The 72089-nt window shown below is 31.9% G+C and overlaps 2 protein-coding genes and 3 long non-coding RNA genes across 6 annotated transcripts; 1 reads left to right on the top strand and 4 right to left on the bottom strand.

The window, feature by feature from the left end:
- Window positions 1-4168: 4168 nt before the first annotated feature.
- On the bottom strand, window positions 4169-10171 carry LOC132724493 (hemagglutinin/amebocyte aggregation factor-like; the record flags this gene model as incomplete). 2 transcript variants are annotated; one of them, XM_060709365.1, is given in 5 exon segments in its annotated part: window positions 4169-4295; window positions 4964-5095; window positions 5562-5844; window positions 8453-8511; window positions 9901-10171. In XM_060709365.1, coding segments are annotated over 4 exon segments (557 nt in total), but the record flags the coding sequence as incomplete, so codon positions are not given.
- Window positions 10172-28681: 18510 nt separating this feature from the next.
- LOC132724492 (glycoprotein-N-acetylgalactosamine 3-beta-galactosyltransferase 1-like) lies at window positions 28682-50318 on the bottom strand. The gene is made up of 6 exons (XM_060709364.1): window positions 50026-50318; window positions 43246-43380; window positions 42713-42896; window positions 38508-38631; window positions 36278-36508; window positions 28682-34759 (listed from the first exon to the last, which is right to left on the bottom strand). Exons 1-6 carry the CDS (start codon window positions 50285-50287, stop codon window positions 34181-34183), a joined length of 1515 nt encoding a protein of 504 aa, XP_060565347.1. The 5' UTR covers window positions 50288-50318; the 3' UTR covers window positions 28682-34180.
- Window positions 50319-52544: 2226 nt separating this feature from the next.
- On the top strand, window positions 52545-55842 carry LOC132724494 (uncharacterized). The gene is made up of 3 exons (XR_009624917.1): window positions 52545-52926; window positions 54061-54174; window positions 54582-55842. It is a non-coding gene; the product is annotated as an uncharacterized LOC132724494 (long non-coding RNA).
- A 5390-nt stretch (window positions 55843-61232) lies between these two features.
- Window positions 61233-62873, bottom strand: LOC132724496 (uncharacterized). Its single transcript, XR_009624919.1, has 3 exons — window positions 62743-62873; window positions 62171-62283; window positions 61233-61793 (listed from the first exon to the last, which is right to left on the bottom strand). It is a non-coding gene; the product is annotated as an uncharacterized LOC132724496 (long non-coding RNA).
- A 4467-nt stretch (window positions 62874-67340) lies between these two features.
- On the bottom strand, window positions 67341-68765 carry LOC132724495 (uncharacterized). The gene is made up of 3 exons (XR_009624918.1): window positions 68657-68765; window positions 68085-68197; window positions 67341-67693 (listed from the first exon to the last, which is right to left on the bottom strand). It is a non-coding gene; the product is annotated as an uncharacterized LOC132724495 (long non-coding RNA).
- Window positions 68766-72089: the final 3324 nt, after the last annotated feature.

The following is a 72089-nucleotide window of genomic DNA, read 5'->3' as shown; positions in this document are numbered from 1 at the left end:
CTAAAACTGGTGGTCTTAACTGTGGATAAGTGGGGGTAGTCTGAATTGTGGATCATGTAACCATTAACATTACGAACAGAAAATTCCGTTCTTTTAAAAAATGGGTCTAATTAGAGGGTTGGTCTTAATTCTGGGGTGGTCTTAAGTAGGGATTCTACTGTACCGTATTCTGCAATTTCAGATGAACGCAGTAGAATCGTCATGAGTGCGCAATGGTCGCCGTGACAGTGCCGTAGAGTCGCAGTAAGAGCGTTTTAGAAAACATAAAGCTCCGTAAAAGCGCCGTACACACGCAGTATAAACGCGATAGAAACGCCGCACAATCTCCGTACAAGCGCCGTGGCTAATTACGGCGTTTATTCGGCGATCCTTCTGCGCTTTCACGGCGCTCCTGTTGCGTTGTAGGAGATGCTACTGAGTTGCTACGGCGTCCTTACTGCGATCCCACAGCGCTCTTATCAGAACGCCGAGTGACGGCGTTTGTTTTGAGCATGCTCAAAATGCGCGCCGTCGGTCGGCGTTCTATGCGATGCCACTGCGATGCTGTGGCGATGCTGCGGCGATGTTTGCGATCTTACTGCGCTCACCTCGGCGTTCTGAATTTTCTTTGGACGCCGTGAGAACGCCGCCCTAGTGTGACAGGGGTTTTACTTCAGACCGCTGCTTTAAAACGCGTCGATTCATGATATTGACCTTTACAGTGAACTTTGAACGACCAATGAAAGTTTTCCAAAATCCAAATCGCCCGAAAATCTTTATACGCATTTTCATTGGTTGAAACAGATGACGTGTGTACAGAATTATAATTCTAACACTATCGGATTTTTTTCTATATAGACAAAGAAGGCCGGAAGGGTGCATTATTCTACAACAATGCACTCGCCGTTCTTATTATCTCCCTGTGTATTTTCACATTGAAGGCGCCATTTTGTTTAAAAAATCTGATAAATTAAAATTTTTTTTTCGAATTTTGTTGTGAAAACTATCTAGAATGAAAGAAAATGGTCTAACTAAGAAAATTAATCCGAACACCAATATCTTTAATTCAGTCGTTAACGCTGTACAGACGTTTAAAGTGTTGTTTACGTGACGTCACAATGTAGCGCCAAACAGCACGTGCAAAACAATCAAATCAAGTTCGCTATTTAATGTCGCAAACGAGTTTAGTTTTACATTTATTTCACTTTTAATAATTTGTATTACGCTTGGAAAATTATAAACTGAAATAAATAAACAAACAAAGTTGTATCAACGTTTTCAAAATTCGTTATTTTCAAAATGTTTCTACAAACGGTAGATTTAACAGTTTTTTTTTCAACCCACTGGAACGGCCTCTAAAGAACGTTTCTATTGGAAACTCTGAGGCGAAAACAAATTCAACCACCAAACATAAAGTCCAACGTTATAATAAAAATTATATTTTTTCTTGACGTATTAGAATGGAAATAGATATCAATTCTTCGTGCATTATTGTATAATAATGCACGTTTTTTGTTCAAATGCTTTGTAATTAATCACTCAGGCCTATCGGCCTTCGTGATTATATTACTACGCATTTGAACTCAAACCGTGCATTATTCTACAACAATGCACTCAGAATTGATATCTATTTCCTAAATAGACGGGTAATTCCTCAAAATTTTGTAAACAAAATGGCGACTGTTAACAATTCAATTTTCGATAAGCTCGCAAAACGTTTCAATTATGGATCCATTAAACCGTTTTAAAAGGCAGTGGTACAATCTATCATTGAGCAGAGCAATGACACTTTTGTGAGTGCAAAGACATGATCGGTTCAAGGGTTAACATATTTATATAGTGAACTTGGTGTTAAAGAAAACCCAAATGTTTTGGGAATTAGACAGATTTCTGCGATTCCAGCGAAAATGGTGATATTCGTAGAGGAAAATATCTGTATTCTGTTTGACGAAGTACACACCACAGGGGGCCCACACAGTGTTTGGATGGTATATACTGCTTGATAGTGACCTTAAAATGAGATTTTAGTCATAACCTTATAATATGTATATAAATATAGACAAGGGGCATTACTCGGTAAATAGAGAATTTTCGATCACCTTCAAATTCATGCGAGATTTTCCACTAATTAAATAAAAAAAAATCCAAAAACTATACTGCGTTGCATAGCTTATATAATCCACAATTGATAAACACTAACTTTATTTTGATTCCCTTAGCCCATTTTAAGAAATTTTTTCAAAACCAATCACTTCTGTCACAAAATTGCTTAGTCGTACCACAGGGGGCCCACACAGTGTTTGGATGGTATATATACTGCTTGATAGTGACCTTAAAATGAGATTTTAGTCATAACCTTATAATATGTATATAAATATAGACAAGGGGCATTACTCGGTAAATAGAGAATTTTCGATCACCTTCAAATTCATGCGAGATTTTCCACTAATTAAATAAAAAAATCCAAAAGCTATACTGCGTTGCATAGCTTATATAATCCACAATTGATAAACACTAACTTTATTTTGATTCCCTTAGCCCATTTTAAGAAATTTATTCAAAACCGTTCACTTCTGTCACAAAATTGCTTAGTCGTACGAGATGTCGCAACACCAAATTCCACGGGTAAAATATCAATTTTAAAAGGGTGAGGTACAAATAAACGCATGCAAACAATAACACAACATAGTTTCTATTACCTATCTGCGCAAATAGTCGTGAAGCGCTCTATATTCGTCTGTTTCGAACGAAATCTTCAAATCAGTGCAGAAATCTGCTTCGGCGAATACATGTTGGAAATTCTGGCCATGGTGTATGGAAACCTTTCATTGGTTGTCGTTATAAACAAAGTTCCTACCGAACCAATGAAAGGTCTCGATACACCGGCTGGTCACGTGACCGGGGTTTCCCCAAGATGTCTACGTCGAAGCAGATTCTGCTCTGATTTGAAGATTTCGTTCGAAACAGACGAATATAGAGCGCTTCACGACTATTTGCGCAGGTAGGTAATAGAAACTATGTTGTGTAATTGTTTGCATGCGTTTATTTGTACCTCACCCTTTTAAAATTGATATTTTACCCGTGGAATTTGGTGTTGCGACATCTCGTACGACTAAGCAATTTTGTGACAGAAGTGAACGGTTTTGAATAAATTTCTTAAAATGGGCTAAGGGAATCAAAATAAAGTTAGTGTTTATCAATTGTGGATTATATAAGCTATGCAACGCAGTATAGTTTTTGGATTTTTTTTATTTAATTAGTGGAAAATCTCGCATGAATTTGAAGGTGATCGAAAATTTTCTATTTACCGAGTAATGCCCCTTGTCTATATTTATATACATATTATAAGGTTATGACTAAAATCTCATTTTAAGGTCACTATCAAGCAGTATATACCATCCAAACACTGTGTGGGCCCCCTGTGGTACAAATGAACACGCATTGTTTACATTACGGTGCGTCAAATTCAGGTATGTGACAATTCGTTACAAGTAAGCTAGTCACTGATTGGCTGAAGTGTAGACACGGATTTTCCTGTCTAAAAATAGAAATATCGGTCTGAACCTACAATTTTAGCAGAGGTAAGAAGTGAGCGATAGTGGAACATTCGACCGATGCGCAGGAGAGTAACACTTTACATACATTTAATAGAACAGTTCTTAAGGTTATTGTAATTAATGTTGGGACCTGCTTAATGACTATAACTTGGAGGCGTCTTACTTAAAAACTATGATAACTTGAAGACTTGCTTCTTTAATTGATATCAACTCGGAGTCGTGTAACTTTAAATGATTTGAACTTAAAGGCGTGCTGCTTTATATGATTTCAACTATTTCAACTTGTAGGCGTGGTGTTTTAAATGATTTCAACTATTTCAACTTGGAGGCGTGCTGCTTTAAAATGTTTTAAATTTCAAGCGTACTGCTTTCAATGATTTCAGCTCGGATGCCTTCTGTTTTAAATGATTTCAACTTTGGGAGTGTTGCTTTAAATGATTTCAACTTGGAGGTGTGTTGCTTTAAATGATTTCATATTCGAGGCATGCTGCTTCAAATGATTTCAACTTAGAGGTGTGCTTGAAATGAATACAACTTGGAGGCTTGCTGCTTTAAATGACTTCAACTTTAAGGCGTGTTGCTTTAAATGATTTAAACTTAAAGGCGTGTTTCTTAAAGGCGTGTTAACTTACTCTCTGTAATTATTATGAGTTGAGATGATGCCTGTCATAACTCGGTTAGAGTCGGCAATAAAGTTCTGCTTGCCATTCCAGCCGTTGGTCCAGGGAGTATGGTTACATCCAGCTAAGAAGTAAATTCCTGAAGAATAAATAAAATTATACTATTACCTGGTGTGACGGACATACGTTGTGTAATTTAATCATTAATGATAGAGTATTTGTTGAGCGTCTGGATTCATTAGATTAATCCGTACTGATACAATTCATAGAAAAAAGTGATGTTTTGCTGATTCCTATAAACTCCCATACAAGACGTATCTTTATAAAGATATTCGGCCGATGTAAACCTGCTTAAAATTACTGGCAAAGGTTATTTCGTTTATTTAATAGATAAAGAAATGTTAGCTCAGCCCATGTTTAATAATGACAGTAATAATGTGTCCCTATTCTGAATTGCTGAAAATACTATTACCAGGATTGACATGACATGTATTGGTTTAATTAAGTTATGTTCCTATAAATGAAACTGTTTTGTTTCGGTAATTGTACCTATCACTGGCGTATTTATGTACAAACTAATATCTGCTTCATTAATATGCATAGGTACATGTATAAGAATCATGAGATTCAAATCAAGGTACACATTAACAATCTTATAATATCACGAACACTGGAATGAGAGTACCAGTAAAATCCGGAGCTAGTATATGGTGTCTTTCGGTGTTTTCATGCACATGAGTTTTCAAAGTAGGGCAAATCACTGAAAGCGATTACAAAACTTTATGATTAAAACGTAACAAAATCTACCGTTCATGTTACAACTTTTGACCTTCCATCTCCTGTCTCCATGGTAAATGTTGAAGTAACTATGAAATCCACTTATGTATCGATTACCGGGGCCATGAAATATCATCTGTGCGTCCCAGTCGTTTAAATACCCTGAAATATACAATTTTAAATACATAATGAGCATATTGACATTATTTTGATCTCTTTAGTTCAGAAAAAAATGATAGAAAAATTCACAACCTCATTGCCTGATACATATACACTTAAAGCGAATACAACAGAAACATATTCACTTTATTTTTCAAAGTTTTTAAGAACGGAAACCAACGTAAGATAATTTAATACAAACAAAAATATAATAGACTTTCCTTTTTGTACAAATACGCATTAAAACGCAGACATAAAACGCAACAATGGGAGAATGAATAAGATACGCAGAAATTGAAAAACCCTTATTTTAACAAGAATCTCAGTATATTAAGCACACAGAAATAAGTACTTATACGGTAGTGGGTAACTAGGAAAAAGATTGAAGATTTGTTATCAACAGACTGGGTGTAAATTTTGGATCCCGACGCAAGACTACACCAGACGGCATGCTATCACAAAAACTCACATCTGATCATTTTCAGCTTAAAAATAAGCCAAACAAGTAAACCAAGAGAGCATAAAATACTTGTCCAATAGCAAGATGGCGTCAGACCAGTAACATTAACTGGTAAATTTCGACAACTCATGTTGAATACACGATCTTCTCGATGATTGCTTCGTACACTCGAGACATGGGATATGAACTGGTTACCACCAGCACATTCGAAATGCAAACGTCCTCGGTAATCGTTGACAATTGTGCAACCGCCAGTGTAAATCATACAAGCCACAATCAGAAGTTCCTTTATCTGTGAAAATTATAACAATTGTTAACATCATGCAGTTCTTAACATTACGGCATTTTCCGTAAATCTAGGAAATTTGTACTTAATGATGGATAATCGGCAAGGTGTTTCAAATACCGAATCGCAAGCTGTTTATTTCTCGAAGGTTTAGCTTAGTAAAAATTTTGAAATATTTTGCTCGTCAAAAAATCTTGAAAATACTACACACTCTGCCCCTTAGTAATTTTTAAAAGTTCTGCAGCTAAGTATTATAAATAAAAAAATATTCGAATGTATTGGAAATAAAGCGTCTAAAAGACGCATGATCAAATCCAGCATACACTGTCCACCACACTTTGGGTTCCGACCGCAAAATTTTGAAGATGCCAACTAAGTCCTGCTTATATACTGATTATTGACTTATTTTCGATCTGCAACCTTAAAAATATTAGGGCTCAAGATGGCCGTTTATACTTAGATACACCATTGTGCAATTAAATAATCTTGCTCGGTGCCATATAAATTCAGATTTAACAGTTGCTAACACTGTTGTATGTATTGCTTATTAATTGTAAGTTATAAATATTTTATCAATTTTACATCTTTAAAAAATACAAAATCATGACTTTATAACAAAATACTTTACTTGTAAATGTGCATACATGTTTTTACGGAAGAGTATACTGACCCCCCTTATATATTTTTTATGCCTTCAAGAAAAAAAACCTTTGTATAATACATATCTTTAAAAAAGTGACAAGTTATATGATATCTAAAATAAATCTTGCACAGTTTTATCTGTTATTATACACCATAAATCACAAATATGCATTGTTTCTTCGATGATATTTGGAAATTTAAGAGAACAGAATGTTCTTCTTAACATACAGTAGTTGTACACTTTAGCCTTTATCATATGAATCTCATGAAAAAAGATGTATGAATTTATAAATTAAATTAGATTCTCTTGGTATAATAAGTCGCATCTATTATTATAATATTAAATGGCCATTTTTTCGTTTTGATATAAAAAAAAAACATGTATAATCATTGAAAAAGATGTAAGAAATATTTATAGTATAAGTTACTCAAAGTTTCAATACCATTTATATAATAATAATATATATCAGTTAAATTATAATATTTTATATAATACTGGCAAGATACTCGTGTACGCAAGCGTGTTATCATAACGATCAAACTTATGTTAGGAAACATATAAAACATCATCTAAGCTAAAAACTCAGGTAAAGAATATATATTATATATAATTATATCATCTCTATATCTGTCAAACAAATAGTGCCTCAAAAACATACTGTTTTCAAATAAATAAAAGCGTTTACATCAAGAAAACGTCTGCTTCTTGAGGTAGAATTTCAATGAAAAGAAGAAAAAGCATAATTCTTATAAATAAAAGTAAGGTCTTCAGAAAGACTTAAGTTTATAATACGTATCTTTAACAGTATATTAGCCAAAAAACAGAAAAGATCAATATGAACTATATATATAAATTTAAAAAAAAAACATTACGAACTATGTTGTTATCATGTATCGTCGTATTTTAAACAGGCATATAAAATATATAAGGGGGGTCAGTATACTCTTCCGTATGTTTTTCTGTTGAATTTTGGTACCATATTGAACAACAGATTTGAAATTGATCGGAATGTAATAAAATACAGTATCATCTCTTATTTTCAAACAATTCAATTACTGTTTTAATGACTTGTAACAAGTAAGTTAGAGGTAACATTAATCACGGTCAAGTTGTGTGAGGAATACAGTTGTAAATGCATTTCAAGCTTATTTCACAATTTTCGATTTTTCTAAATATTTGGACCACTTGACATCGCTTAAAGAAACGTATACAAATTGTTTATGCAGATTTATATTTAATCTAACATTTTCCAAAACCAACTGTTGGTCGATCGCAGTTATAACAGTCAGTTTTGTGATATTAATACATATTAAACTTGACAATAAATAAATAAGCACAATGTCACTTTAAGTAATGTGTTATCCAATGTATTATTACACTCAATACCCATCAAAATATATAATCTATAAATCTCACTTAAAAGTCTCTATTCTATGAGACATATACATAATCAACTGCAAAAAGCAAACCTTAGATATAACGAAATAAAATAATATATCGTCCGACTTAATATACATTTCACTTACTTTAGTTAACTTTACTACATGAAATTACTTTACAATATCACTAAAATTAATTGTTCATGAATTGATTTTATGATCCCAAGGTGCGGTTGTTTGTCAAATGTAACCAGAAATAAAATCACGCATGACAACCGATCAGCGAGAAAATTTAAAATTACATGACCGATTGGGGACCGACCGTCTGTGTAACAATGCATATCTGTGTATCAAAACCTGACCTCAAAGTGTGATGGACCCCAAAGTAAGGTGTACCAAGGCTCATTTCATTTTTTTATTGACATATGTCGGCGATCTAAAAGATTGATTTAGGCAAGTTATATGGAGAAGATATAATCAGTTAAAATAATAAAATTTCTCCAAAAATGTTGTGTTAGCATTAAAGTAAAATGAATAAAAACCAATAAATCATAAAATACACAATCAAAGATTTATTTGAAATAGTTCTTACCCGCATAAGATACATTTCAGTCGTTGATTTCTTGCTTTTGACGAGAAGGTATTTTTTCTCTGTAAATGTGAGAGTAAATATATATATAACAAATTGCAGGAGCTTTAAAGTTGCATCATATAGTAAAGTAACATATGCTCGTCGGTCAATTCTGTTTAAATTTGTTGTATTTTGAATGCAAGTTTGAAATGGAAAGTAATGCATAAAAGAAAGAAAGAAAGAAAGAAAGATCATCACATACGTAATTCTGTCGTTAAACCATATGCACAGTCGGTGCAATATCTTGTACGAAAAAAATGATATTACATTCAATATATTTTTTTTATAATACTGCACGTTTGTAACGTCGCTTTTTGTATAATCGTAAACTTTATATGGACTATACACACGACTGCTGTCAATTAATGAAAGAAATAATCATTTTTGTCTTTAATACAATCAGGTTGCTGTATTTTTATAAATTCGTTAAGGTTTGATTCTGTATAGATGGTTATAGACAACATCCTTTTTATATGGCCATATAACATTCTTTATACCTTATAATACACACATTCATTTATATTAACAAGAATGTATTAGACTTATATAATTGCTATTGTCCTAAAGTGCTGTAATAAGTATGAACTATGAAATTTATTGCAGAATTTTCTAAAATTTTGAAAGCTTTTTTTTATATAAAACTAGCAACCATAGTAAAGCGGACCAGCAAATCGTCTATAGTGAAACTCGTATACCAAATCAGACACTGGGCTCCATAAAAGTAGGCTACATTGAAGATAGACAAACAAACAATTTATTTCAATCAAATAAGGCTATAATACCATGATGTCATGCATATGAGGCTCATTCCGTATACAATGCAGACAGGGATAATTAAAGGGGTCTGTTCCAGGAGACGGCCATTTTTTAAACTTGGTAATAAGTATGTCTAAAAAATAAGCATTTCTTATTGTAAAATATTGTAAATTTTCCATTTGAACAATCTTTCCTAATAAATTAAAGTAAACTGATAAGTGTATGCATCCTTAATTTTGTTAACAATTATTGTGAAATTGTTTTGGATTTTCTTGTCGGTCCGCATCAATGTATACCGAAATTACGCAAATATAGTTAAAATTAATTGAGGTTACTTTTGCACGAGAATAAAAGGCTACAAGGTTAAAAATATTATTTTTTCTTGTATTTTTTCTATAAGAATACCTTTTTTTAAAAAAAGGATAATGAACGTTATTGTGGAAAAATCGAAAATATGTAGAAAAAACGCATACAATAATATCCTAAGATAGTGACTAGTATAAAAAAGTTTTTTTCCATAGTTTATCAAAAACGTATAACATTTTGTCAATTGATGATTAAATTTGTATATCATTAATATTTTAAAAACGATTGTCTTTAGGCAAATAATAAACGTTTATGAGAATTAATAATTAAAAATTTCCATCACATACCTGCAATTAAATATCCTAGCGAGATTCGTGTGGTATCTGAAGTCGCACAGTGATCAAATGACAAATGTGCAGCAGCTAGTCTGCTTTATATCATTTATTCCATGCAAGGTCGCGTGAAAATATCTCTTCTTTGAATAGATTTGTCAACACTTATTTGTACCTATATCAGGACATTTTTTCTTTTGCAAAACCTTTCAACATCGCGTTTTTATCTCGCCGTAGTTTTTTAACATGTTTCATTAAACCCTTTTTATGAAATGTTTGTCAGATATTCATAGACAATAAAGGTAAAGTACTTATGTACTGAAATTTAATCACAAAACTTTAAATCTTCCTGTGTATTTTAGTTAAGTTTATTTGATGAAAGTAAACAACGCAAAAAACTTACGCAAAACCAGAAACAAGAAGACAAAATACAAGACAAATGATCGGACATGTTTCCTTTATGGATCTTATTGTTGCAACCCAATCTACAATATGACGAAAGACGAAAATCACTTGATGCCAGATCGCCACGGCGAGCCGGTATTACGTTAGGATTTTACTGAGGAACAACCTAAAACTCCGAATCCATCCAAAAATTTAATCGAAGCTTGGCTTCTATACCTTTCTACAAAATTTATCTGTCAGGGCTGGAATCCAAAATTATTTAGCAAATCAAATTTAATCTTACATAGCGTCAAAAAAACTTCAATTTTCACGCCATTTTTAAAAAGCAGCAAGTATTGCTTTGAGCGCAAAGATGTAATGATGATTAAAATGTTTGTTTTCATGAATTCTTTTCAATAAATCATATTTACACTGACTTTTGATTTAGCGATTTCACCTGTTTTCTCTGTAGTAAGTTTTCGTTTGGTTAATTAACGTAAGTGTACATCTGGTTCTGTGCATTTTTTCTTTTTCTTTTTTTCCGTTCATTTTATTCTTTCCGGTATTTAGTGTGTGGGGAAAATCCCGGGATCCGGGACGCCCGGGATCCGGGATCGTATTAGATATAGAGGAAAAAACAAATAAACTATATTTGTGTTGATTGTTGTCGTAATGAAAGGCCATTAACGTTAAGTTTTTATTTTTTTATTGTATGTAATGAACGTTAAATTAATTTAATTTAGGATATAGATATATTTAGAGCTATTTATTTACAAACTTAAAATGCGGAAATCACAATACTTATAATTATATGCCTAATGAATTGGAAAAATCAAAGACTATATATTCTTGAATTGGTCAAATCCCGGGATCCCTATATGTTTTAATACGATCCCAGCTTTTCTGAAAACTATATTCTTGAACTGGCCAATTCCTGGGATCTCTATATATTTTAATACGATCCCGGCTTTTCTGAAAATTATTTTCTTGAACTGGTCCATTCCCGGGATCCCTTTATGTTTTAATACGATCCCGGCTTATCTGAAAAAACATCAGATTCTTCTTAGACTGGTCAATTTCCGGGATCCCTATATTTTTTAATACGATCCCGGCTTTTCTGGCTGAATTGATTGACAACTTGTGTTTACTTTAGGACTTGTGTCTGTCACTCATTCCAATACTAAATAACATATTACAACTTAACTTCGTATAAAGAGACATCTTTATGAATTCTACCTATCTAACATTTTTGGTCAAGGTCATCAGGCCATATAGTAAATGTGCATAGACATAGGGACTTCATTCTATCTGTTTGCATGCATCTTCATATATACTCATATTCCTCTTTGTTAAACTGAAAGTGGCGGCATGGCCGAGTGGTTAACGCGTCGGACTAGTAATCTACTGATCGCTAGCCGTATGGGTTCAAACCCCGTCAGGGGCAAGTCGTAGTTTCCTTGAGCAAGAATCTTTACACTCATTGCTCAGTACTAGTTGGTTCCAGGAACGAATACGAAAGTGTGTCTATAAGCTTATAGGTTATAGGTTTCTTCACAATCGAACTAAAATGAATTCTGTATAAACCAAACTGAGAGAACTGGCCTCCATAACTTTATATGTCACTTTTATTTTGATGTTATGTTCTCTGAAGTCCTTTCAGCTAACAGAACTGTCATTTTTACATTTAAACACACCCCTGGAAAAAAATTACGAAGCGAGTCGCTACTAGCTTTTTAAAAAGCTAACCTTGTGAATTAAATTATCTTGTGGCGTACATTTTCCATTATGATTGGGTATAAAGATAATTTTCAAACTTCATAAAAATCATATTTTGTTCAGACATCGGTCGCAAATAGAAAACAATAATTTACAACCAAGACAAAACTACTTCGAGTATAATGTGCCAAGTTGAGATTTGGGGCTTAAGGGCCAATGGCCAAAAAATTATTTAAAGCGTGAAATGAAAAGGTTTTTACAAGGATGAAATGTCATTAAAAATGAATGATAATTATTTTCATCTTATCATATATGTATATAATAAAACTTTCATAAACTGTAACTCATGAATTGCTTAAATATTTAAAATGCTATAAAGTAATGGAGAACAACGTGAGATCTTTTACAGTGGCACAGAGATGACATGTGTGTGTGTGTGTTTTTTTGTTTATCTCGTGCGCACGAGAAACCGTGTCGTGACCACGAGTAACTAAGTCGTGATAACCAGATAATTAAGAACTGCGCACGAGATACCATGTCGTGGGCACGACTTACTAAGCCTTGCGCACGAGACACTATGTCGTTGCCACGAGTTTCTAAGTCGTGGGAACGAGACTAAGTGGTGCTCACGAAATATTTTGTTGTGGACACGATTTACTTAGTCGTGCGCCGTGGCCAAGAATTATTTAGTCGTTGAAATGAAATAATTAAGTGGTGCGCACGTGATAGTATGTCGTGGCCACAAGTTACTAAGTCGTGCACACGAGATGATTAAGTGGTGCGCACGAGATACTATGTCGTGACCAGGGTCAAATAACACTTTATGAACTTTTAAATGTAAAAAATGCTTGGTTTACGTCTCACATGCAACATTAATTTTTGAAACAACTAGGAACATTCACTTTTAAATTGATACATGTCTTACGGATCATATTAGGAGATCACTTTCCAAGACCCATTGATCAGACTTTAATTTTGACTAAGTTATGACCCTTTGTAGGGACCATTCTCTGATAGGGTTGAACAGTTTGAACGTTCTTACGGCTGATAGCCTTGTTCTTACAATAACTTGAGAAGGAATAAGCCTTGGTTTATGTTATTTGGTAGGGACTTTGCCCGTGGCCAGATAATGACCTACATTAATTTTTGAGGTAATAGGTCAAAGGTCAAGGTTACCATGAAACTTCATGTAAATTCCCTTGTCTGATGAATACATTGAGAAGAATTAAGCCATGGTTTATATAACCTTGTATGTACTTTGCACCTGATCGGTGGATGACACCTTATAGTTTTGTGGACATTGGGTCACAAATCAGGGTCACAATGACGCTGCATGTAAAAGATCAATGTCAAATAAATAACTTATAAATATATGGCACTATGACAAGCAGGTGAAGTTGGGGCAGCATTGCTCTATGTCACATTTCTAATTAACTAAGAAAGTTCAAATATATAATAATCTGATTGGTTAGTTATCTCGTGCGCACGACTTTATTATCTCATCCGCACGACGTAGTAACTCGTGGCCACGACATAGTATATTGTGCGCATCACTAACTCGTCGCCACGACATAGTATCTCGTGCGCACCACTTAATCATCTCGTGCGCACGACTTAGTAATTCGTGGCTACGACATAGTATCTCGTTCCCACGACTAAGTAACTCGTGCCAACGACATGGAATATCGTGCGCACCACTTAATTATCTTGTTCTCACGAATTAGTAGCTCGTGGCCACGATATAAAATCTCGTGCGCACGAATTAGTAACATGTGGCCACGATATAGTATCTCGTTCGCACGAGATAAATATTAACGTACACATGTCACCTTTTTGCCACCGTAGATCTATGGCTGAATGTCCAATGCCCACTTATTCGTACTTATTCGAAAAATGTACACCATTCAGTTTTTAAACAGCAAGATTTAGTAAGGTGACCTATTTGGCCTTGTTTTCATTATCAAGCGGAAAACATCCGTATCAAATACATATTGTACTGAATCTTGTCGCGTTTTCATTTTTCGAGTCCAAAGATTCCAAATAAAAGCAGTATTCTACTCAGCCTAGCACCGTTTTTATTTCCAAGGAGGTTATACCATGCGCGCATCCTCAAAATTCTGATACCGCGAACACTTTTCAACCGGTATTTTGAACAAAAACGAGTCATGTAAAAGCAATCAGAATAGATTTGAATTTAATTTCTATTGAGAAGAAGATGTCCTTACTTCTAGTATTAATATTCCAAATGCCTTGACTCAATCTTCCCTTTCTTGTCAGTATTTCGTCAGTATTTCGTGTGAATGCGATTTTTTTTCTGGATACTGCGTACATCCGGCGTTGAAATGTTACAGAAATTGAGAAATTGTCGATTAAATTGAAAGTTTCACACAACTGGAAGTTCGTTTATTGTAGAACTTGTTTCATAAATATATTTTCAATCTTTGTTATTTTTCTTTTGTACGAAAATATCTTAAAACGAACTATTTACAGGAAAAAGACATTATGATACTGCGTACAATCTTAAAAAATAAAGATACTGCGTACACATTTATATGTTATTGATTTTGCCTACACTTTATTCGAAGCAGTGCAAGTTCATAATGGGATCAAATGGATACGAGTTTTCCATAGAAACGGATGTTGCATTTCGTGCATGGAAGAAAGAGTATATAATATCGGTATTCTAAGGCTTCATAAACAACTTGATGTAATGTGAAAGATCAACATTAGTTTAGAATAGTTTATTTTGATAAATAATAGGTGTACGAAGGTTTGCTAGTGCATATTAATTAGATTTTTATAATGATAGAAATATTAAGAATAATAAAATGTACTTGAAACATGTGTCTGAGACATTTGTATATAAAGAGCTTAAGAATTTAAACTCATCAAAGAGTGCTGGTTTAGATAAAATTCCTGCTAGATTTTTAAAAGATGCAGCTTCCTTTTTGAAAATACCAATTACATTTATCATAAATATGTCAATTTCAGAAAATTATGTTCCTGATGACATGAAAGTAGCTAGGGTAAAACCTTTATATACTTGAAGTAGGAAATTATAGACCTGTAAGCATTTTAAGCATTGTATCAATTTTTTTAGAAAAACCAGTGTATTCACAACTTAAAAAGTTTATAGTTGATAATAGTTTATTGTATGAATTACAGTCAGGTTTTAGAAATTCCTATTCTACTGACACTTGTCTAATCCATCTTATAGATCATATCAGAAACAATATTTCACAGGCATGATCTACAAAAAGCATTTGATACTGTTGACCATGATATTTTATGTGGAAAACTGAAAATGATGGGTATTCTAATACTGACTGGTTTATGTCTTATCTTAAAGGTAGAAAACAAAGGCAAGCAAATATTTTAGATTTTAGGACCAGAAAATATTTATGCTCAGCATTAATACAGTGTCACCTCGATTATGCATGTTCTTCTTGGTACCCGAGTCTGAACAAGCGTTTTAAAAGTAAGCTTCAAATTTGTCAAAATAAAATTGTTAGATTTATACACGGTATGGGACCTAGAGATTATTCAATTATGTTATTCTTGGTAATATGTCTTTATTAAATGTAGAAAACAGAAATAAGCAATTACGTCTTAATCATGTTTTTAAAATTATTAATAACCAGTGCCCTTCATATATGAAAGAAAATTTTGTACCTGTTAGAGACATTCATTCTTACTCAACTCGGGCGAATCAGTACAATTTTAGGGTCCCTAAAGTTATGGGAAAGATATTGTACTTTTTTCAAAAAGAAATTAATGTCTGGAATTCCTAGCCTGCATGCATTAAAAAATATACATAGAGGATATTGAATGAGTGTAAGTTCAATACTGAACTTATTGCACGAGTTGAGTAAAATTATATTATGCGAGCCTCTGTATAACGCTAATGACGTCACGTAAAAATATATCAAAATATATGCACGGCCGTGCAATGCCATATTTACGGAGTCGCAAAATCAGCACGGGTGTGTGATAACACTTTTTTATACATGCTTCCACTTACGTCGTCACATTATATTTAACTGGTTAATTGATATCTAGTCATAGGAAAGAAAGATAAATTTGGTATTGTCTGAAAAGTAATTTTTTAGATATTACTCTTTATTGTTATATCTTATTATTTAATTACCCTCCTGTGATATTTATGTTTGTCAAACTTCCGAAATATTTTATCACAATTGTGTCATGACTTTTATATAAAATGCATAAGTGTTTGTATTATGTATATGTGTGTTTTAACCTGAATAAATATCTATATTAAAGCACTGAACTCCTGATTAGGAGATCGTGAATACGGAATTTATTAGCATAATCGAAGGCAGCTCACCATATGGAATTCCTATTTATATTTTAACTTGCAGTTATATTAATATATTATTTCTAAGATAGTAACATTTATTCATCTTATATTCTTTTCAAATAGTACAGAATAATTTAGGCCCAATGAATCAGATCTTTACAGCGAACCATTACCCACATCTATCGTCACAAACCAGTCTAACTTTTGTTTATTTGACTGTAAAAAAGAATATTTACAAAGTATATCACTATAGAAAGATATTTATGCTGAGTAAAGAAATTAGTTGCATACTTCTGCAAACAATTACTTAAATTCTGTACAATACAAAACATTAAGATAAATATACAAAGCCATGTAAGACACGTCCCAATTCTTTTATTTTCGTCGGCTTTAGATAACAAGTTGTCAGTCAAAATGAAATAACTTAAATATTTCGGATGAAAATTGGAAGAGAATAGTTGAGAAAAAATGTGAAAGACAATAATTATTTTCCTTAACAATTACATAATTCGCGTGTAAAAATAATTTTAAGGGATCCAAATGACCCGGGGTACTGAACTTTAGCTCTAAAAACGACAACCAAACATTTAAGCTGTCGTGATTGTATCATCGTCATGCAGATCAGTTTAAACATATTTTTTTTTTATTTTTATCGTGTAGTTATTATGAAACAAACAAAAAATTACAAAAGAACTTGTTTAAAAGGAAATAAAACCCATCTTGATTACAATAGAAACACCTGGCTATGTGTTTGTGTGTGTGTGTGTTTTTGTTGTTTTTTAAATAATAGTAAAAATTTGAACTATTTAAGACAGTGCACACGTTACACTCTGTGCAATATTTCAATTACATTAAATACAAGTACTTGATCTTATTACTATAGTAATGCAATTATTGACATTTTATCGCTTAGATGCCCTTTAAATCTCTGGTTATACATGTAGCACATAGCTATATTAATGCCTTCGCCACAATTACAAGCGGGGACCGGCCGATATAGAGGTACGATAGGACACCGTCGGAGAATTACTTCGGAAAGAAGTGGGTGGTCATTCACCCTGTGTGATTTTTGAATATGGTGCGATATTCACCGGCAGATGACATATTGACCTTGGCGATAGCCGAGGTCAATATGACTTTCTGTCGGTGAATATCACATCATATTAAATGGCACACTAGTCAATAATTGTTTTATTATATGAATAGTAATAAGAATTCAAAAAGTTACAGAAAGTACAACCTTGTACGTGTGCAACATTTGCCTGTTTCGTTGAAGCGCGAGTGAAAAAGACGCACACGTGTAAACGCGAACGTTGCGCATACAAAAATACTATTTTTAGTTAAAAATCATCATTGCGGTGTACCTTTTAACTATAATATAAAAGTAACGATATTTTAATCGAGAAATATACCATAAAGAACAAAACTCAACAACAATATTTTTATTATCTTTTTGAGAAGCACGTGTAATTAACAGTCTCGACAGGGAAAAACCAATTCCGCCAATGAATATGATACTGCACCCAATGAATATGATTCTATAAAAAGTTCTATTAACAATGAGATTGCAGCTATATTTAAATCATATAATAAATGTAAATAAATATTTGAGCCTTTCAATTTTGCTCACTTGACCAGAATTAAGTTTGAAACCACACTTTACTTCTATAACGTTTAAATCGAGAGTACAGAGAAAAATTCAATGAAGTACTGGAACACTGCAAAGCATTTTAATCAAAACAGCTGTTAACAGTTCAATTCAATCGTAACTTGAAGTTAAATAGCATGTAAAATAGCATGGGTGTTCCGGTAAATTCACTACCGCCTTAAAAGTCTGTTTGTACCGGAGGCTTAGATTGGAAAACCCATATTTGACGAGTGAAATAAACAGAATGTTAATAATTGCATTTGTAATTTGATACTTTAAATGGTATATTTCGATTGTTTTATCGAATAATGAACAAGCATTAATTCTGAAAAGGGGATTTGCAAAAACAAATGCGTGTTATTTGGTTAGGTTTCTGATCTAACGGGTCTGTTCCAAAACTTTAATGTCGCAACAGATGAAAAAAAAATGTTAAACAGCGACATATAAAGATTTTGAATCCAGAAGAAGTAAGGCCAATTGTCAGTGTGTATTGTACAGTACGAATGATTTGCCTTTTTGAGTTATAAACAAAGACAAATATAACTTGCAGTTGTCATCTGTATCCAATTTATAACAGTTTTCGTCTGTGAGTCTCCGCCGGTTTGTGATAAAGCACTTCTCAGTCGTTTGAACTGTCCTTTTTTCTAGGTTGTACAAGGTCTTGGAGATTGTGTTCTCCAGTCAACAGTCTGTTTTAAAATCACGATTTCAAAGCATGCAATAATTAGATGTTATTTTGGTATAAACCTGCGGTATTCCGGCTCCTTAGAAATATCGGGAGTATTACGGCTTCCTTAATCTATCATTAATGAATGTTTTGTCTTTCTTATATCTATTACCCATTATTTAGGGGGTATTTCGGTAGTGTTTCGATATTTCGGTTAGTCGTGTGACCGTATGATTTCTTAAATAAATGTCAATATGTATGGTCGTACAAAAAGTAAATGAATTTAAATAAAGCAATTATCATCAAAAATAATGTACAATAGCCTGTTATTCATAAAATAATACTTCCATGCCATGTATTAAATCACATAAACATCCCATACTATCTTCGGAGAATCGATCATAAGATTTTTTAGTCAGTATCGATATATCGTCAGATGTCTTTGTTTCGTCACTATATTGTTTCTTTAATAATTCAAATACTACATTTCATATACAGCTATTGGCGAATACCATGAATCGTATGAATCTTACGTTAAAAAAAATAAAGTAATACGTTTTAAGTTGAAATGTCAAACACTTTAGTCATGCCATTTAACTATAGATTTTAAATTATAGTTGTGTATAGCTTTTATTCAACGATCAGGGCAAACTAGTTGTATGCACCGTCTTTATGTATTACATTCTTAAGCAGGTATGGTCTTTTACAAAGAATCTATTGACTACTAGTTAGTTGTACATAAGATGATTGTTTTGAAATAAATGAGCAAGTACAATGTATTGTTTATTGCTTCTTAATATTTGAAACAAAAGTATACTGGGTATAGGAGATAAAACAGGTTAACTTGATAGATCTCTTTATGTTTGTTATACAGACTAACCTGTGCAAATGAATACCATAAGACTAGAAGCATTTGATACTTTTCTTGTTTTGATCAGATGATACTTTTTTGTCATATAATATGCCCTTACACTTTAGAATGTTGTATGAAGAATAATGCATTTATTAATAACCGAAAGTTCTATCTATTACATTCTTTTCTTATACAATCTCACAAAACATAATATGCAGGAACTATATGGGGTTCACTTTATTTCATCTCCTCTTGTCCGTTCCTTCTGATGACATCTTAAAAACCAAAAACATATTTCACTTGATTAATAATACAAAGGGTCACAATCATAGTAAGCCAATTTCACAATGCATAATATCATTTTGACAAAGTGTTGCCCATTTTTTCATTGAAAAATATCCGCGATTGAGTATTAATATTTAATTTTATATACTAGAGAGAGGATCATAAGGAAGTTCAGAGGGTCAAATGTCAACTCTAAATTGCTTTTTCAAACAGTTATCCTTCTTTAACTTAAAAAAGACTGGATATGTGCAAATATTTTATTTGATTTTCACAATCTTTTCCAGAAATAACATATTCAAAATGTATAAAATAGGATAAAATTCTGAGTCCTCAATACTCAGTGGATACTCTGCTTCAAAAGCAAGTGTTATTTTCATAAACATTTAAACATAAAATTGATAAAACTCAGCACATCAAGTATTTTATGTTTGACACGATATCGTTCATCTGTATCCTGATTCAAAAAACAAAACAAACTGAATCAAAAACTGTTATGTGCCGACCTAGAGTACGGTAATGGCAAATATCGCAGGATTTATAGGTATTGGGGAATCTGGAGTGGCTCTTCTGTTTGCCATTATAGCTCTGGCGGCTGACAAATGGGAAAGTGGCGATGTCATAATTGAGACACTTTAAAAGTTGGATTGTGGGAAATATGCTACAAAGTAGGATTAAGTTCCAGCTGCTACGATATTAAAGATGCTTCTAAAAGTAAATACACTTCTTTTCTTCTTTTCTCCAATCATTTAAGAGGTTTCTACATTCAATTCTAACACTAATTTTGTCACAGTTTAACAGTTTATCTTCATTGTGTTTAGGGGCAAATCACTTGTAGTGTTAGAATTGTTGATATGAAAATGTTATGCGTTCGTCGTACAGGAACATATACTGAGTTGCTTCCCTTATGTGTATACAAAGAGCATGGTACTCAAGAAACAATTTTTTATTTTTATTGCCTCGGAATTAATTTGTCATAATTTTCTTTAAATTTAAATTAAACCGTGTTTCTACAAAATACGCTTAAAGCAGCACCCTCCAATTCATATGAAATTGAATGTGCATTATTGTATAGTAGATCTAAATCACCGAAAGGAATCATTTTACACATTATCAATGTTCGTTTTGTATGAATAAACAAACAAAATTTTACAAAACAAGATAGATTTGTACTGACAATATTCAGTGTTTAATGATAAAAGTAAACAGTTATATTAAATTCTGGAAACAAACATCGTCGGATACCCACGGCCGAACTATTAACATTTATCAGTCGTGGGATTTTTTGTCGATATTGAGTCGATTAGAGGTGCTTCAAAGGCAGCTATTTCATTGGATGCCTCACGATTTCATGAGGCGATTAAAACCAATCAAAACGCTCGTTCTGTACGGCGTTCGGTATTACATACAACCATAGACGACGTTTGTGAAAAGTTCAAAATAACTTAAGAATTGCAGACTCGGTTTGATTGAGTCTGTACATGAGGAATAATGAATAAGTGCAACATCCCTCAGCCCCCTAGCACCGGTTAAACGGTACTCAATTCTCAACACTTTATAGTGTTGGCATTAATGATCCCGAAGGACCAGAAAATATAACAACACTGAAGTGAAGTCCGGGGCAACTTTTTACGGCTGCCACACGGCACTTGACACCTGCTGTTGTGAAGTACAAAATTCTGGAAAGTCTTTAAGTCTACGTCAGGGAAAAAAAATATCATGGATTTAATATAATTTCCTTTTTGTAACAGCTCAAACAATTGGAAGCCTTAAAGAATCATACACGGAACTACATTTTTCGTTTTTTTGAAAAAATACAATTCAAATGAGTTAAAAGACAAAAAACATCAACAATAATTGTTCAAATCTGCCTTCTGCTCTATCTCGGAAATGTTGTTTGCCCGTTTTTCCGTACACCACAATTTTGAAGTGGAGCAACAGTTTGCCAGTCGTGATCGCAGGCAAATTATGGTTACGAACTTTTTCGGTCCGAGCCGCAAACTCATAATTGTAACGTGACACCCATAATCAGTTGAAATGATAGTTAGTTGTTTTACTATATATAATATCAAGTGCATCAATGAATATTCTTCAATAGGTTAATGAGATATGTAGTGGACAAGGAATGATAAGAACAGACAAACAGACGGTTTGGCCTGATCTACTCAGTCAATTCACTTCACCGACCATTATTTAAATGTATCTTTAATTACAGTTTTAACAGTAACGGACGAGCAGAAAAACTCTGTCAAAGCATGTAAGGCAATGATATTTTTGGCTATTTTCACGACGACGGGAGCTATTGTGTGTGCTGTACTTATGATGTTTGTTATGAAGGACAAAAAAACATTGTCCTTTGCAGCTGGAGGCCTGAATTTCGCGTCTGGTGAGTATGTTCATTTGTCCGCACAAATCACGTAGGTACCAAAATGAAAATTTTCTCATGTAGTTAACTAACTTCTAATAGATGTATTCTTACTAAAAATGGTCGTTACATTCATTTATTTCAAAATGTGTAAACGTCTTAATCAGTCTGTTCTATTAATGTTGCTTTTATTCCTGGAGAAAATTGTGTGTCATAATAATTACTTCAGGATAAGGTTCACTTAATTATCATTTCAGAAATGTTATAATTTATATCCTTTAAAATTAAGATAACTTTATTACACTTCCAGGATTTTTCTTGATGATTGCCATGGCAATATATTTTGATAAAGTGAAAACAAGCGGATCAGATTTAGATAACGGCTTTGTCCTCGACATCATTGCTTGGCTGGTGGCATGGGCAGCTGGTGGAATCTTCATCGCTTCAAAGTTTTTAACTATGGACTGTCAATAAGAAACGTGTTTAGTAGCTGCTTGAAAGATATAAGTAATTAAAGCTAAACAAAAACAAGAATGTAGAAACAATATCATATTTATTTGAATAACATGTCTACAACTGTCTACATGCTTTATTGGTTTAAATTTTATTCAGAATATTTATACATGTGTAGGTAACATCATTACAATAATTATAGATTTTGGCTGAAAGTAAAAACCTATAGAAGCCATTATCTAACGACTATAGTATTCAATGTCAGTGGTGGTTGTAATTAACCGGTTAGCAGAAAGTTAACACATTTAATAATGCAAGATTGAAAAGAAATAAGTTTTTTGATGTTAAGGGCATTTTTTTAGAAAGTTTTGATGAAAAAGACAATAAAAAGTAAGAATCAATAACAACAACAAACCCCCCCCCCCAAAAAAAAAAAAAAAAAAAAAAAAAAAAAAAAAAAAAAAAAAAACACAAAAAAACAAAGATGAATATAATTATGCAGCATAGCAGTAGAGGTCAGACATTATATAAATATTTCCGAATAATCAATATAAAAGTAAACACATTTGAAATGCTCTATGTTTTTGTTATTATAAATGCACAAGCAGAGTGTGAGTCATAATCAGGAATCTGTCTAGCTTTATGATGTTCCTATAGAGGATATCTCGCTCATGATGATACAATGAAAATGACACACTGTCTCTGTTTGACCACAAGCGCATATGTGTGATTCGGACTTTTTTTGTTCCGGAAAAAATCATCATTTAAGGAACTACAGCCAATTCTTAAGTGAGTATGCAAAATCTGAATTGTGCGTGGCCCTGTGTTAATGCAATTAGGGGGTTTACGTGGGTTAGAAAGAAGTCGCTTAAATTGTTGTACAGAGTATTCTAAGGGAATGTGTTCCAAGAACGAATGCTAGATAGGATAAGAGAGTTTTGATACAATAGATAGGAAAAATAGATGAAGAATTTCTAAAGATGTACTCGTATCTTTCGTTTTAACGTGTTGGAAGTAAAGAATACATGTAAGTAAGTAGGGCATATTTTGTAAATAAAGACCAGTTTTAGATAATAACGTCGTGATGATAAAGATTGCCATCCTTGGTCGTCATAAAGTTTTTCAAGAGAACAAAGTTTAATAGCACCTGTGAATATCCTGGCAGCCTCGTTTTGTATGGAAAGCCATGGCTCTCTGAAATTGTTCTTTTTCAATTTATGTAACCATTTGGATAATATATGAGTTCACTTCGACTATATATGAATTGAAAACACCTTCTTATTTAACCGGAATCCATTATATTAATCCACAGTTACAATATATGAAACCATACCGTCAGTGTATGAAACCGAGTTAGCAATATATAAGGACTGAGGTTAAAGTCACCAACAATAGTAATGTTTTGTTTCTCAGAATTAAGTCCAAGGTCAAAAGATTGTTCAATTTTAAGGTCATACTGGGCTTTAGAGGTTCCGCTTTAGAATTTGTTCAATCCAAATACATTCAATATCTAAGAAATCTAAGTCATGCATTCGAGCATAAGCTAAATTTTCGTTGACATATAATATAACACCACCATATTTATCATGCCCTCTGTCTCTGTGCTCGGGAATATGAAAGTTGTTTAATAGTTGTGCATTTATGCTAACCGATGAATGTAACCATGTGTCGCTGAAAGCTACTACATGTAATTTGTCAAAGGAATCGAACTATGTAATAATACTATCTAGTTTTGGTAATCGACTCTGAGCAATAGACAGTAATAAAGAATGGATAAGTTATGTGAAATATCAAATAATGTATGTGAAAAAATATATTAGCTGACCAAGATAACAATAAACAAATAGAGAAAACAACAACTGCATTTTTTAGAGAAAAAAGATTTTTTGTAGAATGCACTAAAATTAGCAAAACATGTTTTAGTCATGCCTTTCATTACAACTGGATAAAAACAACTGGCGTTAAACTCGAAATATTGGCGGAAAGACAAGCAATACATTCTTTATCATGCATTGAACAAAAGTACTTTACAGTTTAAGCATAATTTATTGTTATTCATTTTAAAATATTTAAGTCAAATATCCCTTATTACATATATTTCTTGTTATCATAAATAAATGTGCTTATAGTTGTAATAAGTATAATCTTAGTGGAGACTCTTTGAACATAATACTTCAAAATCGTCTTCTTACGTCCCGGTCAAGCGATGTCCGACCTAGATAAAAGTGCATATTCGCATTAAAATTCGATTTCTTTGTCATACCAACTGGTCTAATATTGTACATTTTTGGAAAACGAAATCATTTCTGAGTAGATTGGACTTTATATGGTGAAAATTGGTTGACAATTAATAAGGATCTGGGACTTCAAATAAAGCCAGGTGATAGTTCCGCCAGTGAAACTTTTTACCTTTATTTTTAATATTATATAGATGAAATTATTAGAACAACTTTCTTTTGTTGTTTTACTAAAATTTTGACTTTTTAAAAACATTTTGAATAAATAAATATTTAATCTATCAAAAAGAAAAAAAAAGAAAAAAAAAAAGATTGGAGTGGTCATGTACATGTTTATTATTCAAGCCACGTACCGACTGCCTAGAGTGAACAAGATGTTTACCAACGTTTGAGAAAAACGTTTTCCCTTGCACTTCTTCCGGCAAACGATTTTAGCCCAGCGTCCCAGCTTAATATAACAACGAAGAGTTCAAATCAACAAACGGACGCCTACTTAAGCTTGGCACTTGCCCCTCACCGCTGTGTGTTCGAATCCCGACAGGGACTTTGGAATCTTTCATGACAGGAAGCTATCCAGCTAGCTTACGGAACGTCGGTGGTTCTACTCAGGTGCCCGTTCGTGCCTGAAATAATGCACGGAAGGGCACCTGAGGTCTTCCTTCACCAGTAAAGCTGGGACCTATACTGTGTCGATGTGACGTAAAACCTAAAACAAACAAACAAAAACCATAAGCTTGGACGAACGGCGAGGACGAATAACGACTTTTAATGGTGGCATAATTAACTGAACAGACTAACCGGGAAAGGGAACTATGTACTTGTATCCCTTCTATACAAGGCAATTTCTTGATTTTGAAGATCTGTATTTGAAGGTTCAAAGTATTGTTTAAGGCTTGATATAATGAAAGGAACGATTGCTGCAGATATTGCTGTCATAAATGTAAGGCTATAAACAGCAGCTTTGACAAGCTCACATTCATCATAATTAGCACCGTGAACTAAGACTGATGCAATTTCAATATTCCGAAGATCTGGAAGAGACGCCTTTTTCTAAGGGGGTGGTGGGGGAAATTACATGATCACATTGAACACCATCTGATGGACTCACAGTTTCACCGATAGTATGTTTGTTACATGTGTGTTGAACTTGTTTACATTCAACATAATTGTTTGATGTATAATATAAAAGAATACCGATGATCAAGCTAGCAACACAATGCTTTGATACCTGGTTGTGTACAGTTTGTACAGTGTTTTTGCAAAAGTTCGCAACTGAATTAATCTCTGATGATAAAAATTAAAGTTATATCTAGAAACAATACAATTAGACTAAAGCTAGCTGTTATTTTCGACTTTTTTCTGCTCTGCAAATATTTTACTTCTACACCGCAATTTCCGGAATTAGAATTAATGTTATATGTATGTATGCATGGATGAATAACTGTATCACTATGTAAGAGTTCCCCCACAATTGGATACTATTCTTCAAGGTCAACGGTATAAATGAGTCAAGGTCAATTTCAGTTTAATATACCTGAAAGTCTTATACTAAAGAATGATCTATCTTAATATAAAGTCAATCCATTCATTACAAACAAAGTAATACATGAAGCCAGTTACAGCGAAAAAAAAGAAGAAAATTTAAATAATCTGACCTTCAAGGTCAAGGTCATTTATGACTGAAGGTGGAGGTCTGTCGGGTCAACTCCGGTTCTATCCTAAAAGATTGTTGTATTTAAGTTTGAAGACAACCAATTCTAAAATAACAAAGTTATAGCCACTAATAGCAGAAATTAGCAAAAGTCGAACAAGATTTAGACATTTGACCTTGAAAGTAAAGTTCATTTATGAATAAAGGTCAAGTTTAGTCTGGTCTACTAGAAGGTCTTGCCCCAAGGGTTATTGTGGCCAAGTATGAAGACATTACAACTTAAAAAGTTATGATTGCAGAAAAAAAGCAGAGCAAAACAAGGGCAACAGTGTCGCAATATACGCCCGCCACAGAAGCTTTTGAGAGATGCGGGCATTACAGGAGATATGCATATAGGAGATATGCTCTGGGCAATATCTGGATATATTATCATCTCTAGTGATTTTTTACGTGAAATTTGACCCCTATGTATGACCTTGACATCTTAGCCGCAGGGACCTAAATTTTGCGTGCGACACTCCGTCTCACAATTATAAATGAACATTTGTGCCAACTTATACTGAAATCCCTCTATGCATATAGGTGTTTTGCTCCGGACAAGCGTTTTTCAATGACCTCTAAGTGTGACCTTGACCTTTGACCTAGAGACCTGGTTTATGCAAGGGACACAGCTTCTTATAGTGGGGAACATTTGTTTGAAGTTTCATTACAATCTCTCCGTATGTGTAGGAGATATGCTTTGGAAAAAATCTCTATATCTTATCATCTTTAGTGACCTTAACAATCATCTTAAGTGACCTTGACCTTGCATATCTTAAGCTAAATTATATGTTTCACACCAGTAGTCATGATAATGACCATTTGTGTTTCAATCCTTCAATAAATGATGACTAATGGGTCCCAATATATATTTTCATATTTTTATCTGAACTTTGACCCCTATGTGTGACCTTGACCACAGGGACATAAATTTTGCGCGCAACACTGCCTAACAATAGTGAACATTTGTGCAAAGTTATATTGAAATCCCTCTATGCATGTAGAAGTTTTGCTCCAGACAAGCATTTTTCTATGACCTCTAAGTGTGACCTTGACCTTTGACCTAGAGGCCTGGTTCATGCGTGCAATACGGCTTCTCAAAGTGGTGAACATTTCTATGAAGATTCATTAGAATCCCTTCATATGTGTAGGAGATATGTTCTGGACAAAATCTCTGTTTTATCATCTGTAGTAACCTTGGCAATCATCTGTAGTGACCTTGACCTTGCATATTTAATCAAAATTACATGTTTAACACCAGTTGTCATGATAATGACCATTTGTGTTTCAATCCCTCAATAAATGATAACTTAATGGTCCCAATATATATTTTTATCTTAATTTTGACCCCTATGTTTGACCTTGACCATGGCTGCATGGACATAACAATAGTGAACATTTGTGCCAAGTTTTATTGAAATCCCTCTATGCATGTAGAAGTTTTGCTCCGGACAAGCGTTTTTCAATGACCTCTAAGTGTGACCTTGACCTTTGACCTAGGCCTGGTTCATGCTTGCGATACGGCATCTCATAGTGGTGAACATTTCTATGAAGTTTCATTAAAATTCCTCCATGGGTGAAGGCGATATGCTCCGGACAAATAATGGACGCCCCCTGCCCGCCAGAGGGAAACTATAATACAACCAGTTTTTTGAAAAATGGGCGTATAAAAAGGATTTCATCAACATTTGATAACGGGTGTGAAAAATTTGCATTTAAACACATGTGGGGAATTGATTTAATCCTGTGACAAATTGTTATATGCCAAATCATTATTGTGGCGAATCATAACATTACCTGATCTGCTGCGGTGGGATGGTAGCTGCTAGTGAGACCCTTTAGTAAAGTACGACCAATACTTATTTTATAAAACAATGAAAATAAATCTGGATTCTATTTTTTTCTAAATGAACATGGGGCCAGATTCCCTGAGGGAAACCAAATATAAAATTCAAACCAGTTTTTTAAGCTGTAGGACGATGGTAAAACTATATATATGTACCTCTAACAGGCTACTTCTAACTGTACCTCTAACAAGGTGCTTCTAACATTTTAAAAGGAATGATAATTAAAGCGAGTCAAACAAAATATCCTAACTTAATAACAGTAAGCCATGATAGATTACTTTTGTATATCAAACATTGGACAAAAATATATCATGATAAAATGAAGGTAACAACCAATAAATTATTTTCTTATTTATTTTCATTAGTTTAATTATTGCATTGGAATAATAATTCTAAAATCAACATTTCATATAACAAAAATAATAATCATTTAATAACATAATTAACAAAATCATAGAAAAATAAACACAACTGGCACTACTGATAAATATAACAAATGAACCGTAAAAAACACAACTTTGGCATGTAAGTTATTAAGCTCCACATTCATTGGGGTACATCATGTACATATTTCATTCTTTTGCTATAATAGTAAACAATTATTGAATTAACTCAACAGTACAAAATCATTACCATGAAGATAGTTTTAGTTTCATGTACATGTGTATTTTCTATTCTTTTAAACAATAAAGTACCTTTGCTGAATGTTAACAATCAACAAAATTGCAAGTCTTGTATGACAGCCCAATATGACCCTTAATTTCTAAAATGGACATGTCCTGCTTCCATTATTGGAACTGTCCATTATCAATTAATTTTAAGGGTAAGTTAAATGAAAATTCAACACAAAATGGCAAGAAAAATTATCTTACTATCAAAGACAGTTGTTTATAAAAACAACAAAAAACAACATATTGGTGGGAAGTAAAATCATTGTTGTAAAATAAGTCTACAAGTTGAACTTTGTGTTGGCAATAATTTTATAGAGGCAACTATTACCACTAAGACTAATTGGGATCAGTTAAATATAAACATAACAATCTACTAGTATATAATTAACAAGCAAGCAATCCTTGTACCTTATCATCTAAAAACACATAATTAACAAACCATTAACCTTTGTCTAAATATATTCAAAATTGAAGAAAAAAATACAAAGCATTTTAAACATTAAAGCAGCATGCCTCCAACTTTTTTTAATTCTCTATGAAAACTAAAATATTTATACTTTCCCGTGAAATATTGTACAATTAAAAATGATTTTACCGAACTATTTAGTAATGCATTTCATTTTCTAGCAATATTGACCTGAGACTGATTAAATGACCGAAGACTTTTCGGTTTCCTGAATGCAATGATATAGATTTCCATAATTAAATCAATAATTACACCCCGATGGCCAAGTGGTAATTACAACAAAACTGTAGTCATGTAGTTACATGTCTTCAACAAATCGTATTTTAGATTTCTTTGATTATTTTTTAATTGAACAGTTTAGTGATAATATTATGCAGCATGAACAAATCAAAAACATTTGTTTGACTTCCGTGTGTTTATTATTTATTTTGAAATAACTTAATTTCGATAAATATGTTTAGTAATTTTAATATGTTAAGTCGTTTTTATCAGTTATTCACATGTATAAAAACATAGTTGCAAAGTTTGGCAAAATATGACTAAAATATAACAATAAAAGAATAAACAGAAAAAGAATGATATTGCATCAGGTATAGAAACTACAAACTTCATTTTGAAACTGATAGTGTTTTCACTGAGGCTATAAAGACAAGTGTTATGTTACTTTTTTCAAGTTAAACCATTCTGCCATACTGAAGAATCTGTAGGGTTTACTTCTGAATTTGATAAACAACAAAACGTCATTGAATATTGAAATGTCTCAGGTCATAAGTTTGATTTTAACATTTATTACATGCATATGGAGGCATGCCACTTTAAATTCATATATCAACTGACAAAAACTTTCATACTAAACTTTCATACTATCACTTAGACTAACAAAATATATATTCATGTCATCATTATTGAAAGAATTTGTCTATAGCTATCTGATGAAATATATTATCATTATAAGAGAAATTGTGTGTTATTTTACAAATGTTTCATATTCCTGTTTAAAGGGGTTTTGAATTCTCAAACATATCAATTAACCTGGTATTGCATTTAAAATAATACCAAAATCACAATGAAGATAAATATGTGATTTATAAAGAATAAACAGAAAGTCCTTGACAAAGAGGGGTTTAACCCCTCGAAACGTTGGAAACAGAAAAGTTTGTGTAGTAGATAAATACCAAAATCACAATGAAAACAATTCTCCTTAATGTGAACAAAACTTCTCATCTAAACCATACAATGTACATTGTAATAAATGTATATACAAATGTATATATATAGGTTTTTGAAAAATATTTGCATCTACAAAATACCTTTCAAAAACACTGGATCCCAAGAAGGATACAAGAACGTGGCAAAAATAACAATAAATTTGGAGAAAATAAACGTTCATACAGTGCTAAAGTATAAATACCCAAGTACTTTTGGCGTATTATGCCTTCATCAGGGGTGTATTACATGTATATATATATGATATCAATGATTATATGCTCCTTTTCAAACTAAATTTGAGAGTAAATACATGTAGTTACTTTTTATGTTTGCTTCTTAAACTTTTTGTCAAATTGTTCTAGGTTTTATGGAAGCATTTGGGAACCTTTGGTTTGTTCAGCAGAAATCACATAACTTAACAGATAATATGCCATTTCATTCATTTTATGAAATTCTTAAATTGTATCATAGCATGTTTTAAACCTGAATAAAATGTAATCAAATTAAAAAAAACAAATCAAATCAACAAATTCCCCAACTAAATGCACTGCTTACATATCAAACAAACATCAATTTGGCCTTATTAATGTAAAGTTATATTGCTATATAATTAATCATACACAACAAACTCTAATAAATAATTACAAGAACAACACTTCACATAAAATTGCATAAATTGCACTTTGATTAAGAATAGCACCACACATTATGATACTGATTTTAGATATGGAACAACTAATGACTTTCATACACAAAAATAGTAAGACATTTAAAGTTCATAATGACAGAATATAAGAAGAATATAAAAATTAATTCTACTTTTGGATGGTTTTATATTATACCAAACTTTTTAAAGTAGTCATATGATGAATTTCAAGGTTAAACAGTGGTGGAACACCTCAAATGTCGGTAAAATTAAATATTTCAGGAACCAGGAACAAGAGGGGACCTGAGAAATACAATCAGACTTCTACAGCTAGCTAGATAGCTTTCTCATATGTCACAATCTAAGGTCCTGTGCTGAAAGTGAACACACAGTGGTTACAGGCAAGTGTTTCAAAGTCAACTTAGCCACAGAGACTTCACCAATAAATGCATTCAACGACTAAACATCATATTTCTGAGAAAAAAAAACAAACAAAAAAAATAGCATAGATTTATATTCTGTTTTAGACTAATCTTTCAATATCATTACTTCAACTAATCACAATATTCAGATATCTAAAAAAAATCAATCAGAAATAATTTGTAATTAAACATATGAACTTTCAAAAACTGCAAACAAACAGCTAACTAAGAATGAACTTTTCAACTATTTCGTAGGTTTTTTTTTTAAAAAAAATTCTTATAACTTTTGAATTTTTTTATGTAAACTACTTCAGTAACTTATGGGAGCCAACCATACGTGGAATGGCCAATCTTCTCAATTGTTAAACTATTAAATGCCTTTACACATAATTCTGAACATCACTTGGCTGAGGTACAACAAACCTTTTTATCGATATGTACATGTAAATAACTGACTACAATTACAAAGTTTTTTAGAACCAGGTAAACTGTTTATTGACTAGTGAAAATAACATGCATAAGTAATTTTCTTTATATTTGGTTAAGGTGACACTTTACGAAGAAACATGACTAGTTAAAGAAATTTATTTTCTAAACCTAGCTGATGAAAAGTAATGTGTTATTTTTGTTTTTTTTTCTTAAATTTACAAAAGTGTGATATGAAATAACAACACATTTCAGTCTTGTTTCATCACATGGTAGTATAGAAGTATTTCACATTGTATGTATCAGAAGGCACTACAGTAGAACCACTGATGTGAAGGAACTCAAAATTTGTGGCAGAAGTCACACCCAGAGTGGTAAGGGGCAAGTGATTTGGAGTAAGCAGCTTTAACCACTTAGCCATGGAAACCAGTAAATGGGAATATAAAATCACTGCTAACTAGAAACAGCATTCTAGTGTTTCTATTAAGCTCCAGACATTGAACTTAGGAAAGTCTCTGGTTTCTGTTTGTACAATGTATTGGAGCTTTCTGTTGATAACTTCAATGCATGGAGGCTCATACTGGTGTGTACTTGTTCTTAATTAGATACTTATCACAAAGAAATTGCCATTTTTATATTGTTGAGATAGGCATATTAACATCTGCTCCATGCTGTTATAGTACAAACATTTATACATCTTTGAGAATACCTTATTAAAGCTTACAAAAAAAACAAAACAAAAAAAAAAGCCACATAAAAACAAGAAGAATTCTCTTGACTGATTACAACACATTGTTAAATGACCAACATTGTCTTGACATAAATGAAATTTTGATAAATGCATCTTGGATTTCTCTTAATCATTTTCATACATGTATGTAGTTTAAGGTACAAACACATAACATATCATTAATAAAAGGTTGATAAAAAAAATCAAACAATGGCTGCTTCCAATATTAATGTTTGCAGCCAAAAACTCGATATACACAGTGCAATATTAACATAATCTATAATTAATGATGAAATGACAATAAAATAACTCTAGTCACACTTATTATTCAAACAATCATTTAATCAAAAATCACCTTGAGCCCTTATTAAGTAAATGTTTGTTACATTTTATAGGAAATCAAAATGATGCTCATGGACTGATAAAACAAATATAAAACACTAAAATATATACACATTAGAGGTGCCTCATTCATTAGTGTAAACAAAAACTCCTCATATACTGAAATATAAAACAATCCTAAAAGGCCCATTAAGCCTTAAAATGCTATTATTTCTGATGGCCTTTCAATTACTAAAAATGCATATATTTCTGAAAACAATAAAGCCATAAAATGGTCATTATTTCTGAAAGACCATTTAGCCACAAAAACTGCTGTTATTTTTTTAAAGCCCATTACCCCACCCACTCCCCTCAAACAAACCACTATTTCTCAATTCTGAAGGCCCATAAATTATTTTTGACGGCCCACTGAACCCTAAAATGACATTATTTCTATACCTGAAAAGTTTTATATTTATGGTGTTATGTTACAATTTCAAAAACAAAAACTATAATCATTTTCCATATAACTGATACATCTTTTGCTTTTTTGACAACTTTGACCATTTCAATACAGATACAGTAAATTAGTTTTTTGTATGGAAGAAAATATCCCACTAAAATGTTTAGCTACATTTGTAACAAATTAATTCACTTTCAGAGCTGATTCCTTCATATCATAATCAGCTAAAATTCACTTAATCCATTATCAATACATTGTAACGGTATTCCCTTTTCATTTCGGAGATTTAAAGTGTCTTTTATGCTATGTTCAAATGTTATAGAATTTCCTTTTTTTAAGTTTTCACTTTGCAGGAAACTGAGTTATATGGCATCTAGAATATAATTATGCTTTGAATTAATTTCTTTTTCATCAATGATCAAACATCTTTAAATATACAAAATTGTAAGTTATCATCTAAAAAGTAAAACATGACTTTAGGTTAGCTTACATCATTTTGAATCCTACCTTTTTGTAAAGTCATTTTTAAAAGATTTTTCTGCACAGGTTTATTAACATCAACTTTGGAATGCCTGGATGCTTTAATTTCATCAAGATCAGGCAGATGCTTGTCTTTATCACCAGTATCAACTTTGATTCCTAATTTCAAAATGTTGTCATTTACATTCTCTTTACCTTTATGATCTATTTCATCATCAATGTCCTCTTTCTCATAATCCTCTTCATTTATATTTTTGTCCAAATCCTCATCACTATCAATCTTATTATCTATATCTATTTCGTCATCATCTATTTCAATTGTAGCATGAATACTTCTCTTTCTCCCCAAATTTTCATCTGTCACATTATTATTACCTCCCTTGGACTGTATAGTACTCTCAGAATGATCTCCCTTGCCTTCAGGCTGGTTTTTCATTTCATCACTTTTATTACACTCTTCTTTGATGACTGTGTCATAACCATAAGGTTTTAAATGATAGACAAAGTATTCTAATACATACATCATATTTGGAGGAACATAGTGGAAACTTATTGCATAATCACTGCAACAATCAGGACCCTAGAAATAAACAGAATTATTGATAATACTATTTCTTTACTTGAACTGGACAGGTGAGAAACACTTTCATGAGCACAATAGTTATCACAATTTTAATGCTCAACAATTAATACAATATCATTGCAATAGGTTTTTTTTTTTTATAATTTGCCTTTGAATTACATTTAGAAATCTAAAAGAGACATTCAAAATGTTACAAATCCAGCTTCCACTTACTTTTTATAAACCATAATTTTAATAAAACAGCAAATTAGTTTCCCAAATACAAAATATTAGTCATCATCAGAATGAAATCTAATATATCTCTGTTGCTTAAAGTCTATTTTGTGACAGGCAAATTAAGGTAACTATCATAACATATCATCTTAAGCATATCTTCAGTCACTCAAAACTGCGCACTTTTTATGGCTGATAAAAACTTAGACAAACAAGAGCTGTCAGAAGGACAGCGCGCTCGACTTTTTTAGTGCTTGCCTATAAAACAAAACTTTGACAGTTAAGGGCACACAAGACTTTAACTAGGAATTTCTAAGTACAAATCAAGAAACATTTTCACAGAGTTATCTTCTCTTGCTTACAGATAGGTCTCATGATGGCACATAAGAACTCCAACTTCCAAAGTAATATCTCAAATGGTTAGGTCAACAAGTGGACAAGAATGAAAATTTTAACTGAGTTTCTAAGTCAAAAAGGGCCATAATTCAAATAAAATCCTTAACAGAATTACCTTCTCCTGCCCATGTTTGGGACCATGATGGTAAACAAGTATTCCAACTTTCAATTTAATATCTCAACCAGTTCAGTCAAAAAGTTGACTGGTACAAAAAAACTTAACCAAGATTCTAAGTCGATAAAAGGCCTTAATTTTTAAAACAAATCCCTGACAGAGTTACCTTCTCTTGCGTACAGATGGGGGTAATGATGTGAAATAGCATTAAAAGTTTCAAAGCAATATCTCAAAGGGTTAAGGCAATAAGTGGATTTTACCCATATTCAATGTATTTTCTAAGTCAAAAAGGGGCATAATTCTGTCAAAAACCTTGACAGAGTTATGTCCTCTTGTCTGTTGATGAAGGTCGTGATGGTAAACAAGTATGGTCAGTTTCAAAGCAATACCTCCAATGGTTTTGAAATAAAGTGAGGTGGTACAAAAAACTTAACCAAGCTCAATACACTTTCTAAGTCAAAAAAGGGCCATAATTCTGTCAAAAACCTTGACAGAGTTATGTACTCTTGTCTGTAGATGGAGGTTATGATGGTGAACAAGTATGGTAAGTTTCAAAGCGATACTTGTAATACTTCTGAAATAAAGTGGGGTGGTACGAAAAACTTAACCAAGGTGTGACGCCAACGCTAACGCTAACGCCGACGCCGGGGCGAGTAGGATAGCTCCCCTTTTCATAGAAAAGTCGAGCTAAAAAGTAGAGATATTAACATGACTTAAAGAAATTCACCTTATTAAAGATTCTTAACTTTTATATTAAAGTTAATTTTTGAAAAATTGTAAAGATATCAAACCTCTTTGGCTGGGTGGTAATTATATGACCAGTACCACATATCCTTTGGTAAGATCCCAGGTATCAAATGATGTTCCGGGACAAATGGGTGGAAACGCTCTCGTTCCAATTCATCTCTTGAGTCCCCGGGTTTCACGTCTACTGACCCTAGACACTTGCCCATCTCAAGATCTTCTGCTCCCCCACCATCTGATCGACATTTGTCTTTATTGTCAAGTACAGTTGCCAGTTTCTACAAAATTTTAATGAATTTCAATCAACATTTGTCTTTTTTTGTCAAGTACAGTTGCCAGTTTCTGCAAAATTTTAATGCATTTTATTCAACATTTGTCTTTATTGTCAAGTACAGTTGCCTGTACCTGCAAAATTTTAATGAATTTTGCTTGACATTTAACTTTATTGTCAAGTACAGTTGCCAGTTTCTACAAAATTTTAATGCATTTTCAATATACTGTTGACTTATTTTTGATACACACCATGCCTAGAGTAACTATAACCCTCACACACAATTCTTGTTGGCCCTTTAATCATTATTTTTTGAAGGTGAACAGTTGAACTTAAGAAAACCTTCAGGAAGTATAGAATTTATAATACAAACACAACATTATTTGATATTTGACCTTCATTAATGACCTTAATCTTTTGCATGAAAAGGGTAGCATACATTCTGCACATCAGTATGCTGATATGAATATTTTGGTTTGAAGAAAATCCTACAAGGGAGTTATGGAGAGAACAGAAATTGCCTGACATTTGACCTTAATTGGTGAATGTGGGGCAACACATTGTATGGTAAATTTAAAAGGTACCACAGACAAAAATATATAACTCTTTCAATAATATTTTTACTGCATTAGCCTGTGTTTTGATACAACTAACTAGCATGTCATCATCTGGATAGATCAATAGGTGGAGCCTTGGACTGTGAATCAGGATATCTGGGTTGGATTTCCGGACAGAGCAGGTCACTTTCATTGTGATTGACCATAATATCCTTTATACAGTCAAATACTATGTACCTCTACTCTTGCATGTACAGAAGTCATAAATTCCTTGTGAAAATGAAGGAAACTTTGTTCAGGTAAACTGCTTGAAAGCCTTCCCAGGAAAGATGCGGTGGCTGAAATGAAAACTACCAACACCACAACCACCACCAACATACTTAAGCATGCCAAATATAATCACAATCAATGAAATATTTCAAAGTTTTCATCTGGAAGCCAGTTATTTTACAGGAAGTTTGCTTAAAAAGGGGCATAACTCCATCAGCATTGGGTCATCTAATAGTTATGACCAAGTATGTGAAATATGAAGACTTTGTGATAATAGTTTTTAAGATAATCAGCGGAAACCATGTCGTCAACTGACAGACAGACTGACGATAAACATTAAGTTTTGTGTTGAGTCTTCAATACTTTTTGAGTTATGCCTTGGATAATTATGCACAAAAGAGTTATGGTTCTTGGGTACTGTATTCCTCCTAAACAAATTTAACAACATTTTAAAGTTTTAGGGTTACAACTAATATAGATTTACTCATGCCAGTGTGAAACATGTACAGACATGACAAGGAATGGAAAGAAAGGGACAATACAATTGTAGTTTTCATGGCCAATGCCCTTTCTGTATTGTTTAGTTATGAATCTCAAGTTGTTATTTTGTTGTGTTTACATTTAACTTGGTCTTTCTTACTTTTGTAAAGCTCATACAGACGGACTGACAGATAAATGGAACAAGAGGGCCATGATGGCCATGAAATCCATCACCTGAATATAAAACTCTCTCCATGACAAAGGCTTTAATTTGAACAAACATGGTAGACAACCACTAGATGATGTTTCGTGCTAAATATCTTAAGTTTTTCTTTTGGTTGCCATGACAACCAGAGTTCTGCATGGAATTAAATACTTTAAACAATTTTTATAGGTGACCACCAATGAACATTCCTAAGAAGTTTGGGTGATAATTGGCTTAGCGGTTTATAAGGAGATGGCGTTTAACATAAAAGTTTACAGACTGAAGACGGACAGACAGATGGACCAAAGCCGGACAAAAAGAGATCACAAAGCTCACCATGTCACTTTGTGACAGGTGAGCTAAAAACTGACAGACAGATAAAGTCTTTATCCCATTTGGTGGGGGATAACAAAAGACATATGATTATCACCTATAATAACTGATTGTCAAAAGAAAGCATTATATCTAAATGACACACTAGCATAAATAAATACCTTTAGCGCCTCTTTACTGAGAACATATCCTGCTCCCCCAGACATGTAACCATTCTTCACATATGGTTTAAAGTGGCGGCCATAAAAAACACCCGTATCTGGATCTTTGTCTTGAAGGAAGTATCTGTGGGCAAGTGTGAAAAATAATGATAGTGTTATAACATGCTTTTCAGGGGACAATGAAATTATATCTTGATAATTTAACAGTGAAATTATAAAATATAATTTTCACAGTGAAATTATAAAATATAATTTTCACAGCAAGAAATAAGTGAGTGGAAATATCATCAGAAATACACTCTGCTGAAAGTAACATGTACTTCATTATGAGAAACATAAGAAAATATATAAGATAACAGAAACACTTTTCAACAAGATCAATGTGACATCATGATCTGAGAGTGCATGTTGTTAGGCCGCAACACTTTGTAAAAATATACAGAAAACCACTTAAAAGTATGAAATAAAGAGAAAACATGTATATTAATTGTATTAACAAAAGTGTAGCTGAAAAGTGTGAAATGTTAATAAATGTAATTACTACATAATTGTTATTAATACAACATTTCTAGTTAAAATGTTATGTTATTACATGTAAGACCAATGAAGTGGCAATTGTTAAAACTCACATAATTAATTGAGTTTTTGTTTTAAATGACAATGACAAAATGTATATCAATACAAGGCTTCTACCCAAAAACAACATAACATACAATTTTCAAAGCATTTACAAACAGTGCAATATTGTACATGTAAAATTATGTTTAAACAAAAATCTGGTTACTATCTATACAGTGGTGCGCCTCTTCATATTTAGTCATTATAAAAATGTTCAAGTTCTAACCACGAATATTTCTCTTTGTTTTAATTGAATTATCTGTAAGCAAGTTTAAAACATGTATGATGATAGATCATGTCCATCATGTCCTGATACTTAGTTTAATTTAACAGATATTTCATCACCATTTAAACATAAAGCAATGTCTGTTTGGTATCAGTGTTATTTGATACATACAATACTTGGAATGACTGACATATTTAATGGCCTGACAACAGGCGGTAGGATTTAGTTGTGCAACACTTATTAGAGGTAAGATGTACAATTTTCAAAGCAATACAACACTTGCATTCAAACTGTGATTCTGCATTGTTGGAATCATCTGAAGTTTCCCTAAAAAAATGTTCCCTCCCAATTGATCCCTTACATACTTTACTCACTAAATATATTTTTTTTTCTCCACAAGTAATGATTAATACACATGCAATTTTTTTTTTTCAAGTCTATAATAATTGTCACAGGGCAAGGTTAATGTGCAGGCCGACCGAGACTAGAAACTGGGACTCTGGAATATCACACTGCGGTTCTACTGACTGAGCTATGTGGCAGTCTACACACTACCTCCCCTGATTAGTGATGGTTCAATTAACCATGACATAATTATTTTCAAAATAATTTGGGATTCGATTCTCATACAGCAACTTTGGGTCTCCTGAAGAGTTTTTCAACATCATTTTTATCCCATCTTACTACTATGTTTACCTTTTAGCCCTAATAGTTCTGGAATTTCATTCATTAAAACACATCAGGGGATAATTGGGAAATATGTCACCTGTCATCATGGGAGGTCTGTACAACAAGTATTTAGAGATAGAACATGTCATATCCTGTAAATCTAGTATTAAGTTGTATGGATTCAAGAAATAGTAGCCTTCACACATTAAGATTTGCTTGTACATCAAAGTTTTTGTTGGTGTTGTACTACAAAATCCTACCGTCTGTGGAGGCCTTAAGGTGCCTGTTTTATCAAGAATTCTTCAGTTTCACTTTAATCAGTCTCTTTAAATTGTGTCAAATACATTACAAAATAAATTTAAATTTTCTGCTACAATTATAGGAGTGTCAAGAAACTACAACTCTATAAAATGATTAAAAACAAATTATATATGACAGAAAGAGTAGTTTCCCTTCAACTTTTTGATATGATTGACACTTCATGAAAAATTCTAGTTTTATACCACAAGAAAATAAATGTTAAAATTTGTCTGTTTATTACAGTACTGTAAAATGAAACCACTCCATGTTAATATGTTACTCAGTGTATTTACAATCTTTAGCTGCCAGTTGTGAAGAAAAAATGTCCAGAGCTATTATAAACCCCAGAACATCAAAAGAAGTAAACCAAGGAGCTATAAATTTTCCTCACCATATTATTAAATCTTTTATTTGATCAGTTTAATGTAGCATCTGGAATAATGTTTTAAGAAAGAAAAAAGCATGCATATAAAATAAACATATTTGTAATGACCATATTGACCGATGGGGAGTGGAACAGTGGAAGTAGCTATGTATGTTCTTTATGACCAATTAAAAAGCAAACATTTATGTAAGAAAGTTTTCTACTTAAATAACAGTAGATAAGTTATTCAATCCAAGTCCCTCTTGTGTCTGAAATAAACTGAAAAGGGAGCTGGGCTGAAAAGTCATCAATTGAAATTAATAATTTTTAGAATGTTACAGTGTCTGTCTGACCTAATGCCAAAACAAAAGAAGTACATTGTATACAGGGATCATGTCAATACTTGGTTTTAAGAAAGTGACTTTTCCCTCCAGAGAAAACAAGTGTTTAACTTAACAGTGTTATCAGGTGATCTTTCAATCTTTCATGCCATAAAATGCAACAACCACTGACAGTATGACAAATCAAAAAGTAGGACATCTAAAATTGCTTTCACTTCATTATGAACAGTACAGATGAACTAACTACACATGTATATATATGAATTGTTATCTAGTCATTTTCAGTAAAACTATCTGGTTAGCCTAATAGATAGAAGATAGAGGATTGGACTGAAAATCGAACGACCCAGGTTTGATTCCCAAAAAATGCAGGCCACTTTTTGTTTGAAATCTTTTCTATGGTCATAGACACTGTACATCTGTTCTGGCGTGTACAGAAGTTATCTGCTCCTTAGGAAAGTGAAGGCAACTAGTACTGGTAAAATATTCACAGCCTGCCCATGTGGTGGCTGAATTGTGCTCTAGTGAATTCAAAGTGGCTTATTGCCGTGATTTGGAAGGTAAACTATCAACACCACCACTATTTACAGTAACTTCATGTGTTATGGTATATACAATAATGTAAAAATTAATGACATCAAATAATAAAGACCTGTTTTTTCATTGCTGTATAGTTGCAAAAGGTAACCTAGACAAGGGGACATAATTCTGCAAACACACTAACCAGAATAACCTGCCCTGAATAGTCAACAAATAATTCAAGTTTTAATTAACCGTCTTTAATTTTTTATGAGAAAATCTTGAATGGTTTTTGAGAAAAAGATAAAATAAAAGAAAATTATTATTATAATTAAAAAGCAAAAATGCCTTTCAGGATTATCTGCCCCTTAAACATGCATTTCAAATTTGGTAGTAAAGTAGTACTTCAAGTTTAAAGAGAACAACTATGATAGTTTTTTGAGCTAAAAAGTGTCTGTTTCATGTGAAATATTTCACTCACTGTAGTCCCTTTTGCCAGCAGACACATTTGCCATATTTCATATAATGTATTCAGCCAGACGTATTCCAAACCAGACACTTATTGTATCATTTGTGTCTTAATTTTCTTATTTTGATAATAGTAGAGTATTCCCCATATTTACAACAAACAGCTCTTTATTCAAAACATGCAAATTCTATTACGAAAATGTGTCAGGCAAATTAAGTGTTAAGCAAAACAAATTACTATACCAAGCAAACATTAATGTAGCAACCAGTGTTAAAAATGACAGGGAAGGATCATCAGCTGCAGGGCATGACAAAGGCTATGACCTGAGCAAATGAAAAAAAAATCTTCCTGATATGTTGGATAGTTACATACACAACAAGAGCTATCACTTAAGGTGATTTTCGGTTTTTATCAAAACATACATATCCATTTATTGATATAGATTCATTATATCTTATCATCAATATTGCTACGTTGATAAACATACATTCAAATCTAGAAATGTGTCAATAGAACATAGATGCTCCCACTTTCAACTGTTTTGTCAGCCTATGGATGGACTGCCTGACAGATGGACTGAAACGAGCAAATTCATATCCCCCACTCAAAAAATAGTGGTGGCATATAAATACAATATGAAATACAACTATAATAAGAGTAACAGAGAAATAGAATAAAAGAAAAAGATGGACTGGTTACCTCAAATTCTCCACTATAACATATGTGTCGTCATCTGCTTTCATGAACCAGTCTGCCTCGTCTATGTAATGTTCATAAACATATTTAAATGCAGCTTTAGTCTTAGCCCAGAGGTTATCCCGTCCCTCAGTTACTTGAAGGTTTACAGTTGGTAAAGAACTATCTTTTGATGTACTCATGAATACTGAAAAATAATGACACTTGTACATTATTACATTAATTTATAATCAGGGAGAGCTTTAAAGTGGCTTTTCTACCAATAGTCTTTTTAAAACCCCTAACCCTAGCAATGTGAAACCCTAGAATCAACCACAAAGTCAATATCACTGCACACATCTTCACCATTACATGATTATTTAATATTAACTTCTCAATAAGCAATGCACAGTTTATTAAGAATTCAAAAATAATAAAACAATGTACATTATGTATGTATTAACTTGATTCATTCATATTTAACAAGTTTGTAGAAATTTATATTTACCATATCAACTATATGTACAAGTAAAACATCTAAATTTCCGTCCACTCACCTAAAATATTGCATCTTTTCCCCCAGGTAGCTTTTACATGTTTGGCTTTGGTATCATGATTACTTGGATTGGTCATGACCCAACACAGGACCTTTACTTTATCAAACAGTTGCTTAGCAACAATATCTGAAGATTCTGAAAAAGAAAGAGAAAATAATTGTCTCTTAGCATACAGCTTAAAATTGCATTCACAATTTACCCTTACACTACTTACCTGATGGAAATGACTTTTTCTTTAAATTTCTGTATTTTAATTATGGTTCTTTGAAGGAACTCCACTGAGGTTTAAAAACCTCAGTGGATAACATTTGAATTTCTTACATAAATGAGCTGGGGTACTTTAAACAGAAATATGCATAGATAGTTAAGAATAATACTTTGACATTAATTAAATATTATATTTTTATGCTTTTCTTAGCCCGATTTGAGTGAAAAGTGTTTAAATGCTTTTCATTTTGGGTCATTTTTTTACAATTTGAATAATTATATTGAAAAACAATTTTAGTGTGCAAATGATCTAAAATTTTGCACATAGATTAGTGGTCTTAACCTACATCAAATGGTACATTAATTTTATTTTATCTTTCTGGGAAAAATATTTTCAGTACCATCATGTCAAAATACCTCAGTGGAGTCGCTTTAAGAATTTGATTATTAATATGCTTAAATCAAATAGAAAATTGTTCTAGTTCTCAAATGTTAATGAAATTGACTTTGTATGGTCAGGGATAAATACTAACAACCATAATTATTGTTGCAGTGCTTTTTAAGCTTAGGGGCTAAAATTCAACCCCACCATGCCTTCCAAAACCTTATACATTGTATTTATATATTTCCAATTTTTCTATAAAAAATTAAATGCCCAAAGGCAACATGTCGACCTTTTTTACATCAGACCAAGAGGTATTTTTTTGCCTTTGACCTTAAAGTATGACATTGACCTTTGACCTATCCACATGGCTGTTATGTGTGACATGCCTTAATTATCATTATTTTGAACATTTGTGCTAAGTTATTTGAAATTCTGCCAACTAATGACAGAGTTATGCCCCAAACAAGCATATCCTGGATGGACACACATACATATACTGAACTATGTCAAGCTCTCCACAAATGGGCTTGACAAAAATTATTTTTTCATACCCATTTCAACAAAAGAGAGGGACACATCTTTATAAACTAGACTTTGAAAAGATTATGATAATTTGTTTATGAATTTAACATATATTTTAGACTAAATGGCTGAAGCTGGGTTTTTTACTGTTTATTGGAAAGAGACCTTTAAAAGCCCTTTGATTATGGAAAGAATTACCACTTATGATTTGGGAAAGCACAATAAAAGTAATTAAAGTTTGAATGTTAAGGAAAACAGCATAATTTAAAAAATTCTAATAGGAAGAGCCTTTTATAGGTGAAATACCCAGGTATTATGTTCTCACCAATTATGTCAAAAAACATTCTTCGTAAGTTTTCTGTCAATTTTCATCAATTATAATTGTATTTTGTGAACAAAATACTTTTTACGTTCAAGTCGATAAAAAATAATTTCTTCCAAAGACGTGTCTGAATTGTGATTTTTCGACCAGAGTAAATGATTTATCAGGGCCATTATTTCACAATTTTAGATGCAAAAATCTTGCCTCATTCTCCCCCAAATTAAAATATATTTCCCACTATTTTAATTTTCAAAAAAGCCCTATTTTTAAAATTTAACTGCCAATAGCAAGAGACCCATAAATACATGTGCTCACTCCTAAAAGAAGTTATCTAGAGTAGGGTAAGACTGTCTGTAATGTTATAATTTGTGAAAATGGTACTAATTTACACTATTAAAATGTAGTTATTACATATTATGTACATGTAAATGGGGAAAACAATCATCATGTGTTCAAAAATGTATTGATTTATTATAATTACTTTACCAAATGAAGTCTCACAGTTTGATGTACATGTTTCTAATGTTTCAAGCTATCAAATTCACAATTTTTTACTGACTAAAATTTGACAAAATTGTGAATTTTCATTGCACAAATGTTAAAAAATGATACTTTTTAGCTTTGTGAATGGGGGCCCTATTTCAGTCCCAAAACTGTGTGAGAAAAAAAACCCTCTGAATGTTTGTTTTTGAGATGAATAAATGAGAATGACATCTCTTTTTATTTTTAAAAGCAGAAATTGGTATTTTATTTGTAGGGTTATCAATATTAAAATGGCTATGATTCACTTCAGGCCAGTGATGTTTTGCCACTCCACTGAGGTGTGACAGGCAATTTGGTGTCAAATAAAATAAATAATGAATAAATCATCACCATCAAGGAGAACATGTTATTAATTATTTACTTTCAAAAATGTATAATCTAAATACTGTATATGTATTTCTATCCAAAATAATGACCATATACCTTAAGCATAATACATTTTTCAAACCAACTGAATAAATAATTGTATATTTTAAAGTGGGGCAAATTGTTACTTAAGAAGAACCTGAGTATTGTCACTTAAAAGTGGGTCTGAATGGAGCAATTATGGTCTCTTGGGTGAATCATTATATTACCAGTTATAAGGGCCTTCGTTGTTTGTGACAACATTTTACATAGTTACCAGGTATCTGACATGATTATTGATGGACTTTCCCTACAGCGTTGGCTTCAGGGTACTCATCCTGTCACATTCAAAAAACAAGTGTAATACTATACCTTAAGCTACATCTGACCTCCAAGTACCTATAGAATCATGGCCACCCTTTTTTGAGTCCTCAAATGGTGAATAAATGCCTATTATAGACCTGGGGGGTGTGCCAGAGGGCAGAGGGGGATGTGCCCCCTTCTGCTTATGGGTTTGAAGGGGGCAACAACTGGCCCCTCATCACCAAGAAGATTATGGTTTGTGAGTGGCTAAAAAATTGGCCTCAGGTCGATCATAATGGTTATGTGTAAAAATGTTTTGAAAAGTCAGACCAGTTTAATGCATAGGCCTTGTCAAATCCGCAATAGCACAGGAGATGAAGTGATTGTCTAACTGTCGAATATATTAGGGGTCTGTAGTTTGATCCCTACTTTTGTAATTGTTTTTTAAGGCCTACTCTATTTCTTTATTTTTGCAGTATATTTTCATGGAAATGGCAGAGTGCTTCCCATATTGAATATGTGAATATATATGAATTAACTCAAAAACATTGTCTTGATTTGTATTGTTTTTACGCCATTGAAATGACATTTTCTAATTTTAATCCAAATTAATTATAAATATTAATTCTGAAAGCATGTTTAAATATTTATAAAGAGTTTAGACTTTACCAAAAATAATTGCTAAACATATTAAATCAAAACGAACAACATAAGCAAGCATAGTTCCGTAATATTGCTTCATAGGGCTAAGGCACAAATTATATCAAATCAAATCTCACTATGTACATCTCACGGAAATTATCAAAAATCTTCCAAATATTGATATATTGTGTGCATTGACCGTGTACATTGTAAATTAGTATGGAATTGACAGGTTAATAAAACCAAACAATAATGGGTTATGAATAATCGTAGAGATGTTCCAATTGGAACTGGAAGCGGTGCATGAAATACCAAATGACACCTTTAAAATGAAAAATGTAAAGTAAAAATGATCATTCTTTTTCTTTTGACTCCCTCGTACATACAAACATAGGCTTTGCCTACTTGCATAATAATGCATAATTATAATCCAAAACTTTAATGCCGCAACAGATGAAAGAAAAAAAAAAACGTTACAAGGCAGCACATAAAGTTTTGGAATCCAGTAATAAGTATTAGGAAATCATAAGTTCTGGCCTCCAGAACTTTATAAGCCGCTTTTAACATTTTTGTTTTTCATCTGATGTGGCATACAAGTTTTGGATTAGACCTGTTATGAAACCTAACCAGAATAACATATGTTGATTTAACCTTATTTTTCATTTGCATATAGACCCTTGTCCCAATCAATTGTGCATTTTGCGATAAAACAACTATTTTAATATTGTTCTTTACCATGTTCTCGCAATTAACCTGTAATGGTAAGGGCTGTCATTGATGGCAAATTTTGTATCAATATATCGAAAGCCAAATGTCAATGATATATTGATATATCCATTTACATTAACAAGAACAGTGGAAAACAAGGGGAGCAGTGGCCTTGTGGTTAAAGTGTCTGCCTCTCAACCCTGATTGATTGGAGCTCTACTGGGGTCATAACCATGTTTCTTCATATGACATCAGTACTGGTTGGTTCCAGAAAGCTGACTTGAAAGTGATTAATAGAAGTTGCAAGAACTTGTTTTGCAATCAAGCTTAAAATAAATTTGTTTCAACAAAATACAGTGGAATATATATATTTGAGTTTGTTTATAATTTGTCAACATGATGCTAGACCTGTGTGCTTATATAAGACATCAAAAGCATAGCAAACTAAACAAAATTGTTTTATAGTTTTTATATCTTTTATACTTCCCAAATTCAACTGTTACTAAGGTGTCTATTAAATATTGGATAAGAGAATTTCAGAAAGAAATGACTTTTCTTCTGAAACAAAATAGAACTGAGCATATTAATTCAAAAGAATGGGAGAAAAATATATAACAAGAGCCATGTCAACATGGCCATCTCTCGCCGAATGTGTTTGCTCATTGGAAGAATATATATGTAGTAGAGCAGAATAATTCAATTTTAAGAGGTCTTTTGGTAATGAAAACTGTTGGCTGAAGTGATTACAGATTTGAAACCTATGTGAATACTGATGGCTGAAAATAACAAAGGGCAATAACTGAAAAATAATGCAGGGTAAGTTATCATTCTTGTGTGCTGCACTCCTCCTCAATGAGATCTATCCATCTATGAAGTTTCAAGTTGATACCTCAAATACTTTTTGGGATAAGCTCCGGACAAAATAGTATGATAAAGAACAAAGGGCAATAACTCAAAAATTGTATAGGGAAGAGTTATCATTCTTGTGCACAGCATTCCTCCTCAATAAGATCTATCCACCTGTGACATTTCATGTTGACATCTCAAACACTTTCAGAGATCTGCCGAGGACGTGATTTTGCGCCATTGGCGCTAAAAAAATGAGAATGGCGCAGGAAAATCGGCAGCAAAGGGCCATGGGCACATCTAAAATCTGTGCCAGACTTATAAGAAAACAAAACTGTCTGCTGGGTTATTTAGTCATCCAGTCAAAACTGGTACCAACAGCAACATGTTACCCATGCTCCTGTAATTACGCATATTCTTGTGTTTATCCATTCCCCTATAGCTTTTGTCCATGTTATCTACTTACCGCACTTCTCATAATCCCTTTCCCACACAGATACTCATTTCTACTACCGTAAATTTAATCCAATAAAACAAACAAACAAATTATACAACTACTTAATATTTAAAATGATTATCGGTAACTGAAAAAAAAGTGTTGCTATTTTAAGAAATGCTGTAAGTTACAGTATAATCTGACAGGTGTTCAACTTGATCAACCCTAAGGTCACTCAAGTTCACGCAAGTTTTGGCTGATGAAGTGTAAAAAAAAGATATATATTTCGTCATCAGAATGTTTGACAGGGTAATTAACCAATCAGAGAAACATTGTGCATGACTTTTTTCATGATCAAAAGGTCTGTCGGCAAATGTCTTTGATGTATGCTGTCTACACAGAGGCATACAAGGGGCAATAAAATTCGTCAATATACAGTGGTAAGGGACATTTGGTGCAAAGTAGGAACAATTAAATGGATAATACATTACAAGTAAGAACCAGCAATTATGCTGAATAAATTTGCATATCAAATTTTTGAGCAGCCAATTAAAAAAATATTTTCATTTTTGCCTGCAATTAATATTAAGTTAGAAAGTTACCATGTAGGCATAATTTTTAATTATTGGTAAAGTACTGAATTATAAGTGAACCACTTGTCATAAAATATGATTTAAGTTTTATTACTGGGGAAATTCAATTATCTACAAACTTTTTAACAGTTATTTTGGTCAATGTTTACTTATTTTCCCAAGGCCCATACTTTGGTAAAAATGGCCCATCATTTTCAGACCAAGTGGGCCCAGGGCCCAGTACTTTCAAATTCTTGGCAGATCTCTGCGCTTTTGAGTGTAGCTCCACTCAGGTGAAAAATTAAGTATGAAAAATAACAAAGGGCAATAACTCAAAAATTATACAGGGTAGAGTTATCATTTTGTGCACTGCACTCCTCCTCAATGAGATCCATCCACGTATGAAGTTTCAAGTTGATACCTCAAATACTTTTTGAGATATGCACCGGACAAAAATGTCGGACGGAAGGACGAACGGACGTTCAAACATTTTGGGTTTAGGGGCTATTTTCTTTGTTATTTTCTTAAGGGCTACTAGCCCATAAACCCTTTGATCACAGAATGAACCTATTGTTCTCTTTTGTTCTCTTTACTATTACATAGCCCCTAAACCGAAAATGTTTGCTCGGACGGACGGACGAAAGGTCGGACGGACGGAGACTGTCTATATCCCCCGCTGCCTTTTCGGCGAGGGATAATAAACTGATAAAAGTAATCATTACCAGCAATATATTATTATGGGCCGAGTTGACCCGTGCCGAGTTGGAATGCGGCCAAGCTGACTCGAGGGCCGAGTACGTTTTAGGGCCGAGCTGACCCTGATTCCGGCTAGCCACTTTCAATATGGTTATATGTTTTTCTATCATAATGTCTTGCTACCAAAACAGTAAAATGTATCATTAGAACGAATAATAAACATAACTCTAAGAAAATCGTTTACTGTAAATACCTCTGTGGCTATGCGCAAGATGATCTGACCATTTGACAGTTTCCGTTGGTCCTTTCACATCGAGTTCACCGTGACTGTGAGGATCCATCGGGATATACAATCCACTTCCCGATGATGTAAACCGGTTTGTTACAGCCGGTAACTGAGAATTATTTACAGATGAGAAGGCAAAGAAATATGTAAATGCAAAACCAAAGACTATTCCAACACAAAAAGTAAATATTGCAGACTTTGACAGCACAAAACCTCCGTTGGCTGCCATGTTGTTAAAAAATAGCGAAATGTGTTTTTTTTACAGGAGAGTACTCAGATTGAAAAATGCAACTCCGTCAAACTTCGAATACAATCTCAACGCAGTGATCCCCCCTTCATACTTCGTACGAATGATTACAATGAGTTCGAATAATAATAATACAGTAGAATCCTTACCTGGACCATCCCGGATTTAGGACCATCCCTCTATTAAGACCAATTTTAACGGAATTTTCTGTTTCTGTTAATGGTATCATGATCCACAATTAAGACAACCCACTTATAACCGCTTTTAAGACCAGCAGTTTTAGACCCAATTCATTGTGTTATTCTTTATCTAATCCCACTATTGAGACCATCACAAGTTTGTTATTATTCTATCTGCTTGAATGCTTTTAAGCGTGACACTTGATGTAACAATGTGTTAATCTGTAATGATGGGCAAATTGTATGGAGTTAAGTTAGGTAAGGAAGTAGTTTAAGGTTACTTTCTGCACACTTATTTTGTGAAGAAATAATATCTTATGGTGATGATTTTCTTTAGACCGGGCGGTCAAGGATAGCCTACGAAAGACTTAATTAGTGCATGCAGTTATTTCCTGCAGGGTCTATGAGATACAAGGGAATCCGGGAACCAGTCCCGGTCTTGAATAGATCCCTTGGTTTTTTACATGCTCAGTGTATAGCACTGATCAATACATGCGAGGATTACGTGGGTTTCGTACAGTATACCTCTAGGCAAGTGGGAAACACTGATAGTGTTCTGAAAAATCCAAAGGGTGTTACCAAGGATCGAACCCGAAATCTCAAGAGTGACAGGCAGTGGTCTAACCAACTGAGCTATCGCGCCACCTTTATTTAATAGGTGAATTATATACATGTTTGAAACAATACCTATGAAAATTTAACATAATATGAAATGTCTTCAGAAATTTTGATTATTGTTGAGAAGAGTATTAGCCTGCAAGAAGTTGGACATTAAATGTATTTGGAATATTATAGATATATTTTCTGAAATGTGTCCAGGAGTAAACTGTACTCAGTAAAGTCAGAGCTAATACATGTAGTAGCATGACCGAGCACGAACAACTTGATTAAAAAAAATACAGAAATATTATTGTCGGCGGAAATCTCACTATTTAGAAAAGCTTTCGATTTCTTGATAAATTTAAGATAAACATGTAATACAATCACAATAATTTAAACGGTAGCGTTTACGTGTTATATAGTGCATTCAAATACTAGTATCTCTCTATTTTTCAAGTATGCAATATCGTTTATGCATTTTTTCTCTTACATGAGTTTGTGTATACGTATTTGTGGCAGCATTTATTTGGAATATTTGCATTATTTGAATAATGACCATGAGAAAATATTATTTTTAGCTACATATACCAATAGAATTTGTGTGTTGTACGGTCTCAGGTTAATGTTGCATACTATTTGAGCCGCGTCACGACAAAACCAACATAGTGCGTTTGCGACCAGCATGGATCCAGACCAGCCTGCGCATCCGCGCAGTCTGATCAGGATTCATGCTGTTCGCTGTCAGTTTCTCCACTTGTAATAGTGTTGGTAAGCGAACAGCATGGATCCTGATCAGACCGCGCGGATGCGCAGGCTGGTCTGGATCCATGCTGGTCGCAAACCCACTATGTTGGTTTTGTCGTGACGCGGCTCATTTTTCAATTAAGCGTTATCCGATCGTTTATTGGTTTTTGTTGTTGATGATGTTTGTTGTTGTTTTTTTTTGCCAATTATACAAGTTTTGTATATTGGTTGGCATCATCTACTTGGGGTATTTGCATTATCGGTAAAATATCATTAGAATAAATTACTTAAGCTACATATACGTATTGACTTTGTGAATTGTGCAAGTTTCGAAGTTTGTCTCAGGTTAATGTTGCCAATTAATAGTACATTGTAATATGTGCATTTATGAAAATGTGTTATTTCTGAACAAGTATATTTTTGCTCTATCTTTTGCTGGCCTCATGCTGACTAAGGAAAGATCAGGATCAAATGATCTTGATTTTGTTTTCATCGTTTGATAGCATTTCGGTAAAATTCAATAGTACATACACAAAATGTAAAGCATTGCTGATCTGCAAAGAAACAACGTTATTTTGGGATAAATCCGACAAATAACAAAACAAATGCTAAAAGGATCACAATAAGGATCAATTTTAGGATCAAGATAAATATTTGAACCAATGTTAAATGCATTTTTAAAATAACAATACATTTATTTTAAAGTTCATAAAACTGCAAATTCGAGTCATGCTTAATATTGAATATCTTATGTTTGAAGATTGACAATGGAGAACATTTGAGCTTTTAAATTTGATCCTGATTTTGATCCTGATTCTTAAACCTTAGTAAATACGGGGCCTGATGATTGTCAAGAATTATTAGATAGCCATACTTTTGCACCTTAAATTAAACATTTCCCTTTTAAGTCAAAACACAAAAACTGCAAACATATGACTTTTGTCAAATATACAGTTTTATTTTTCATGGTATAATGGTATAACTTTGTATACGCTTGCTTGAATTACACGTGACGTTTTGTCTATATATAAGCATTCTATGAAATAGCATGTTCTCATATTGACGGAAGCGACACTGCTGTGAAGTGATATATACCAGGTAAATAAATTAAATAATGTTTGAGACATTTTGAAGACTCAATATTTCATATAATTAAATAATAACGTTATTTTTAAGGCTTGTTTTAAAGTTCAGTTTTAGAAGGACCATTAAAAATGTCTGGAGAGAATATTATTGCTTTGCAATATCCGATAAAGTATTAGCATAAATAAAATATATAGTAAAACTTTCAGTAGAGTTTACAACTTCGTGATGTGACAACACTTTTTGAGGTAAAATTGATATAACATATATTGCGTGATTTTCGTTTACATTACTTAGTTTTATTTAATTATGTTTATACCTATCAAAGGCCCATTATACCCCTGAAATGTTTTTTATTTCTATTTTGTAATTGATTATTACCTTTGATATACTTTAATAGTTTCCAAAGAGTTATTCATTAACCAATAACCTGACCCTTCTTCTGTTGCTTTTTGACAATTAGTACAGTTATAGTGATTTAGTATTTTTATTGAAGTCAAAATGCTACTCTGTTTATATTTTGCTATTTTTATGACAAATTATTTCATATCTAGCAATTCTTTCATCTAATGTGCTCTAAAACCATTATTTTAATTATTTTATATTTTTTATTTTAATATTAATTTCTATTAACATTGATTCAAATATTTATCTTGATCCTAAAATTGATCCTTATTGTGATCCTTTTATGTGGCGGCATTGCCGAGTGGTTAACGCTTCGGACTAGTAATCTATTGATCGCTAGCCGTATGGGTTCAAACCCCGTCATGGGGCAAGTCGTTGTTTCCTTGAGCAAGAAACTTTACACTCATTGCTCAGTACCGGTTGGTTCCAGGAACGGATTCGAAAGTGTGTCTATAAGCTTATAACTTCCTACACAATCCAACTAAAATAAAAATTCTGCATATAAACCAATTTCTATAAAACTTTAATTTATTGAAAATAAATGTAATAATGATATATTCGTTTCTGAGGAATAATGATGATATCTTCTCAGTTTTGACGAAGTTGAATTTTTTTCTCTTCTTATTAAAGGTGAAAAAAATAGTTGAGATTATGGTGCTCAGTGACTATATATAAGGTTTAAAGTCTTAATTTATTTCGTTGAATTTTAATAAATTAGTGTAATTTTTTATGTTGATATTGTAGATTCCTTAAAATGGCGGTGTTTGTTTGGCTTGTAATATTCTTTTCTTTCCTGTCAATTTCAAATGCAAATACATCGAAAGCTTGCTGGGCCGGCTTGCAAAAACAAGAATGTGTGTAAGTAAGAAATAAAGCAGTGGTATGAACAAAATAAAGTATTAGAATAACTTTAACGCTCTCTTTCTTAAGTATTTGTTTGTAGTACTGTAATGGTATTTTGTGCAAACAAGTATGAAATATTCATCATTTCATTATATAAAACCATAAACTTAATATTTTGAATTAGAATACGAAAAACGGCCTGTTCATGGACGGTACTGGAAATTTGTATAGCAGATGTGTCCATACAGCGGTTATCAAGTCAAATTATAAAGTTGCCAATTCTTCTGTCCTCATTATACATGGACGTAATCATATCTTTTATACATCTTTAAAACACATTCCGAAAAATAAACATTTTTCATGATAAAAAAGATATTATTCTCTTTAAAGGTATGTATTACATCATTATTCTCTCTTCTTAGGTATGACACAGTCTTGCAAGGGCGAGAGGGACTAATGATAAGCTACTTTTTAAGCATTCCATTTTCTCGGATTTGCTGTGAAGCCCTAAGTTGTACCCTGGAGACAGGGAGGTGTGAGTTCCAATATGCCGGATGCCATGATAATAGCACAGCTAATATCCAGACTCGTCCAAGACTTTGGGAGCTCCAAAACATACCTACAATGATGCGGTGTACCGATGTGCAAGGCAAGGGTGCATTTTATTGGTTTTGGGCCCAGATTGTGCAGGACGAAACCCTTATGTGATTAAGAAACAATCATTAAAAGACGTTTTGATTTTCGAACAAAATGTTATGAAGTTAACAATAAAATGCATTTAAGATGAATGTGACGACAGATAAAACGTATGAATATTCATTAACTAAAACAAACGCTTACCTAATATAAAATTTCACATTTGCTCCGTTTCTTTTTAGATATGTTTACAATCGAATATTTATTAATTAAAATCATACCGACTTTTTAACAATTTCAATTTGATCGTGTCGGACGATCTCCGAGGTGTAATATTTCCTCCATATTTATAAGATCAACCAACTGGGTAAAACAATCATCACACCATTTGTTTCTTTATATGTGTATGAAACGAGTCAGCACTAGCTGGGGCAACTTCGTGAGATGTTTATGTCAAGGCCGTCGGGGCGTGACGAGGTTTTGTTTTTGCAGAAACATCCCGAGATGTCGCCCAGCCAATGTTATCTCGCGTAACTAACGAGTTATATATATTATAACTGTTTTATCGTAATTTCATAATTTTTAACAGAAATCAGCAAAAATTACTATGTTCAGTGATTTTCCTTTTCTTGTGCCCTTTCTCGTTTGTTTCAAATCTAATCCCTTGCAAAAATAAATCAATACCAGCTAATAAATGTTGTTTTTTTTGTGCTACTAGGGATATGTGATACCTCTATCCCATTTAAACTCTGTAAAAAACTACACTGATATATAACAGGTGCACAAAGACTCAACTGTTACATATAATACACGAAAAAAACAGCACTGTTATATATCAATTATACAGTTTCGAAATCTTTATTGAAAATGAACTGAATAGCATGGGTTAGTAAGAACAAAGAAAAAAATCCTAACCATGCAATTAAAGCCTTTTACTCCGTGTTTTAAAGATTTTCTTGGTTCTTTCTAGCCCATTGTATTCCCCTGATATCAGAAACATCCCTCGATGTCTCCCCAGCAAGTGTTATACCCTTGTATGTAGCTCGTTTCATATTCTATAACTATTTCATATCTTTATAATAAATTCAATAATTGTATGCCAAGATTTGTATGCATTATTGGAACTTTTTTCTCTAATTTACTATACATAAAAAATCACAGGTACAACATACACGGAATCTGAAAAACGTGAAAAGCAGTGATGGCATAAACATTTATTTCTTGTATATATTTGATTTGCTCATGTTTTTGTAAATCAAACTAACTGAGTGTTATTGTAAATAAAAACGTCAGTTTGATTGAGCCTATCCATGATTTCAAAGGCCACATATATCAGACCCGTAACCATCAGCGCCAGAAATAATTATATGTTTTTATACATTTAACTGTACAATACGGGAATATATTTGGACCAGTACACACCTTGAAAAGTCATATTGGACATCCTATATGACTTTTCAAGCTGTGCACGAGTTCAAATATTTTCCGTATTTTACAGTAACATGTATAATAACCTTTTCATTATATATCTTTCGTTTAATTTGAAATATCATCATCACCCCCCAACAAAACCACCGAAAATCAATATCCACACCCCTGTTGAAATTGTTTTAGACGAAAAGGTAATATTTCATGAATGGTTTTGTTGTATGCATACATAAGTTTTATGATTTGATTGATACAACGAATACTTTGGTGACATTATTTTTTTTAATGAAAATAACAGTTAACATTGTCTAAACAAATTATACATAGTAAAATCTTACATTTATCGGAAACCAGACCAGCATCGTTTAATGCACATATACCTTACCGTCCAATATGAAAATAATATATTTTGGATCCAATTCGGGAATATATTGGACGGCCATGAGTTACAAATGCAGATTGTCGATTGCTTAGATTTATTAGATCTTTAACTCAATAGAATAGATACAAAGGTATTGAATATTTTTCCGGGGGAACAGAAAGTAAAAAGAAAAAAAAAGAAACTTAATGAACTGTTCTGTATCATTTAATTTTGCAGCTCTCTGTAGTAACATTTAACTGTTTAGCTATAATTCTTTGTATACGCCATTCCCTTGTAAGAAAATAAACATTCAAACATATTTCTTTCATGCAGTTTTTGAATTAATACAATAATTTTATAAATTTATTATTCTAATTCAAACAAATCCGTTTTATGTTGTGGGTGGCCATTAAAGGCAAGGAAAGAAAGCATTAATAAATGCATAATGAGAACGCGCTTGACTTTAATTAAAAAAACACAAGAAACTATTTTATGGTTTTCAGATAATAAGAAATTTTACATTGTAAAACCCTTTTGATAAATAACATGTGTAACGTACAAGTTTCATTTTTTATCAATTTAGGAAGGTTTTAATCCCTTACATTCCAGCAATCAAACAAAGAAGCGAATTATTAAATTATCAAACGAGATGATGGACGGACAAAAGAAAACACAAACAAACAAACAAACAAACAAACAGGCAAGCAAGAAATCATGCCGCGCGATTAAAAGTTTCCTTGAAATAACAATTGTTTGTATGATCTAATACAAAGTAACACATGGTTTTCAATGGCGTGTTTTAAAATATCGTGTAATTACATCTATTGAATTTGATAGTTGGTATATCTTGAATATCTGTCAAAGTATGCGTTTTAACGGTGGTTATCTCATAAAAGTTTTTTTAAACTCACATTTAACAGCACTAGTCACAGATATCAGCAAATGATACTGTTAGATCTTATTATCATTATATCCGACATTTATTGTTACTTTTTTTTACAGCTGAAGGAACTGCAAATGCTACGATGTTAATGATAGAGAAATATGAACAAAATCTCTCTTTTTCAGAGAAACCGATATACAAATGGAGGGGGTCTTTACTCTGAGCATAATAATTTAAAATGACAATCATTTGATATTTGTAAACCATTGTCAAACGACAACCTGTTACTCTAATAACTCAATTTATTTTTCATCTTCCAGACAAAGACAGCATATGCTTGAATTTTGTCACAGTATATTTTATAGTAAACTGTTACGGTTTTAAAGTCCTACATGTATTTTTAAAGTAAGGATTGCACTTTCTTGAGATAAAGTATTTGTACATTCAATATAGTCACTTTTCATTTGAAACCTCACTGTGACACATTTTCAAAGTTAACAATGGTATACAATACTGCTTGGCCATCTTTTGCAATAATCAATTATATTGAAATATGTGTGATCCGAATTATATGCTTTGTCCAAACATGAATTGTACAAGTAATGCTCACTGTATTGCAGAATTTTAATCCATATTTTTTCCATTATCAGTAATATAATAATATTATTTACACCTAGACAACACAATTTATAACACTGTGATTTATTTTGTATCTGTTTAAATTCACAATTGTGTGTACAATCATACAAAACGAGTTGAATATGGCGGCCATATTGACTTGTTCTACGGTAAAAGAATATTGATGTCATCTTGATATAATTGCTTATACTTAAGTTCGTGTTACAAATTGAATTAAAAATAAATTGATTATTAACGTATATGTTTGCATTTCATATGGAATACTATAATGGATGATTGTTTTTTGTATTTGAAAGTGACGAATTCTTAGGAACAATTTAGGGCACTTGTGCGTAAGAAAGTTGGCAAATGTTGGCAACTATTATTTCTATATGTCAAGACTTTTTTTGATATATTGATTATTCAATGATTATCGCTCATTATTTAGGAACCTCTTGTTATGTTTAACACGTATAACATTGTATGTATGTCGAGTGAATGATGTTTATTCCTTTGAAAACATATAGAAACTTTTTGTGCATTTTTTATGTTTGCAAGTTCTAATTGGCTGTCGCTATGTTTGCCAACATCTGAGAGGTATATATTGGCGGCTGTAACTGAAAATGGCACCAGTTGTAAGCTTCCAAAATTACTTCCTTAGTAACCAAGGCGCTGGGGGATATTTTCAAAGAAACATCTCATTTATCCTTACTATTCAGTAAGCTACTCACAAAACATGCTGTCCCTGAAGAAAACAACAATCTTTTAAGTGTTTTAGTCCCGCTTATTTAAACAAAAAACTAAATAATTTTATTTCTTTACCTAAGCTGATTTTTGTTTTCATAGCAACCTCGTAATCAAGCTTTCAGCACCAACACTATGCAACTGGTGGTCCGTTTCCGTTACAATCGCGGGTCTTAGTTACTGTAGATGAATTAAGTTGTTACATAATTTATTATAATATTTGATGATGATAAATTAAATTTGTTATCTTCATCAATACAGAAGAGAAAACGTTAATGATGTTTCTGATTACTATTAGTTTTCACACTAGATAAAAACCTTAAAAGTCAGCTTGTATGCTTGATGGCTTACATTATGTTGAAATAACTGCTATGAAATCAGTCCCAAGTATTTAATAAAACTTTTACTTTTGATAAATTACAAACTAATTTTGTATGAAAGAACTTTTAGATTTTTTAATCAAGAAATATGACATAAAAAAGAAATGTAGCAACAAAAAGTAGTAGACCTTGCTGTATTGTCATTGAATATAAGTCTGTTTCTATTTTAGATCAGATTCAGCTAGTAAATATGATACTACACCCAGTTAATATGATTTTTTAATTTGTGCTGCTGACTACTGTTTGGACCAATGAGATTGCACCTATCTTTAGATCTTATAATAAACTTTAAAATTGTATACGGTTACTTTATAATCGGAAGAGTATTAAGGGCTCACTACTTTTGAAATATTAATAAAACGTAAAACTATTATTTTACATCTTAAAACAGAATGATGAAACAACAGTGTCAGAGTTACAGAAATCTATCTAGAACATTTATTAATGTATTTTTCGCCTATGTCTATCGAAAACACAATAATAACTTTATTTTGAAATGTATACCTCACTGAAAATTAAGTTTTAACTATACAAGTGAAATTGAGAAAAATGTTTTAACCTGAATTTGTATATAGCAAAAGTAGTAGTAAACAACAAAAAGTCAGTCATACTTCGTGCTTTGCTATGACAATACAACCATATTAAATAAAGCAGTGTCAAAACAATGCAGTATCACATTCATTTTCTAAAAGTGCTGATACATATGTTTGAGAACAGTGCACAAATCATCATATTTGATGGTTGCAATTGTCTTTATGAAATTTAATGTGATGATAAATGTCACTTCATCTAAATATTTAGAACACAGGCACAGATCTAGCAATAAATATGTATGGTTTGCTGTTATTTAATTATACTATATATATACATTCTCATTTTGACTAAATTTGCATCAGTGCACCAAAATTACAACAATATTTATTAGAGCTGCAGTGAAACATTTCATAGTCACATTTAATTTTTTTCTAAAAGTACAAATACATATGTTTGACAATAATGAATAAATTATCATAATTTATTTCACGAGTGCCTTTATAGAATAAAATGTGATAATAGATGTCACTTTATCTTAAAACTAAGTAAACGATATAAATCACTCGTGTACAGACAATTACAAATGAAGCTTACTAGTACTTTAGATTGTGATGCGTGATAATTCTAGAAAAAGTAAACACTACATTCAAGTTTTACCTGACATTATGTTAGTTTAAATAATTTTAAATGCTAATATACCGGGTTGATATATGCACAACTTAATGTTTCTGTCAGCACATCAATTTTAGTAACTTTAAATGCTAAATTGTCACTTTCAACATTCAATTCAATATATAACAGTACAGGACAGAACTTTGATTTTGATTTTGTACATAGTACATCATCGTATACAACATATAATTTCGGAGTAAAAAAATACATTTCAGTGCGAACAATCAATGCAATAATATAAAAGGAAAAAACATTTATGCTAGTATTCAAACATATTACGTTATTAAGCCTTAAACTATAAATTGATTTTGTTTTTTTCCCTTGAAAGTAAATGGATTCTATTCTTTTTCTATATAATTTTATGAAAATGTAGATACAGCAATAAATATGTATGAATATGTGTTCCAGTATCTCAATAAAATGGTAGATAATGGTTCACCTGAAGAAATTAAATTATGTCTCGAAATTTCAAATTAGAAATGCAAAAAAGTTATTTCAAGGATATTGGGGATAAAATACAGATTTTTACAATGCTTAAAATAAAATGAATACGTATTCATAAATATCCCATAATAAATAAATAAATAAATAAATAAATAAATAAATAAATAAATAAATAAACAATAACAGCAACAGCTAGTATCTCCCCGTCCACGATCACCACAGGCATCATAACTTAATTCTCGACTCTGTTTTAAAATGTGTATTTTTAATATGCCTTTTGTATCAAATCTTGATTGCGGTCATACGAAAACCTAACATTGTCCTTTTATAATCTGTCAAAATGATGGGACATGTTATATAAAAGTAAAACCCATAAAGTTTGTACTTTCTGTATTTTTGTTCTTCTGCAATGTACACAATACTTAGCAAGAATGTCATTAAAATTTAATGAAGTTTGACAGAATTAACATTAGTTCTACCACCAATGAACATGCCGAATGATACCTTCAGCGAAATCCAAAAATACATGTTTTATAATGGGGCGTTTCAAAGGAAACAAAAACACAAACACAAGAATGTAAGACAAGTATCATAAGCATTTATAATACTTTGTAAACACATCAAGTCGATTTTAAATCATAGTACCGCATCATAAAAGGGTTCTTCCTGCACAATTTGAGTCCAAAACCAATAAAATGCACCATTGCCTTGCACATCGCTGCAACGCATCATTGTAGGTATGTTTTGGAGTCCCCAAAGTCTTGGTCGAGTTTGGATGTTAACTGTGCTGTTATCATGACATCCAGCGTATTTAAATTCACACCTTCTTGTCTTCAGGGTACAACTTAGGGCTTCGCAACAAATCCGAGAAAATGGAATTGATAGATAGTAGCTTATCATCATTCCTTCTCGCCCTTGTAAGACTGTGTCATACCTGATAATAATAGATACAACACTTGTCTTACATCTCACATAGATGTATGTTTTCTTTCATAAAAAATGTACAGTTGATAGATTGATTCAGGCATTTGTTGTGTATATGTTATCAATAATAGGTTATTTTAAGAAATAATTTTGAAATATTGAGAATTTTGTAATTCTAGATGCTTTTCAATATTACAACATTGTTTGCACTTCAAAACATATTATCATATAGCTTCCAAATTTCATCGAAATTAAATATTAAGATAAATATGATTTAAATATTTCATCCTTGTAAGGACAAAACTGAATTACTGAACAAATAGTATTCAATTAGTTTCTATTATTTTCTACAAATTTGTTAAGACTATTGCATTATTTTTATCTTACAGACATTCTTGTTTTTGAGAGCCGGCCCAGCAAGCTTTTGATGCCATTGCATTTGAAAGTGACAGGAAAGAACAAAATATGACAACCCAAATCAACATGTTCATTTGAGGAATCTGCAATAACAATTCTAAATATTACATATATCAATTTAAATTCGAACGAAGTAAATTGAAACTTCTAGTTCTAAGTAAAATCATTGTAAACGACATTTTTTCACCTATTTTTTGTGTACTCTGAATAAATAGCAAACAGTGCACACCAAGATTAGACGGTAAGAATGTGGCAGCACTGGTTTTATGGATACTATCTGTTTGTGTCAATGTTAACAATCCTTCAATCATAGACAGTATCTGATTAAATATGTTAGGTAATTCACGTTTTAAGATATTTTAAGACTGGATGCTAAAAATTGGAAAAAATATTATTATTATTTATTTTCCCGATTACAATACTTTATAAGGTAGAGCAAGGGTATTACGCACTTTACTCTCTAGAACTACTAGACTTAAACATTATCGTTATATTTCAATTGAATGATAATTTAACCAAATAAATTCATTTTACTTACTTACCTGGTATATATCACTTCATAGCAATTTTCTTTCCGTTATGAATTTAAAGTACAGAGAAAAATGTTCAAATAAAACACGCTGTTGATAGATAGGCGTACCGCCATGGCGGGCAAGTAATATTTTACAATTGTAATTCATGCGCGTACAAAGTTATACGATGAAAATTAAACAACGGATACAATAAATAACAACCATTTGTTTGTAGTTATTGTTTGGCAATATTGATCTGAAACATTTGACAATTCAGTAAACTTTTATCGGCAATTTTCATAGCATAGATATTTGAATTATTTTGCTAGTCAAAGTGTAAAGAATTTAACTATACATCTTAACTAATTATTTAGTTCGGTTAACGTAATAAAATATTTTTATTTTATAAAAGTATTTGACGGTTTTGTTTTATAATGTACAGTGTCAGTGTAAACAATTGAACCTCATAGTAGATATTTATTTTAACTTTAAACCAAACAATTATCAGAGAAAAATCGTCTTTCTTATCTAGTAAGAAAACTGCACGTGATGTGACCCGATTCAATTCTCAAGTTCCGGAACAGTTTAAGAGCATCAGTCGTATATACAATCATAAACATAGCATGTGAAATATCACAAAAAGAGTCCCACAAAATATTCTTATGTACTAGAAGGCACATAAAATAAAAACGAAAGTGTTACATTATGACAATAAGCTTAGCTATCAGTATTTTAATGTTAATGTAATCTTTTTACAGAATACTGCAAGTTTTAACAGTTTTAACTCCTGTCTGTGCTAAATATTAACATAGAAAACTTGATTGAATTGACAAAAGTACTATATTTTCTAGTAATAATATTTTTTTCTATCAGTTTTAAAGAACTGACAGTTAAATAATTACATTTTGTAAAAATGATATTCATTTCCAAGTGAGCTAGTATTACATAAGTTACACCCTCTTAATTCTCTTGGTATATTACAAAATCTACAAGACTCAACAGGCAATTTATGATTCATACAATACTGTAGATAAATAAATGAAATGGTAAAATATCTAAACACTTTTTAAATCTATATCCACTTTGTACATTCTGTAATTCAGATATTTACTGGATTCTGGCATTTCACAATGCCAATTTTGAATGAACTGATATTAAAGTCTATTTTTTAACAAGTTTCTTAAACAAGGAAGAGGTGACCACATCATTATCCAATAGTTAAAAAAAATTCAATAATTTGATAAACCCAGTGAATCTTGTAATTAACAAACACTATTCATCCATGGGAGTTTCAATACATTTCTACAATACAAAGTGTGTGACATATCATAGTTACAAGATATGGCAACTTGATTCTTGTTTGCTCCTTAAAATCATATTCCAAAAGCACAAAAACCATACTCTATAAATAAAGCATATATGCCTAAATCTCCGTAAAGCATACAATTTTCAGTACTTTGTTTCAGATTTAATAGGAACTTATAAAATGTTAATTGAAATCTATCTATAATATTCACATATTCAATTCCCCACACTTCGCTACCATATAACAATATAGGTGCTACCATGTTACAGGTATCAAATAAGTGGATTTAGATCTAACTTTCTAGCCTTAAGTATAATCGAAAACATAGCCATCCTTGCCTGTTCCAATAAATCATTCTTTGTTTTAGCACATTTACCATCATAAGAGAATTTAACACCCAGATATGAAAAATCATCAACAATTTCTCTAACGCATTACCTTCAAAACTAAAAGCTGGGATATTCATAAATCTTTTACAAAAAAAATTAAAAAATTTTTGGTCTTGCTAGGATTTACCTATATATGCAATAAATGAAATAATTTGACATTGCATCTAGTGCCTTTTGAAGTTCTTCAGCAGATTCAGCAAATATAACTGTGTCGTCAGCATATAAAATAATATACAATTTAAAATACATTTAAACATCAGAATCACTAAAGGTATCATTTACAATGTTTGATAGTAGAGCCAGACCATTAAAATGTTGTGACATAAAATAGTTTAAATGATTTAAAAATAAAGGAAACAATATAAGAGATAAATTGTCACCCTGACTTACACATGTAAGACTTGTAAAAACATTCTGACAAATAATTTTAACACAAGATTAAACTTGCAAATACATGTTATAAATGATTGTTATACATTTACCATCAACATTATTGCTAATTAATTTCTGCCAAAGTGCAGTTCTGTTGACACCATCAAAAGCCTTTCTATAATCAATAATATGCAATATAAACTAAATAATTTTATTTCTTTACAAAAGCTGAGTTTTTGTTTACATAGCAACCTCGTAATCAAGCTTTCAGCACCAACACTATGCAACTCGTGGTCCGTTTCCGTTACAATCACGCGTCTTAGTAGATGAATTGAGGTCTTACATAATCTATTTTTATATTTGATGATGATATAAATTAAATTTGTTATCTTCATCAATACAGAAGAGAAAACGTTAATGATGTTTCTGATTACTATTAGTTTTCACACTAGATAAAAACCTTAAAAGTCAGCTTGTATGCTTGATGGCTTACATTATGTTGAAATAACTGCTATGAAATCAGTCCCAAGTATTTAATAAAACTTTTACTTTTGATAAATTACAAACTGATTATGTATGAAAGACCTTTTAGATTTTTTATTCAAGAAATATGACATAAAAAAGAAATGTAACAATAAAAAGTAGTAGACCTTGCTGTATTGTCATTGAATATGAGTCTGATTCTATTTTAGATTAGATTCAGCTAGTAAATATGATACTACACCCAGTTAATATGATTTTCTAATTTGTGCTGTTGACTACTGTTTGGACCAATGAGATTGCACCTATCTTTAGATCATATAATAAACTATAATATTGTATACGGTTACTTTATAATCGGACGAGTATTAAGGGCTCACTACTTTTAAAATATTAATAAAACGTAAAACTATTATTTTACATCGTAAAACAGAAAAATCAGAATTACAGAAATCTATCTAGAACATTTATTTAATGTATTTTTCGCCTATGTCTATCGAAAACACAATCATAACTTTATTTTGAAATGTAAAACTACACCGAAAATTAAGTTTTATCTATACAAGTGAAATTGAGAAAAATGTTTTAACCTGAATTTGTATATAGCAAAAGTAGTAGTAGTTAAACAACAAAAAGTCAGTCATACTTCATGCTTTGCTATGACAATACAACCATATTAAATAAGGCAGTGTCAAACAATGCAGTATCACATTCATTTTCTAAAAGTGCTGATACATATGTTTGAGAACAGTGCACAAATCATCATATTTGATGGTTGCAATTGTCTTTATGAAATTTAATGTGATGATAAATGTCACTTCATCTAAATATTTAGAACACAGACATAGATCTAGGAATAAATATGTATGGTTTGCTGTTATTTAATTATATTACATTCTCATTTTGACTAAATTTGCATCAGTGCATCAAAATTACAACAATATTTATTAAAGCTGCATGAAACATTGCATTGTCATATTCATCTTTTTCTAAAAGTACAAATACATATATTTGACAACAAGGAATAAATTATCATAATTTATTTCACGATTGCAAGTGCCTTTATAGAATAAAATGTGATAATAGATGTCACTTTATCTTAAAACTAAGTAAACGATATAAATCACTCGTGTACAATGACAAATGAAGCTTGCTAGTACTTTAAATTGTCATGCGTGGTAATTCTAGAAAAAGTAAACACTACATTCTAGTTTTACCTGACATTACGGTAGTTTAAATAATTTTAAATGCTAATTTACCAGGTTGATATATGCACAACTTAATGTTTCTGTCAGTACATCAATTTTAGTAACTTTAAATGCTAAATTGTCACTTTCAACATTCAATTCAATATATAACAGAACAGTAGAGAACTTAGTTTTTGATTTTGTACATAGTACATCATCGTGTACAACATATAATTTCGGAGTAAAAAATACATTTCAGTGCGAACAATCAATGCAATAATATAAAAGAAAAAAAAAACATTTATGCTAGTATTCAAACATATTACATTATTAAGCCTTAAACTATAAATTGATTTTGATTTTTTCCCCTTGAAAGTAAATGTATACTATTCTTTTTCTATATAATTTTATGAAAATGTAGATACAGCAATAAATATGTATGAATATGTGTTCAAGTATCTCGATAAAATGATAGATAATGGTTCACCTGAAGAAATTAACAAATAAACAATAACAGCAACAGCTATTATCTCCCCGTCCACGATCACCCCAGGCATCATAACTTAATTCTCGACTCTGTTTTAAAATATGTATTGTTAAAATGCCTTTTGTATCAAATCTTGATTGCGGTCATACGAGAACCTAACATTGTCCTTTTAAAATCTGTCAAAATGAAGGGACATGTTATGTAAAGATGAAAGCCATATAGTTTGTACTTTCTGTATTTCTGTTCTTCTGCAATGTACACACTACTTTGCAAGAATGTCATTAAAGTTCAATGATGTTTGAAAGAAATAACATTAGTTCTACGCCGAAGAATACCTTCAGCGAAAACCAAAAATACATGTAATGGGGCGTGTCAAAGGAAACAAAAACATAAACACAAGAATGTAAGACAGGTATCATAAGCATTTATTATACTTTGTAAACACATCAAATCGATTTTAAATCATAGCTCCGCGTCATAAAAGGGTTCTTCCTGCACAATTTGAGACCAAAACCAATAAAATGCACCCTTGCCTTGCACATCGCTGCAACGCATCATTGTAGGTATGTTTTGGAGTTCCAAAAGTCTTGGTCGAGTCTGGATGTTAACTGTGCTGTTATCATGACATCGAGCGTATTTAAACTCACACCTTCTTGTCTCCAGGGTACAACGTAGGGCTTCGCAACAAATCCGAGAAAATGGAATTGATAGAAAGTAGCTTATCATCAGTCCTTCTCGCCCTTGTAAGACTGTGTCATACCTGATAATAATAGATACAACAATTGACTTACATCTCACATCGACGAACATGTTCTCTTTGATTAAAAATGTACATTTGTTAGATTGATTTAGGCATTTATTGTGTACATGTTAACAATACAAATAGGTCACTTTAAAATACAATATTGAAATATTGAGATTTTTGTAATTCTAGATGCTTTTAAATATTACAATATTGTTTGCACTTCAAAACATATTATCATATAGCTTCCAAATTTCATCGATTAGTTTTTGGCAATTCAATTTCGAAATAAAATATTAAGATAAATATAATTAAATATTTTATCCTTGTAAGGACAAAACTGAATTATTCAATTAGTTTCTATTATTTTCTACAAATTTGTTAAGACTATTGATTATTTTTATCTTACAGACATTCTTGTTTTTGAGAGCCGGCCCAGCAAGCTTTTGATGCCATTGCATTTGAAAGTGACAGGAAAGAACAAAATATGACAACCCAAATCAACATCTTCATTTGAGAAATCTGCAATAACAATTCTAAATGTTACATATATCAATTTAAATTCGACGAAGTAAATTGAAACTTCTAGTTCTAAGTAAAATCATTGTAAACGACATTTTTTCACCTATTTTTTGTGTACTCTGAATAAATAGCAAACAGTGCAGACCAAAATTAGACGGTAAGAATGTGGCAGCACTGGTTTTATGGATCATATCTGTTTGTGTCAGTAGTGTCAATGTTAACAATACTTCAATCATAGACAGTATCTGATTAAATATGTTAGGTAATTCACGTTTTAAGATATGTTAAGACTGGATGCTAAAAATTGGAAAAAATAGTGTAAGTATTATTATTTATTTTCCCGATTACAATACTTTATAAGGTAGAACAAGGGTATTACGCACTTTACTGCCTTTAACATTATCTGTATATTTCAGTTGAATGATAATTTAACCAAATAAATTCATTTTACTTACTTACCTGGTATATATCACTTCATAGCAATTTCCTTTCCGTTATGAATTTAAAGTACAGAGAAAAATGTTTAAATGAAACACGCTGTTGATAGATAGGCGTACCGCCATGGCGGGCAAGTAATATTTTACAATTGTTATTCATGCGCGTACAAAGTTATACGATGAAAATTAAACAACGGATACAATAAATAACAACAATTTGTTTGTAGTTATTGTTTTGCAATATTGATCTGAAACATTTGACAATTCAGTCAACTTTTATCGGCAATTTTCATAGCAAAGATATTTGGATTATTTTGCTAGTCAAAACTATACATCTTAACTAATTATTTAGTTCGGTTAAGCTAATAAAATATTTCTATTTTAAAAGTATTTGACGGTTTCGTTTTAAAATGTACATGCTAAACACACATTACAGTATTTTATAGAAATTAATGATGAATATTTTAATTTGGTTAGTGAATACATATACTTCCATCAAAAATGTCGCGTACAAAAAATACAAAAACATTGAAATCTAAAGAAAAGTCTAAAGTTGCTATCGATGAGAAATATTTTTGAGCTGAGAAAGGAATATGACAAACTGTAAACGCCACTGTAGTATGTATTGAAAAGGAACTGAGGGATTCAGAGATGCTTATTCCCCCCAGAGACGTAGAGATGGAGCATATAACGAAATAGAAGGCTTCAACGAGATAGTTGTTTGTAACAAGGTACGGGAGTTTTACAGTTGTCTGACCGGTTCCGGTGCGGGTTTACTTCTTTTTCTGTCTTTATACAAATTAAAATATTGTCAGTGTAAACAATTGAACCTGATAGTAGATATTTATTTTAACTTTAAACCAAACAATTATCAGAAAAATCGTCTTTCTTCTCTAGTAAGAAAACTGCACGATGTGACCCGATTCAATTCTAAAGTTCCGGAACAGTTTAAGAGCATCAGTCCTATATACAATCATAAGCATAGCATGTGAAATATCACAAAAAGAGTCCAACAAAATATTCTTATGTGCTGGAAGGCACATAAAATAAACACGAAAGTGCTACATTATGACAATAAGCTTAGCTATCAGTATTTTAAAGTTAATGTAATCTTTTTACAGAATACTGCAAGTTTTAACAGTATACTCCTGTCCGTGCTAAATATTAACATAGAAAACTTAATTGAATAGACAAAAGTACTATATATTCAAGTAATATATTTTCTTCTATCATTTTACCCTTGTTTTTACATATTGTTAAAATAATCCCTTTCCTCTCAACTAAAGGAAAAACATCCAGAAACTTAAAGAATTTTAAACAGATAACAAAACACATCAAACATGCTTTCGGGTACATTTTTCAAATATTCATTCAATATATGAATGAAAAGAGGATGATGGTTTATTAAGTTTTAGTGAAGTAATAGGTTCACGTATTTCTCTAATACAGTAAATGGTTTATCCAAATCAGACTTATTTGACGAGACATTAGCTGTATCAAAGTCATTAATGTCATACTGAGTGTCAACCTCATTCAATTTACTAAATGTTCAAAACAAGAGCACCACATAGGTGTGGCAATATACGCCCGAATGCAAATATGTTTTAAGTAAACACAATTTAAAGTTATTAAAAATAATGTTTAAACAGAGATGATACCCATTTATAACATTTGTCAAAAACATGTTTGTTTCAATCATCAATATTAAAATTTATATTGATACATGCCAAAGAGCTATATTTTTTGTCACATGAATACTTAGTGAAAATTGTACTCTCTGAATGAGTGATGTCCCTTTAAATGTGTGTGTTTTTTGTCTCTCAGTGAAAAAGTTGGATTTATTTGTGTATTATTTGGACTTCTTGAAAAGAAAATTGAGGAGGATATTAAACAATTGTCGGTAAACCATTTTAGTCTTTTGCTGATTTCAAAAAAAGATGAAAATGACTTTGTAACATAGTTATTTTACAAGTATGGATCCATAATTTACACACAAATGTAGACAGAGAGCAATATTGAATTATATATAAGCAGATATAAAATGAGATAACACTGTATAGCGTTGACCTGTGAACAAAGGCACAATAGATGTTATAAACTGACCATGTGTAAATACTAATACCACAGGAGTTTGTCTTACCATTAATTTGTTTTTGAAATGGGAAAGAAAAATCAGAGTAAAAGAGTAAGAAACAGATCAAGCAACAGTAGTATAAGTGACTTAGATACAAGTTTAAATACTAAAAAACAGAAGACAAATACATTCGAAGAATCTATAGATGAAACTATTGAAAAAATGGCTGAAAGTAAACAAGGTGATATTGCAGTACAACTTAAGCATATTAACCAAAAATTGGAAAATGTTATTACAAAAGATGACAATTTCTTAAAAAATATGATAAAAGATGTCATCTTAGAGATGCGTTCTGAAATATGTTCGTCCATTGAAAAGAAATTAGAAGTTATGGAATCACAAATGTTTGATTATTTGAAAGAAAATGCTTATCTAAAATCCCAAATTGCTGAACTTGAAAAGAAAATTGAAGCCAAAGGAAGTGTTCAAACAGATAAGATTAATATGATTGAGAGAGTAGCAAGGTCCCATGCAGAACAACAAAACGAACATGCTCAATATAGCCGTATAAATAATGTACGAATAAATGGTATCCCAGAAACAAATGGTGAAACAGCTGAACAAACAGCACAAAAAGTGGTTGAGAAATTAAATGGCAAAATTCCTGGCTTAAATCTTATGGTAAGTGACATAGATATAGCACATCGAATTGGGAAACCAACCAATCAAAATAGGCATAGAATAATTTCAGTAGATGATGAAAGTGAATCAATAAATTATGCTGGGAAAAGTATAGAAAGGACTGTACATGAAAATCATACACGTATAAATGAAGGCATTGGAAGCAAAATGAATGATATGAAAAAAGATGAAACAAAAAAGAAAAAGGAAAGCAGTGAAACTATGGCCGAAAAATTGAAGAAAACGGAAAATGAAGAAGTTATTAGTCATAGACAAATTATTGTGAGATTTGTATCAAGAATGAAAAGAGATAAACTACTGAGAAATAGGAAGTATTTAAAAGGAAGCAATATATTTGTAAGTGAAGATTTAACGCGTGTTAATATGCATGTTTTGATGGTAATCAAAAAGAGTGATCCAACAAAGGTTATAAATGCCTGGTCAAAAAATGGAAAAATTTTCTATAAAAGCAGCAGTGGAAATGTGATCTTTGTGCCCTATCAAGAATATCATAAGTGGCTTAATATTTCGTGGAATAACGTCTAATAGATGAAAACAATATAAATAAAAGTGAAACATATAAGAAATACATTATCAGAAAAATCAAGTCCCTGTGGAAAAATCATTTACAGCAGGCCACTTCTAACAGTTAATACACAACTTCATGATTTTTGGTGTGTAAAAAAGTGTGAGAAATATC

This window comes from Ruditapes philippinarum, unplaced genomic scaffold (assembly GCF_026571515.1).
Source record: "Ruditapes philippinarum isolate M1 unplaced genomic scaffold, ASM2657151v2 ctg977_1_1_1_1, whole genome shotgun sequence".
Taxonomy (NCBI): Eukaryota; Metazoa; Mollusca; class Bivalvia; order Venerida; family Veneridae; genus Ruditapes; species Ruditapes philippinarum.
Note: the sequence above shows the minus strand (reverse complement) of the source record. Positions and strands in the feature narration are given on the sequence as shown.

Excerpts from the sequence above, each read along its gene's own strand:
- LOC132724492 (XM_060709364.1), bottom strand. The coding sequence starts at position 50,287 with ATGGCAGCCAACGGAGGTTTTGTGCTGTCAAAGTCTGCAATATTTACT. Across the intron at positions 38,632-42,712 it reads GTTATAGTGGAGAATTTGAG|ATACTTCCTTCAAGACAAAG; the intron begins GTAACCAGTCCA and ends ACTTGCCCACAG. Across the intron at positions 34,760-36,277 it reads ATTACCACCCAGCCAAAGAG|GGTCCTGATTGTTGCAGTGA; the intron begins GTTTGATATCTT and ends GTTTATTTCTAG.